The sequence below is a fragment of the Sapajus apella genome, unplaced genomic scaffold, assembly GCF_009761245.1.
Source record: "Sapajus apella isolate SASKATOON/1434 unplaced genomic scaffold, GSC_monkey_1.0 scaffold1, whole genome shotgun sequence".
Lineage (NCBI taxonomy): Eukaryota > Metazoa > Chordata > Mammalia > Primates > Cebidae > Sapajus > Sapajus apella.
In genome coordinates this window covers 43,860,119-43,921,066 of record NW_022436941.1, presented here as the reverse complement: position 1 = coordinate 43,921,066, position 60,948 = coordinate 43,860,119, and the positions used below count along the sequence as shown (strand labels likewise).

General features: G+C 39.2%; 1 protein-coding gene and 1 long non-coding RNA gene across 4 annotated transcripts; one reads left to right on the top strand and one right to left on the bottom strand.

Annotated features, from left to right (window-relative positions):
* Positions 1-1,394: 1,394 nt before the first annotated feature.
* Positions 1,395-44,532, bottom strand: PCSK1 (proprotein convertase subtilisin/kexin type 1). 3 transcript variants are annotated; one of them, XM_032275877.1, is made up of 14 exons: positions 44,109-44,532; positions 40,478-40,582; positions 36,752-36,862; positions 34,382-34,528; positions 32,983-33,059; positions 27,146-27,234; positions 23,767-23,939; positions 21,839-22,051; positions 19,308-19,408; positions 11,568-11,801; positions 10,496-10,653; positions 8,935-9,068; positions 6,422-6,583; positions 1,395-4,427 (listed from the first exon to the last, which is right to left on the bottom strand). In XM_032275877.1, exons 1-14 carry the CDS (start codon positions 44,286-44,288, stop codon positions 4,050-4,052), a joined length of 2,262 nt encoding a protein of 753 aa, XP_032131768.1. In that variant the 5' UTR covers positions 44,289-44,532; the 3' UTR covers positions 1,395-4,049. The 3 variants fall into 3 exon arrangements, with proteins under 3 accessions (XP_032131768.1, XP_032131778.1, XP_032131787.1); XM_032275887.1 differs by lacking the exon at positions 44,109-44,532 and adding an exon at positions 43,506-43,904; XM_032275896.1 differs by lacking the exon at positions 44,109-44,532 and adding an exon at positions 42,384-43,472.
* LOC116550133 lies at positions 11,698-14,608 on the top strand. Its single transcript, XR_004268243.1, has 2 exons — positions 11,698-11,789; positions 12,161-14,608. It is a non-coding gene; the product is annotated as an uncharacterized LOC116550133 (long non-coding RNA).
* Positions 44,533-60,948: the final 16,416 nt, after the last annotated feature.

The following is a 60,948-nucleotide window of genomic DNA, read 5'->3' as shown; positions in this document are numbered from 1 at the left end:
CACCAGACACAGAAAGAAAAATGCTGCATAATGTCACTTATATGTGGAACTTTTAAAAAGTCAAATAGATAGAAACATAGAGTAGAATGGTGGTTGCAGTGGGGTGGGAAAGATATGGGGGGGAATATATAGGGGGAGATATAGGGAATATATATGGAAAAATGGGGAGATACAGGTCAAAGAGTAATATGTTGTAGTTATGTAAGATAAAAGTCTAGAGATGTGATGTACAGTATGAGGACTATAGTTAATAAAAATTAATACATATTGGAAATTTGCTTAAAGAGTTTTCTTAGCATTTAGTTGCTTTTACCACAAAAGAAAAAAGGTAACTGAGAAAACGGATATGTTAATTTGCGTGACTGTAGTCATCTTTTCACTATATATTTATATATCACAACATCACATTGTACACCTTAAATATGTACTATCAATCAATCAATGAAACAAAAATAAAGATATATCTTCAACTAATCCTTATGGAAAGAAGTCCTTCTAGAATTTCTGGAAGATCATTCTAGTTTGACTGAATGATTACGACTTATGAGAAATGAATGGATTCTGGAGAAAAACCAATCCCCAAGGGGAGAAAGGTCAGATTCTGAGATGGTGGGTAGAAATTCCAGGAATGGAAGTTTGAAGCAGGAGAGAGAAGTCAGCCTGAAGTCCAAATATCAAAGTTAGGACTTGGGGTCCGGCACAGTAGCTCATGCCTGTAATCCCAGCACTTTGGGAGGCAGAGGCAGGTGGATCACCTGAGCCCAAAAGTTTGAGACCAGACTGGGCAACATGGCAAAACCTGTCCCTACAAAAACACAAATATTAGCTAGGCATGGTGGTCCCAGCTACTCAGGAGGCTGAGGTGGGAGGATCCTTTGAGCCTGGAAGGTGGAGGCTGTAGTGAGCCATGATCATACCACTACACTCCAGCTGGGGCAAAAGAGTGAAACTCTGTAGCAAAAAAAAAAAAAGTTGGATCTTTAGTAGGAGTTCTAATGAGAGAACCTCTGGGGAGGATTTCATACTTAGCTGCTTTACTATGGCCTGTCAACTAAGTTCTATTTGGTGAACTGTTGGAAATCATTTATGTTACATGTAATAAGTCCTTTTAGTTTAGTTTAGATAGTTTGTTGGTTTTTCAACATATCAGTTGAGGCTCAGTCATACAACTTTGCATGTTATCATGAAAGCGAAGGACTGGGCTAGAGAGGAAAATAAAACATACCTTATTCAGGTAGATTCTTAAATTAACTCCTAAAAAGCCCAATCTCCTAAAAAGGAATTAAATCCTTAATGTAAACTTTCAGCTTTTCTTTTGTACAGTTCATTTGGAAAACAATAAAAGAGGGAGATCTTGTTTTTGTTGGAAACATGAGCTTTTTTTCTTTTGACTCAGTGAGAAACAATTTATTTTTCTGATTGATAAGTATATTTTACATACTCTGGTCAATACATCAAATGTATAATGTGGAAGTTCCCTTAAGAATGCCAGGACTGCACATGTTAAAGTCAGCTACACATTGTATTAGGCTGTTAGACAAATGTCACTTCTAGTATCACAATACATACATGTATTTTTTTTTCATTGACAGAGGAACATGCCTTTCAAAAAATATTTTATTGGATGAAACTTTCTTATTTTCAGGAAAACTTTTGGTTCTTTAATATAATTTATTATGCTCTCTAAAAGTTTGTTTGATAAAAGCATTGGTACATTATAAATACCTGTAAAGAAAATATAGTTTAAAATTTCAAGGGAAATAGTATATAAGTTTCCTCTTTTACATTTTCACAAAAATCCACACAGGCACTAAGAAAGACTGACAAAACTGCTTTATATCTGAATAATATATTCCAGGTTGGAAACATTTAATATGATTTTATTTAAATATTAAAGCTCTCAAGTGAACCTTTGGCTACAACCCAATGAGTTAGCTGGGGTTTTATCCCAGAAAATATTTTGTTAGGAAGAACCAAAAAGAAAGATTTGTACATCTAGCACTAGATCAGGAATAGAAAAGTGATGAGTTTTAATTCTAACTCTTTAATTTATTACCATTTACTGGCCACTCTGGGCTAATCTGAGAATTCTCTGGTCCTTTTTAGTTTTAATACTTTTTGATATGCTCCAATATTGGCAATTCTAACACTTTATGTCAAACAATATGTGAAACTTCCAAGGACAGAGTGATTCTGCAAGTCTTTTAGGAGAACATTCTCTAAGCATCATGGATATTGCTCTGGAAATATCCTCGTTCTATACAAATTCAAATGGTAGAAGAGTAGGTGAAAGTTTCTATTACCTGCCATACTTCAAGCCAAAGCAAGTGACAGACTCTAGCGTCCTTTTCATGTACTTTTGAGGTGATGAGTGGCCTTATGAAGTTCAAACTTCGTGGAAGAATTGCAAACAACAAACTCAGTGGGAGAAAAACAGCATTGAAGGCGACTGGAGACTTTGTGAGCATATTGAGAGAGCATATTGAGAGAAGGAAGCTCGAAGGTTATTAATAAATGAATTAGTATTAGTGAGCATCCAGGTGAGGCGAGATTACAGAAGCAAATTGATAATTACTATTGTACAGATCCTGCCTAACAGAAGATGCCGGTTTTTTTTTTTTTTTCCTAATGCATTTACACTTTGTACACATTCATTTAGTGTAGGAGTAGAAAAAATTAAATGCCTATTGGATACTGCCCAGCAAAGAATCAAGTGCCTGCTCTAGGTAGCATGGAGCAGGGCGCCATGGGGACCCAGAGCTCATCTAATCAGGCAGCTCCTACTCAGCTCCAGCTAACTGTTGCCAGGGGCAAAGATGGGTCTGAGAATCAGGTTTTATGTGAAACACTGTATTTTCAATAACCACTCACATTTTTAAAACATTTTGCATGACAAACAAAATCTATCTGAGGGGCAGTTAAGGTCTCTGGACTGCCAGTTTCTGTCTTCTGATTTGAAGTTTAGGAGCAGTTTGGTGAGAATTTGGACATGATCAATTACAGGATTGGAGAAGATCCTTTCGTATCTAGGAATGAACATTCAGTTTCAAAGATCTAGGACACTCTGTTCTAATGAACACAGTTGGAAAAACAAAAACAAAAACAAAACTCATGGTTTCTCCCTATTATGAGTGTTTTTCTGTTATTTCATTAGGTCTCCATGTGATCAGTGGTTTCCTGTTATTGTAGAAAAAAATTGTGCCTGGGAATTTGCCAAGTCCCAAGTGAAAGCTTTTTTTTTTTCTGAGAAAGTGGTGTAAGTCAGTTCTCCCAACATTCATTTTGTAGCGAGAAAGGAGACAGGTGTAGAAAACCTTCAGAAGAAGAGGAAATAGAGAAAAGACCAGGCACGCAGCACAATTCACAGCCGCCCCTGGATCCACGGATGCCTCTGGCACCACAGACATGGTGCACCAGGCAAAAAGGAATGTTCCAAAATTGCTCAAACCAGAGCATTCAGATGTCAAGGTCTGTTTCTAGATCAAATAATCCAGCTTTTGCCCAACATGACCAGATTTCGACTCCAGGAATGAGTGGCACTTTGGAATAGAAAGACCTGGGGAATGAGTCTTATAGTGAACTCCTTCATTAGACTTTCTTGGCATCAAAATTTGAAGAACCACATGGCCAAGACAGGGAACAAGCTACAGGAACACTTTCTGTCTCCTTCTCAGTATTTGCAGATTATGTTTTCAAATGAATTGGTATCTCAGATTTTACCTTTTCTTTTGAGATTTGAAATGGGCTCTAACATAGTATTCTAATGTAGTGTAAGAGCTTTTTGTCACCAGTGACTCCAGAAAGAACAAAACACTTCATTTGTGTAGACAGGAAACGTGTTTTGAAATACCTATGATCAATTCTGGAAGTTGAACTTCCTGCTTGAGCTCATCCCCTTCACATATAAAGTTTAGGGAGAAAAAGAAAAGGTACCACAAAGGATATTATAAGCATAAGAATTCATAACAAAACAACCACTTCAGACACAGGCAAAATATCAGGGTAAAGAAGAAGCGTGAATATTTCCAACTTGAGACCACACACTTATTTTAATTTTCCTCATTCAGAATGTCCACCAGAGCTTGAAGCAGCCGGTCATCTCTGTGTTTATAAGGTTTAGTGTTATAAAAAACATCAACATAGTCATTATACAGACTGTCTTCAGAGTCTTTAAGCTGGGAAGGTTTGTTCAGCCTTTCCAGAGCTTCGTAGAAGTTTTCATAAGGAATGTTGGGCTTTGCACTTGGGGACTTCTTTGGTGATTGCTTTGGCGGCGAGTTTTTACTGAAAGCACTTTGTAGGAGTCTCAGCATAGCCTCGGAAGGGGCTCCTTCCTCCAGCTTATCCCTCTGGCCCCCCATGCTGCTGCTGCTGGGGCTTTTTGACACCACGGGGTTCTCCTTAGGGTTCTCTTGTGTGGGCTGTTCCTAAAACACAGAATGTCATCCATGAAGAGAAGAAGCTTCATTATTTATGGCCAGGCAAGCTGGGTGCAACCCTAGCACAGGCCCACTGCCTGCCCCTTGAGAGGCAATGAGGGGAGGGGAGAGAGTGTAAGACTGGGAGCCACATGGACTTGGGTTTCAATCCTCATTTGCCTCTGGGGTACCTTTGGCAACCATTTTAATCTTCCTCAACTTCACCTGTCAGGCGGAATAAGAGTACCTCCATTTGTGGTGGTTTTGAAAACTGGGTGAGACGGTGTAGGTAAGTGTTCAGCGTATGCTGGTTTTCTTCACTTGTCAGCCTGCTGTCATGGAATCCATTTGGGGAAGCAGAGGATATCAAAATATCTAACAACTCATACAGAAGGCGCCCACCGGTTGCGGGAGCATGGGAATACCTTCCTGGAGGAACTTGCTCTCAGAACTACCCTTTAGCCACTGAGTTTAAGAGTGGTCAGGGGAGAGACTGAGTTGCGTATCTAGGAATTTATGTTAGAATTAGGTATTTGCAAAAATACATATTGTTAAGTGAAACAAATGAGTTTGTTCCCCGTGAGTATAAAAGGTATACGTGCATGTGCATACACATGCATACATTTAAATATAAATAAATGTAAGACAGATAAATTGAAGTAAAAAGGTTGGGGGGTCCCTTTTTATTGCAGGCACTTTTCTTTTGAGAACTGGGGAGGCTGGGGAGGAGGAAGCTGGAGAGCTCAGAGAAGCCTCTCTTAGTCAACTGCTGTGGAAATGTTTCAATATTCTAACAACAGAAGGGTCTTGTTAATGCTCCTTAAGGAATCTCAGAGGGAGAAACACTCCCAAGGTTAACCTGCTTCCCAGACTGTGAAGGAAAGTATCTGAGACTTGGGTCCTGAAGGGAAGCTGCTTTGAAGAATATAAAGGGAGCTAGAACTGAAGCTGAGGCCTTCACAGTTCGTGTATAAGTTTCCTGAATATGTACTGTGCCTCTGTATCTTCCAAAACACCCAGCACAGAGCTGGACCTATTCAAGGCAGGGCATTCTGAAAATTCTGAAAACCTACCTATCACACCTGAGGCACTGTGCTAGCTGCTGGGATACAGAGATAAAGAAAATGTGGGCTCTTCCCCCCATCTGACAGTAGGAAGCCAGGACCACAGTAAGCTGAGACCAGGAATGTGAACGATTTACTTTAGCTATCCTCTGATTTTTCTTTTTCTTTTTTTTTTGAGAAAAAGTGTGATCTATCCCTCTCCTTAGTGTTGCCAAGCAGTGTCAGTTAATGAATTAATAAAAAGAAGCCTAAGTGATTTGGCCATTTGAGCCTTGTTTTCCTTTCTGCAAAATGGACACATGAATGTCTCTCCTTCCTAGGTTATGGGGATTACAGGTTAATGACACAATGTGGAAAATGCTTAAAAACAAAGTGCATCCCTGTAATCCCAGCAGTTTGGTAGGCCAAGGTGGGAGGATCACAAGGTCAGGAGTTCGAGATCAGCCTGGCCAATAAGGTGAAACCTCGTTTCTACTAAAAATACAAAAATTACCCAGACATGGTGGTGGGCACCTGTAGTCCCAGCTACTCGGGAGGCTGGGGCAGGAAAATCTCTTGAACTCAGGAGGCAGAGGTTGCAGTGAGCCAAGATCACACAACTGCACTCCAGCCTTGGCAACAGAGTGAGACTCTGTCTCAAAAAAACAACAAAAAAAAGACAACTTTTTTTTCCCATTTGATATCTGTCATAAATTGAGAAAATTCATGTTAGGAAATTTGATAATTTTGAATTCATTAATTGTGATTTCTAATTTCTGGATAAAATATCAAATGAAAATCAAGTTTTATCCTATGGAAAGTAAATAGTTTACCACTATCACTTCTTTTCCTCCCCATCGTGTTTGACTTATTTTCTGCTTGGAAGTTGGGTGCAGCTTCACTGACTACATTGTCTACAGTGTTCAAAGGAGAGCATGGCAAGAACAGAACCACACAGACCTCCTCCAGATCCACCATCTTCTCCACCCCTCTTCTGTCATTCTGAACGGTGTTGTAGGACGTGTACACGCGAGGCTGCTTCATATGCTCTGGCTGAGAAGAGGTCCCATGCAAAATCAGCTTCCAGTTCACAATTCTTCCTTCATTTTGAATTCTTCCAGACTAACAAATAAGCATACCTATATTTAGTATGTGTTTTGAATCGTATAAAACAAACTCATTCAAAATATCTAGAAAGGATTTAATCATTAAAATCTAAATTTTAAGATTCTGTGCATTTCATGTGAAAGAAATAATTGGATTCACTCTTGCTATAAAAATTGACAGTTTGTAGGTTCAACAATTGAAAAACCTGTTGCTTCATAATCAGGCATTTAATTTAAAAATCAGAACTCTCTATGCAAATCTTCTTTTCTGTATTGGATGTATTCTTGAAAAGCTGACTGTATCTTCTATAAATATAATTATATTTCCCAATTATCAACTCATAGAAACATTCCACTGGGGAAAAAGTCAGCCTCGATACAGTATTACAAACAGCCTCTAGCATTAGTAAGCCCTTAAAAATTGTGTCACACATATACACCATGGAATACTATGCAGCCATAAAAAATGAGTTCATGTTCTTTGCAGGGACATGGATGAAGCTAGAAACCATCATTCTCAGCAAACTAACACGGGAGCAGAAAACCAAACACCGCATGTATTCACTCACAGGCAGGAGTTGAACAATGAGAACACATGGACACAGGGAGGGAACATCATACACCGGGGCCTGTTGGAGAGTGGGGGCTAATGGGAGGGATAGCATTAGGAGAAATATCTAATGTAGATGAGGGTTGATGGGTGCAGCAAACCACCATGGCACATGTATACCTATGTAACAAACCTGCACGTTCTGCACATGTATCCCAGAACTTAAAGTATAATAAAAAATAAATAAATAAATAGGTCTACAAAGTTCAATTATAATAAATAAATAAATAAGGTCTATAAAGTTCAGTTACAAAAACATTGTATATTTATGGGAACTGTGATAATTTTCAGAGGTTCAACAATTATAAATATGTTAAAATCTAAAATATCTTTAAAAATCTAGAAGTGTAAGATCAGATTTTCCAGACTAAAAATCTAGAGGTGTAAGATCAGATTTTCCAGACTTGACATGAAATTATCCCATCTTGGTATATAGATTTTCTTAGTTTTCTGATGGTGAAATTGAGTTAGAGAATGGAGGCCAAGTTCAAGAACAGGCCCATTTATCAAGAAAATTTTTTTGCTCTATGAGAGCAGGACATTTTACAACTTCCATTTTTAAATCACGATTTTAGCAGTCTTTAGGAGAAAGCTATCCTCCAAGAAGAAAACATGACAAATGACTATAAAATTTGGATTAATTTAATTTACATTCCAGGAACTTTAAATAATTTCTTTTCAAAAAGTTATCTAGGCCAGATGGGGTGGCTCACACCTATAATCCCAGCACTTTGGGAGGTGGAGGCAGGCAGATCACCTGAGGTCAGGAGCTCGAGACCAGTCTGGCCAACATGGTGAAAACCCGTCTCTACTAAAAATACAAAAATTATCTGGGCGTGGTGATGGGTGCCTGTAATCCCAGCTACTCAGGAGGCTGAGGCAGGAGAATCGCTTGAACCCAGGAGGCAGAGGTTAGAGTAAGCCGAGATTGTGCCACTGCACTCCAGCCTTGGTAACAAGAGCAAAACTTCGTCTAAAAAAAAAAAAGGTGTCTAGGCATGTAATAGGCATGTAATTCTACACTGCTTATATTTGCTACACTTGTATCTCAGAAGGACACAGAACCAGAACATCATTCATTTATATTCTCACCTACAGAGAATGTTGGAGAAATGATGCAAAAATAAATAATTCAGCTATATTTGGCTTTTCTCTAACTTTTACTCTGTCCTTTCAATTTTGTGACTCTGTGTTAAACTTACAGAAAGATGTCAGAGAATGTTAGTCAATAGAATGAAAAAGAAATGAGAAATGCTTTTTGGTTTGTTTCATTTCTAAAATTGTTTTAAAAAGTCATATTAAATAAGATATATTGCCAAACATTAAGCCACTTCTAAATAGCCACTGCAAAATAATTGTAAGCATGCCTTTAAGATGTGACTGTGGCAGAATGTCATACCCAAGCTGGTCTGAGCATTTAAGTATCTTTGTGAATACGGTTGATTTTGGTGGCTAAATAGGTCAGACGGCTGGCTGCATGCAGACATGGGAACACCTGACTTTGTCCCACAGTCTGCCACATTGTTTATACAAGTACTTTTTTCCCCTCTTATAGTATGGCTGGTGCCTAGTCTTCCTTTTTGAATATGATCTACATAACCAAGCAGTCGGGGCTTGAAACACTAGACTTTTCACTTACGTCTACTAAGAAGTGGTACAAGTCTTTAGGGCCCTAATTAATGAAGAAATCAACGTAAAAGTGCTTCAAAGTGTTTAAAAGTAAGTTTCTGTTCTTTCGTCCTTTCATTCATACTTACCATGTCTGTAATTTGCAAAGTCCAAGTACCTATAGGGTTCTCTCCCCATGTGTGAACAGACATGAAGTCCCAGTTCTTAAAGCCATTAGGAGATGTATCCCGTTCTCTTTCAGCCAATAGCACAGTGCTAGTTCCTATGCAACAAATACAAGTTAATGAATGTCCTAATAGCTCTGACACGAGGATATACTCTAGCATCTGATAACCGAAAATAAAAGCTGAAAAAGACGAGATCTCCTAATTCTCTTTCAGTATAAGGATCAAGACATTCACAAGGAAACTATGATCAATAGTACTTAGTTTTTAGTTTTATCTATAGTACTTAGCGCATTGCCTGGCATAGCAATGAATATTATTTGCCTCAATAAATATTATGGAAAAAATAATGAATGAATGAATATGTTGACTAAGGTTTATTCAAATAAGGAGAACTCAGAGAACTACATTTACAAATTGAATTAAAGAAGAGAGTCAAAAATCTAAAATATATTTTAATGAAACTATCATTTCTGAAGTGTAAGAGGAAATCTTAAAAATTTAGTAGGTGCCTGACTCCATAATGATTTAGAGATAAAATTTATCATTTAATTAGTTTATTATATAGTCATTAATAATCATAATTATTTAATGTATTAATTTCTTAAAGATATGTTAATTTAACAATCTCTTATATTAAAAGACAAGACAAGATTACCACTAAATTTTCAACTCCAAGCCCTCTCTAGATCAATGAATAATAGTTCTATGTGGAAGCGTTAAATAATTGTTGGTCTATCAATTAAGAAAGCATTCTACCAATATTTCAGGTTAATTCTAATACCTCTAGAAAGCATAACTTCAAAATTAACAGAGCCTATTCCAAACCTCTAGGAGTTAATATTCAGGAGGAAGATCATAGAGATAGCTTATGTTCCGCACGTTATCACCCACAGAAACCAAATTTAGTCAGTTGAGTCCTACTAAGATATAAAGGAGTATTGGGGCTGCTCCTCCTGGTTAGATTATGGCTTCTGGTTCATGAGCCCATTCCCATCCACTATCTTATCTGAATTAGCGCCTTTCAGGAAAAGGCATGTTTATATATCATATAAAATGGCCTTATTCATGTTACGGTAAATTTGTTATGGTAAATTTGTTAATCTTCTCAATCTTCTCTAATGGATCTGAATTCCCAGTTTTCAGTGCACTCCTTGTATGTTTCAGTTATATCTGTGAGTTTGGTTATCAGGGTAACTATCACTAGTTTGTTATCTAAGAGAAAAGTGATAGATCAGTAAACTGGAAAAGTAAACACAGTATGAAAATGCATGACTTCAGAAAACTGTATTAATTGGCATTATTTCAATGGGCCTCATTCTCTGCTTATCAAAGGATCAGTGGGAATGGGCAGGGCAGAGGGAGCTCTAACTTCAAGAAAAAGGAAAAATAAATATGTTTTTTAAAGGCATAAAATATCTATTAGGAGACTTTGTTCTATGAATAAACAAAAGCAATTAGTTATTTGTCATTCAACTTACACTTAAAAATTTAAATGGTTTGGAAGATTTTGTTTTTAATTTACCAGCAGCAGAAGTAAGTGTGACATGAAGGTCTCCTCTTCGGGAGTATTCAATTGTTGCTTCAAATTGCACATGCTCCAGGGAATTGATAGCATTTTCTTGTCCTTCACAAGCTCTTGTTGGAATTTCAATGATAACTTCTCCATTAGCTTTCAGAGCTCTAAATACATTAAAGAATCAGCATTGAATAAAGTATATCCCAGCTTCCTTGCATTTTATGCGTATCTGCACACATCAGTCTTGACTAGATACTCAACTAAGCTTTTTGTCTCTCCTTGCGATGTGTAGATTTCAGGATTAGGTATATATAAATTTTAATGCATAAGAAAATGGTAAGGGGCACTAATACTTAAATACAATGCTATTTGCTGTGGAGTCAAATTCAGGTAGATTTATTGTGGACCCATCAAAAAGACCCCCTTAAGAAAAAAATGATTTTATCTAGAAGGCGTTCTGAAGGCATGCCCCAAGCTTCTCTTCCTGGGATATTTTGGGTGAGTGGGTCTTCAGTATTATTTTGGTTGCCTTGATAGAAACGAGAAAACTCTCACAGCAGAAATTACTTCTGTGGCAAGAAGTGATTTGCCAGAGAGAGTCTGTGTGAAAGTGTATGATAAGGAATCCTTCATGGAAGAAAAGCCATGAATCACACAGCACTGTGGCATGAAGCAAGGCTATTTTGGAAGTAGATTTTGAGTAAAAGTGGTTGGCAAGTACTACATTTCATCAACCCTAAGATGCATTTTATAAAATAGTTAAACACTGGATTTGGAATGAATCTTAAAACTGATGATTGGTTGATCACAGTTTAACTGACAGTAAAACAATGGTGCACCTTGGACTGGGTGCTATGTGGTAGGTGGACTACAAGAGGAACATGCAAATGTGTTAACATGATTTCTAGAACTCTAATCTCTCAGTGAATCCCCATGGAGACCCACAGAGAACACTGGAAAACTCCAACTCCATCTACTTCAGAAGGGTAGGTGCAAAAAAAATCGGGCAGAGTGGCAAACACAGTAATGAAATTGTGTCATGGGCACATATGTGTTTAAAATTCCAGGAGATACTTACCTGGGCTGAAAGTCATTGTCCTTTACAACACACTCTTTCTTCTCAGGCACACTCCTCCAGGTCCTGGGATCAGCTAAATCCACCAGAGCTTTGGCATTTAGCAAGCCAAATCCAAATCGACTATTCACCATCAAGCCTGCTCCATTCTTTTTCCATCCAGGGTTATTGGCCAGTGGGTCATACTCAGAGGTCCAGACAACCAGGTGCTGCATATCTCGCCAGGTGAGATTTGGGCTGGAGGGGAAGTGACCCAAAGTGTCTTTCAGAGAAGAAAATGAAGTCTTGCAAAAGTGAGTGCTAACAATAAGCATCTCCATTCAGGGATTATGAAGTACCTTTTGCTATTCTACTTATATTATTCTAGTGTCTATTACTGTTCACATATCCTTCATTTGGAATTCAGAACACAGTGCTGAAAACTTCTCCCTGCAGCATGTAAGTTATGACTTCTCCCCATAGCAAATAAGCTTTTGCTATGAGTAAAATTCAGTCCTCAGCATTATAGAAGTATAATACTTTGTCCTTAATTTCTAATTACTTACATTTAACTGAGCAAACATTTTAAATGGTAACACTTTCTTTATGCCCTCTAGTCTCATGGTGTCCATCAAAAGCCTCAGCACTTTCAGCATTTTGAACCCACAGATGAAGCCCTGAATTCCTTCTTAGGAAGAGTGAGATGTTAAAGACACAGACTGGTTACCTACTGGAAACATGTATTGCCTTTTTCTTTATCTATCAGAAGGGTCAAGAAACTCTTAGCTATTTGAGTTCACCCTTGCAAGGCACTATACTAATACTGTAAGGATATTCAAGGATATGGTTCTTGTCTTCAAGAAGTTTCCAATCCAGTAAATAGAATTAAGGCTTTTCATAATTTTATCTGCTGAATGCTATATTCATAGCTTAATGCATTGTGAAGTTTAGAGGAAAAAGAATTTCCATGGAACAGAAATATCTAGGAAAGCTTTGTGGGGAAGAAATATTGAAGCTGGACTTTGACAGGGGGTAGAATATTAAGAAGTGGAGATAGAGAAGGCATGAGGCCACTGGAGCAAAAGCACCAAGGTGGGACAGTGCAGATGTGGCCAGATGGCAGCCTGGTTTGCTGGCGCAGGGGAGAGGCAGTGAGAAACACTGAGCCAGAGCGATGTGCCAGAAAGGGAGCTTATACATTATTCTTTAGGCAGTGGGAATCAGTGAGGATTTTTGAGCAAGGAAATAGTAAAATCATAAGTCTCAGTAAGATTAATTTAGCAACACTATAAAGACAAATCAGAGATACAAGGGATTGTTGGTTCTATTATAATATGATGAGGCCTTCCTTGATCAACCTATTTAAAATTTCCACTCTCCCACATCATCCCGAGCTCTCTCATTCTGCTATATGTGCATGTTCTCCTTCCATAACACGTACAGGCTTCTAACATGCTGGGACACTTATTTGCATTGTGTATTATTAATGTCTGTCTCTTTGGTTCGAATTTAACTGTGAGAGGTGGTGACATCTTGATCTAACTTGTTCTCTGATGTGTAGCACCCAGAAGAATGCTGAGCACAGGGTATGAGATCAGCGGATATGGTTGGTTCAGAGACTAAACATGCCTAAGTGGTAACTAGCCCCAAATAGAACTTTAAAACGTATTGCTCCTAGTCATCAGTCAGATTCTCAAACTTCTCCTTGACTTTGAGACCTGTTTTGTTCTCTGAAGCCAATCAAGCATTATGTAATAAGTAGATGCCCCAGTTTTTACTCTTCAAAGTTCCCGTCTCAGCACTCGGTTGGAGAGCAATCATCAGACAAGTCTGGCTCACTTTGCTGCCTTCTCCCCAGAGCTGGTTCAGTAATCCCCTGGTGACAAGAAATGCAGTGGACACTCCTAAACATTGAAGAGTCCGGCTCCCGGTTAAAAATGGTGTGTGATTTTTCGGGCCTGACCATAGGCTACTTGAAAGGTTTTACCCGGCGCACCACACCGGGAAGCTGCCTTCCCACGCAGAGCGCACACCTGGTGCCTCGCAGCCGTTCCCATGAAAGCCGCAGGCCCCGGCCCCCTCATGTTCGATCCATATTGACATTCCTAGCTGGTGAGAGCTTTCCTCCCTAGGTCCCTCGGCCAGGCGCCTCTGCCTAGGCCTCCTGGTGGAGAGGAGGGGAAACATCCAGGCACTTTTTTCATTCCAACTCTGCCTGGTGCCTCTCCACTCCTGCGCTGTCTTGGTTCCTCTCCGCCTCACACCCGAGAGTCCATAAAATTGCCAAAGCCTTTTGTTCAGGTCTCCCTCAACAGTGCGATGACCCTCATGTCTGTGCTGAGCCACTCAACCAGTGTGCCAAGCCACGGGGAAAAGGAGCAGGGCGAGTCAGTGTTTTCTCCCGTTCAGACTCTTGCTGATATCATAGCAGTGATTAAAGGTTCAGTGCTTTCATTTTTGGCTTGTTGCATTAATGGGTTACTCCACACCTGACAGCTCAGCTCGCCTGAGCGGAGCTCCTGACAAACATACCACTTCACCCTGGAGAGGGATTGACAGAGGCCTTGGAAGGACACCGGTTTAGGGATCCTCAGTGAGTCCCAGAATGCTTGCCTCATAATCACCTGGTACACGTGTAAATAGAAAAGAGCATTTTATTGAAGTGCTTGCTTCCTTCCAGTCTTTTCAAAGGAGTATTAAGTAAAAGCCTCGTATCAAGGCAGTCAATGGGCAACACATCAGTTTTCCATTTGGATCATCAGTGTGCAGGTGCATGTATGGAGGCAGGAATGAGGAAGCGTACTGAGGAGGCTTAAGGCAAGATGCTGATAATCATGATTTTCACATATAGCACACGTGTCCTATATTTCTGTAGTAGAGCAGTTATTTTGTATGTTTGCAGGTTTTATTGTTTTAAAAGTTTCCTTTATCTAGTCTTTGCAAAATATTCAAGGAGATTCATTGTCATGCAATTAGAAAAGCCTATTTTTCTAACAGAGTTATTCTTCATTTGTGTGCTTGTGTTTTATAAATAAAAAGGAGCTGCTGACAACAGTGCAACTCATTCCTGACAGCCTTCCTTTGTTAATTTGTGCTCAACAACATCCACAGTAATTAAATTTTTAAAAACTGCCTTGAGTTGCTAATCAAAGATATGTTTACAGAAAATAAGGGTATGCAATTAAACACTGAATTAAGCACTGCTTCTAATTAGCAGAGATGTAGGTAATGTAATTTGGAGACAAATTCCAGCGTCAAAAGTCTTCAGAACTATCTGGTTCAGCCTCTAATCATACCTAAATTAGCCCAGATCTGAAAGATTTTCTAACTTGGACTTTCTAACATTTCACAACCCACAAAGTCAAGAACTTTTTTGTTGTGATTTTTTTCCAAAGGTTTCATGCAGCCCTGAAAGTCCATTTCTCTTTCTCCAGGCTTTAGCAAAACCAGAAGTTTGGCTCATCTGTTCGTTTAACATTTCTGGTGTAAAAGGATTCAATGGTTCACTTCAGTATTTTCCTCACCTATTAAAAAGCATTCTGATTCTTTTGATCTCTCCTCAGAAGGCTGAGGCTATTTTCTACCAGATTTCTTAGGTATATTCACTATATAATAATAATAATAGTGCCACAGACATTTATGCAAGGAATTCCTTTCTCTCTTATATTTATTTCCAAGATGTACCTACTAACTGTTCTAGTGGGTTTCTACACAAACACAGCCGATGAGGTTGTAGGAAAACACAGTGGTAAAAGTAACTCTCCATAGCATTTGCTTCTCAAAACTTGGTTAAGGTAGTACTAGCATTAAAAGGTGCCTGGGAGATTTGTTAAAAAAAAAAAAAAGAAGGAATTCCTAGATTGCGCATCAGAAACTTCTAGGCAGGTACAAGGTCTGAATTAGTTGTTGGCAAAAGGACCTGGGAACCGGCATGTTAAATAAATTCCCCAGGTGATGATTATGTATGCTGGTGCTTGAGAAACCTTCCTTTAGTGAAAGAAAGTATTTCTCTGCACATATTTCAACCAGAAACCATTCCTTCTCCTTCCCTTTACTCCTCCCATTCCCCAACACTCTGGCTATATAACATTTAACACAGCATATTGAGTAGTCTGCTTGTGACAGAAAACTTAAGAGAAACTCATAAATGCATGTTCATTTATCAGCCTCAATCTTCTTAACCCTCCTTTATTTAAGGGGATGATAGGCTGCCATTCAACACTGCCTCTCCCTCACAGGGCTGGGGGAGGCTGCAAGGTGTGGTTGCTGATAACACAGGCTTTGCACTCAGACAGACTTGAGTTTGAATCTCTTTGTGGTGTCTTGGTTACATATCTCAACCTCTCTAAATCTTAATTTTTTCCATTTATAAGTGAAATTAATAATTTCCATGTCGTAAGAATGTTGTAAAGATTATCATTAATATTGTATATAAAGAGGTCAGCTGTGTCTGGTCCATAGTAAGAACCTAATCAATATTGGATGTCATTATTTTTGAAAAGTTTAGGCAAGGGTTCTTCAGTCTCCATAGTTGTTCCTGTGGGATGGTACATGATTAAATAATTTTCTCATTCTTGAGTGCCTTGGCATAAAGCTTGGTCACATTTCTAGAAATTCTGGCATTCAGCTTTGGTATAGACAATTGAATAGAGTTCAGAATAATGTCCAATTGAGAGCAGACATCTTAATAATCTCTATGTATCTTGGCAGTAAGGATATAAATGTTAAGATAGATCAGTCATATCTATCTTACTGATGAATTGAATCAAAATGAGGGAAATTAAATTCTTATGATATGCACCTGGGAGATCACAGACTCTTAATATCTCTTAAATCATGAACACTGAGAATCTGGTGAAACCTATAAGCCATTCCCCAGAAATATGCCATACACACACTTATAAGCAATTCTGAATTTAGTTGCAAAGAGATTCATGGACCCCTTGAAACCCATTTGAGTGTTTCATAGAAATGAAACCTCTGCTTTAAAGATGGTCCATCAGAGACTGAGATGAATGAGGCTAGATCATTCCTATATCATTTTCTCCTATATGGAAAAAGGAAGGATAAAATTAACCAGACGTGGTGGCACATGCCTGTAATCCCAGCTACTTGGGAAGCTGAGGCACGAGAATTGCTTGAACCTGGGAGGTGGAGGTTGCAGTGAGCCAAGATCATGCCACTGCACTCCAACCTGGGTGACGGAGTGAGACTGTCTCCAAAAGAAAAAGGAAACGGAAGGATTATTTTCTTTATAGGATCATTTTCTACTATACAGAAAAAGAAGGCTTGAGGTTTTAGAAACCAAGGATTACACTTTTACAATTTCAGTTCTAACATGAAATTGACATTACATTTGTTCGGCAGATGGATATTTATACCATGTTGGCCACTATACAAGGATGGGCTAGGCATGGCCAGTTCTGTTTACATGCATCTGACAGGTGTTGGATAGAGAAGAAAGGTTCTAGACATAAAATTTTAAGATGGCTTTCTTTTAACAGTTCCCTGGGGTAGTAGTCTGTATTTTGAAATCTTAAATATAATGTCTATTGCACAGGCTCCTATAATCCATAGGACCTTATTTTCTTCCATTTGAGACTCTTCATCACTGACCCCAACAATTCACATTGGATTATCTATATATGCTGACATTTTCAATCTCAACTCTGAGAATCTTAGGAAGGGAAGAAGTTTGAAAAAAAGCTCTGGTTTGACCCCTTTATTTTATAGATGGAAAGACTGAGCCCCACATGTAAATTAACTTGCCTACGGCCACATGGATTGTGGTAGAGCTAGAACTTGAAGCCAGATTTTCCTTGCAATTTTCACTGCTTGGACAATTTTTCTTGAAGTTTATTTGGATCTGCTGATGCCAGTCTCAGCTTGTATTCATAGATTTTTGTCTTTTGACCATCTACTTCCTATTATACGTGAACTCAGATTCTGAACATAGTTTTTCTGGAGGGCCCAATATCTGTATCTAATTGAGCAACTGGATTTGCTTCTTCCCTTACCAACAACTCCAGGTCCTCCAAGTAGGTAAGAGCCTTGCTAGACCTGTCTTGCTTAGCCCCTGTGGCCATCTCGTAATCAAGATACCCAGGAATATACCCCATCTCCATAGGAAGCCCCAGGGATGCTAGAAATAAACTGGGCTTTCCTGGACAAAGGCTCAGCAACCTTAAGGCTTTTCCAGTTGTGGCAAAAGGCCAAAATGTTCTTCCCTTCTGTTATTATGAACTGAGTCTACTGAACATGACACGAGGACACTGGTTTGTTCTCTCTAGAGAATAAGTAATTTCTTCTAGGATAATCTCCTTATTAGGAAGGATAATAGTAACTTACAAGTTTAATCACTTCCTCTAATATGCAACCATAGCACCTGACTTGACATTTCAAGATTCGCTGTCACCACATATCAGAAAGCAGGAATGAGGGCACATAAAAAGCTGTGATGTGCAGTGTGAGACAGTTCCATTTTTCCTCTGTGTTAAGTATTGAACTATTGGGTAATTACAAGAAAAAAAATGTTAAATCTTTTTCTAAAATTATGCACTAAAATAAATTCCAGAGGGATTTAGAATTTAAACATGGTAAAGGAACCATAATAAAAGACATATAAATAAATGTTTATCTAATTTGGGGTTGTGAGGATTTTCCTGAGCATAAAAGCAAAAGAAGAAGCCTTAAAGAAACAGACTGAGAAACATAACTACAGACATATTAACTTCGTTTCATTAAAAATTACATAGAAACAAATTAAAAGGTAAATGTCAAACTTTAAAACATCTAGCTTTTGTGAACCGAGGCCATAAAACAAAACTAAGGCCATAAAGAAGCAACCACAGAAGACAAAGAGCTGAAGGGTATGAAATATTGAGCTTCATTAATAATTAAACACAAGCAGAGATACTGTTTTCACCTATCAAAATAGCAAAGATCTTAAAAGATAATAAAAGTAGTTTTGGCAAGGGTTTTGGAAACTGGCAGTTTCACACACACATTCCTGGAGGGAATAAAATGGTTTAGTCATTCAAGGCAGCAACTTGTCAATATGTATCAAAATCATTAAAACATATTTGCCTTTTGACCCAGAAATTCCAATTCTAAGGAAATTATCAGAGATGATAATTAATTTATCCTGAGGAAATTATCAGAGATGACAACTAATATTTACCAACAATGGTGTTTAAGCATGATTAGATGACTTTAACAAAATTTGCATTTATAAAATGGAACACCATGAAAAGATAAAAATTCTGTCTTTAAATCTCATGTCCCCTGATGTGATTGTATCAGCTCCAGGACTAGGCTTATATATTCAAAGAAAGGAGTTTTTTAAAGCTTGTTCCTAAAACTGCCCGCTGGAAGCTATTTAAACAAAATCCTGCTGGATGGAAATAAACAAAAAGCGTTGTAGCTGAGTGGGAAGAAGATTTGAGGGATAGCCTGAGTTTTAAAGGTCAAAGAACATTGACTTAGGAGAAAGTACATTTAATATATTGTAGAATGGACTTTAAAAACAGAATACAAAATAATGTCTATATTAAGATCCCAATGTTGTAAGATGTGTGTGTGTGAAATCTACACTGAGATGTCAGCTATGGTTAGTAACCTCAAAGCGGCAGGAAAGAAAGAGCTTTTATTTGCAGTAGTCCAAAATTTCTTCTGTAACTGCACATTCAGAAAAAAAAATAAATGTTATTAAAAAGAAGGAGAATCAGCCTTTGTAAAGGTGACTAGAAGCTTTCTGGGCCTTACTTTGCTTCCAGGGCCAGAGCGAAGATGCCAGCAGCCAGAGGTGCGGAGGCCGAGGTGCCTGTGTGCGTCTCCGTGCAGTCATTGTGCAGGTCAGCGCTCGTCTGGATGGCGTCAGGAAGGAGAGAAAGGCAGGGAGAACAAGTGAGGAGTGTGAGCCTGTCTCGGGGGTTAACGGTACCAAAGGCTGCATCTGCTATGACCAGGAAACTCAGCTGATTCGATTGCCTACTTTCTCCTCTAAACCACCGGCGGATGTTTGCCATCTGCTATTTTAGTTCACTCCCCTCTATATGCAACTTTTCTGTAATTCTGGCAGCAAGATGCCTTTTCTGGGGATGAAGTACTCCCACTATGAATATTTTCTTTTCTGAGATTCCCAAACGAAATGCTGTCTATAAAAAACAAAGTTTCAAAATCACTGTGAATCATGCTGGCCCATTAATCATCAGGTCCATTGTGTTTGGTCTGGCATATTTAGAAATTCTGTCTCATACAAAATTCTCTTTTATCTTCAGATTGACATTCGGCTGCCTCTTCAGCTCAAGGATATGAAGCCATCCTGGTCTTAGCCATTTGAACTACTTGCACAACAAATGCTTAGTATGTAGTTTGCACTCACTGTTGACTAGATTTGATGCTATGAGTTGGTGTCCACGTATGCACTTTGAGGAAAATGCTGGGTCCTTAAAGTGCCCTGGACTGGGTTCAGATTCTCTAACTGCTACCTAATGGATTTGTCCTCAGGCAAGTCGTGTGGCTCCCCATCTGTAAAATGTGATTTATATTCCCTGACTCACATGCTGAGACTTAACCAAAATGTCCTCTGTGAAAGTATTTTTACATGATTTTCTTGCAAGTAAGGAATTACCCTGGCTAACTTTAGGGTAATGAAGAGATTACTGAGAGGGAGGGAGGAAACTAAAAAGACTTCCTGTCTGCCTTAAGGACCACGGCACTGCTGGTTGGGCCACGGGATTACTAACAAGACACCCACCTAGGCTCCAGCACTGAAGTTCTAGCTCGAGATTTCGATGTGTGGGAGGGAGGTGTAAAAAAATAATTTGTTCTATTATCACCTCCATTGGCTTCCTGCTTGGAGTTGCTGAATTTCTCAAGTTATAATGGCTCTACTCCTCAGAGGGCTGCGGAAGCAAGGTTGCCCTTTTTACCTGTTGACGCAAGCAAGCCCCCAGAGATGACTATGCTGTGAAAAAGGTTTGCGTAAGAAAAAGGTTATGTTACTGAGACTGTCTCAAATAGAATGCACCAGCTGTCTCTCCTAAGGCTGGCTTTCTTAAGGAGGGAGTTTTACAAAGATAGAAAACCTTTCTTCTGCTTCAGTGCAGGGTAGCCTAGAAAAGGAACAGTCTCTGAAATGATGATTCTAAAATGCCTAACAGGCCATTTTCTAAAGGAAGCTCTGGACACCCAGGAAATGACAACAGCCAGGGGCTCTGAAGACAAGCGGGGCAAATGTCTGATATGCCCCTTTCAAAAGCTGTAAAATATGCCTGCCGTAAAAACCCCTGGGTAGAATGTCACTGTCTATTACTTGAGTAGCTGAAGACATGCTCATGAGAAGCAGACCCACATTTCTAAGTTGAGACCACAGCTTCGCTGACTAAACTAGGTTGCCGAAGACTGTTCCTGTATGGAGACGACATTCGTGCTGACAATTTTGTCGAGATGCCATGAATAAGAATCTTGCACACATTCCAAGGTCATTATTATAGGGTTCATCCAACCTCTAATTAGATCATGAGCTGCTATTTCCTTGAGATAGGATCTATATACTTTAGCTATTTGGTTCTCTCTGTGTCAGGAGTTAAACTGAGGGCTTTACATTTTTAAATTAAAAGTGCCTCATTTTGTTCTCAAAGCACCTAAATGCCCCCCCAGCATCATGCCCTTGAAGGGAAATCCAATAATTGCCCTTGGCCGTCTGACACATGGAAGCAAAGGCACAGGCAAGTGAGGGCTGGAGGAGCTCTCTGAGCATACAACATCCAGAGCTGCTTACCCAGATGCTGAGCAGTTCACCTCAGGGGACACTGAGACTATTTTCCTGCAGGTCGTCCATTCTGAGGACACAGCTGGTGTAGACTCTGTATTTTTGTCATCTGCTACAGGGCAAGTCAGACTATATCCCTGCTATTAAAGGATCAGCAAGTACAAGGGTGATAAAGCCCCAACAACCCTGAAATCCCCTTTAAGGCTGTTTCCAGGGAGGCATCAGACAAGCAGAAAAGACATTTGGAGTCTCGGCTGTGTGTAATGACAGGTTTGGTGGCTTCTCAAGGCTGGGTTTAAAAATGACAGAGGGGAAGATCATCTTGGCAAAAGTGTCATTATCCCTGGAGAGAAAACTTTCTGATGTATGCCAGCCTTTCATGTGAGTAAGCCTGAGTCTCCCCAGCTGAGACATCAAGCTTCAGCGAATCAATCCTACCAAAGGTCAGTTAGGGGGATCATTTTGCATGCATGCCATGCTCTCCTACCTAAGCAGAGGGAATTAGACAAAAGCAACATACGATTCGCTGGTCGGTGTAATCCCCGCTGCTGTAAGAGGTGGCCAGTGTGGAGGAGCACTTCTCAGCATACCAGGGGGACAGGCCTTGCTGGGAGGCACTGCTGATGGAGATGGTGTAGATGCTGTCTGTGTAGCCATCACAGTCACAATTATCTCCCTGACGCCCCCCGTTTCCCGAAGCCCAGACGAAGATGGACCCCTTCCCCTGTCTCCCCTAAAGGAAAAGCCAGAATGCATATCATCTGTTATCATCTATTGGGGTCACTGTTATATCCCAATAAAATCCCCAACAAATACATGTGTGAAATTCTCAGAGACAGCTATTTGGGATTTATCTTCAACTCCAGGTCTTTTGGCTTCAGTGGTGGAAATCTCACAAGGCTGTGTGTTATAAGCCACTGGACTGTGGCCCTGCCAGTGTCGGCCCTCCTGGGGTAGCACTGAATGCATGCTTCTCTTTCTCACGCAGATTCATAATCTAGCCTTTTGCACTTACTCATATTTTTCCACCCTTCTCTTGGTTTATGTCACTGCACTTGAATCTTTGAACTTCCTCTCTTTCTTTCTGCTTGAATCTTCTGGCTGACTGATAGAATGACAAAATTAGGGATTATTCAGAGCTGCCTCGCAGCTGCATTAAAAGGGACTCTTCAATTGAATGGAACTTGTCAAGGCCGCCCTTTCTATGATTTTTCAATTTGTGCTCTCCAGAGTTTCTACTTTTGTTTCATCCTGTGGAGCACAAGGTTTTAGAATCTATGCAGGAATACGGTAAATCCAAGTGACAGAGCAACCCAGCCAAGGCACGGGTATTCAACAGGCACGTGCAGAGTAGAAGGCAGCACATTTCTGTACCTGAAGAGCATTTCCAGAGCACTTGGAAGAAGTCTGGTTAGTATTTTACTAGTGTAAAATCCTGAAAGCAGCAGGAAAATGAGGAAAGAGAAAGAAATGTCCAGAAATACTTTTAAAATAAGTATGCTAAAAGTAATAAATTTCTATTCAACCTCAGACCCAAATAGGGAAAACTCATTTTATTTATTTATTTTTATTTTTATTTTTGAGACAGGATCTCATTCTGTCACCCAGGCTGGAGTGCAAATGGTGCAATCTCAGCTCACTGCAACCTCCGCCTTCTGGGTTCAAGCAATTCTCATGCCTCAGTCTCCTGAGTAGAGGACATTATAGGCGCCTAAGGAGTCTAAGTTGAGACCATAGTTTTACTGTTTAAACTAGGTTGCAAAAGAATACAACCTAGTTACAGCTGGCTCATTTTTGTGTTTTTAGTAGAGGTGGGATTTCTCCATGTTGGCCAGGCTGGTCTCAAACTCCTGGCTTCAGGTGATCTGCCTGCCTCTCAAAGTGATCTGTACTTTGGCCTCTCAAAGTGTTGGGATTATAGGTATGAGCCACCGCGCCTGGCCACAAATAGGGAAAGCTTTCTTAACCCTTAACTTTCATCCCTCTGAAGAGTGATTTGGCTCTCTACATGCATTTAAAATTGTAGACCGGGCACGGTGACTCACAGCTGTAATCCCAGCACCTTGGGAAACCAAGGCAGGTTGATCACGGGGTCAGGAGATTGACATCATCCTGGCCAACATAGTGAAACCCCATCTCTATTAAAATATAAAAAATCAGCCAGGCATGGTGGTGCATGCCTGTAGTCACAGCTAGTTGGGAGGCTGAGGCAGGGGAATTGCTTGAACCTGGGAGGTGGAGATTGCAACGAGCCGAGACTGTGCCACTGAACTCCAGCCTGATGACAGAGTGAGACTCTATCTCAAAAAAAAAAAAAAAAAAAATTGCAAAGGACTTTGTTAAGAAATATACAACAATGTTTTTCTATGTAACCTAAGTGTTCTTTCCTTCTCTTCATATCCAAACGGTCAAGTTTCACTTCTTGTGGGTCTACGTTAAGCATCTTACCTGTTTGACACCATATTCAAAAGCCTTCTGAGCTAGCCGGCCAGGTCCCTCCACAGTTTTCCCATCATCATTAGGGCCCCAGCTTGCACTATAAATATCTACGTGTCCAGGATTGAATCCAATTGAACTGGCCTCAATAGCATCCGTCACAATGCCATCCAGCATTCTTATGCCTGAGAAACAAAATAAACAAACATACACAAGGTCAGTGTCAGTATGTACATGGACAAAGGCCCAATACTCTTACTATTTGTATTTTTAAAGGACTTTAGGAGTCAAAAACCAGGTAACTGCTAGATGTCCCCAATTTCTGTAACCCAGCTACTGATACCACAGAAATAAGGAACGTGCCACTGCCCCCATAAGCTTTCTTGTTGCACTTTAGAGATAATACTATGTAGTAGTGTAGGCAGCTGTGATTTTTTATTTATTTATTTTTTTTTGGTCCCACTCGAGGCTCTGTTCCTAGCAGTCCCTCTGGGCATTGAGTTTGAAGTGAAGCAGCATCCTTAGATGAAAGGAAGTGGCTGTGGTTGTTGTCAATTACAAAATATTTGCCCTCTCTCCCACCCCAACTAAGTGACAGAACAGCATTCAGAAAGACCCTAAAGCAGCCCTCCCACAATGCACCTGCTCATGGCTGTCTCACAAATGACTGTGGCTCCAGTGCCACATGAAGGACTTTGGAGAGGAAAGCATGTCGCTTAAAAAGATCTAACCACAACAGAAAACTAATGAATAGGGAAAGCACTCTTGTTTCTAAGCCCTGATTTGAAATAGCCCAGAGGCCATCCTTTCATGTGTTTGCTAAGAAACATTTTCAAGAAACATGCTTCCTTTTCTTCTAAATAATCTCAAGGATGAAATCATTGCCATGGATTTCACTCCTGAGGGGGGATCATTTTTCATCAGGGCAATGTAGATGTGGTAGCTCTTTGTGCTTTCCAACAGGCTGTCACCTGTCATCAGACTTATGAATTCAAGAGCCAGGAAGGCAAAAGCAATCTGGACAGATTACAGGCAGCTACCTCAGTTATTTCTGGCTTCAGGCTCATAATGCAATGGAGTACACAGCCTTCGGTTTTCACAGTTGTTTACTATGGATCAAAAAGTAAAATGATATGTAATTGACATGACCAGTAAAAGTTGTATTTGTAAAAAAGAAATTGTTTAAAAATGCATTTAGGGTCAAGTGTGTTGGCTCACACCTATAATCCCAGCACTTAGGGAGGCCAAGGTGGGTGGGTCACTTGAGGCCGGGAGTTCAAGACCAGCCTGGCCAACATGGAGAAACCCTATCTGTACTAAAAATACAAAAATTAGTTGGGCATGGTGGCACACACCTATAATCCTGGCTACTTGGGAGGCTGAGGCAGGAGAATTGCTTGAACCTGGGAGGCAGAGGTTGCAGTAAGCCAAGATTACACCACTGCACTCCAGCCTGGGCAGCAAAGTGAGACTCAGTCTCAAAAAAATGTTTTTAGAAAAAAAATTCCAGCTCTGCTACTTACTAGCTGTGGAATCTTGGGCAAGCCACTTACCCCTCTGTGCCTCAGTTTCAACTGTAAAATGGGGATGATAATAGCTCATGTGAATTCAGGATAGTCTATATGCAGCCACCATTTCATAGGCTTTACATGTATGAACTCATCTAAACCTTACAACCAGCATTTGAGGTGGGTGCTGTAATTCTCCTCACTTTATAAATGGAGAGATTGCGGCCAGGGAGGGACAATGACTTGCTCAAGGCCACAGAGCTTGAAATAGGAGAGCCAGAATTTCAGTGCTACAAATCTAGCCCCCAAATCTGTTAACCACCAGGATACACTACCTGTAATATGTTGTAGAGTAAGTAACTGACACACAGTAGGTGCCTAGTAAATGAAGATTATTGGTAAAAAATAAAAATAAAGGCATTTGGGGCTAGACCATCAAAGAATGGAGTAATGAAAAAAATCAGTAGGCTTGGAATTGTGTTTCAGTTCTACACTGCCACAAACTAGCTGTTGTTACCTTGAGCGGCTTGCTTCTAATTCTTCCTCTACAAAATGAAGTGATCAGACGATTCTTTCACAAACTATAGCTGTTTAATTCATTATGACTTAAAGAGTGAATTATTTTACTAGTTGATTACATAATTTGTGCTTCTGCCTTTATTTATTTATTTTTTTAATTAACAGACCACTTTGAAGATGTTAGTATCAAAGGAATCAGGAATGACACTTAAAATGCAAAAAGTGCCCTGTGTTCATGACAGATGTATTACATGTCAGGATGTATATTTATTTTGTTTCTAAAAAGGAATACATAACCAAATCAAGGTGTACTTATGTAGAGTTTAATGGGATTTTATTGTAATTGACATGCTCTACAATTGATTTTTTTGCAATCATAGTTTTTGAAAACTGAACTAAACTTGAAGCTCATAGCATAATGTGAATGCCTGCGGCAGGGATAGAATAAAGAAGAGAGACCATTTTTATCTTTTCTGTTGTTCCCTGCAGATCCACTTTCTACTCTTCTCCATTAGAACATGGACTGCAGTCATGGGCTCTCTCTTCCCATTGGGTTCAGCCAGCTGAAGACCCCCACAAGAAGGTGGGTATCAAGAGGAGATTGAGGTGCCCCTGGACCCCCTTTGCCTAGAAGTAGCTCTGCTGTTGTACTCAAGGCCGATCCAGCGGCTTTCTCCTGTGACCAGTTTTCCCTCTCTACTTGCTGGCGACTTTTCCTTCCTTCCTTTTGCTTCTTAAGGCTAAAGGTGGGAACATCTGTCAACCACTTGTTAGCCCCTTGTTGGTTTTCTCTAACTCTTGTAAACAGTTTCTTTATGAAAATGTCCTCAGTTGCCCTAATGCAGCTTACCATCTGTTTCCCTATAAGGACACTGATGAAACTAATTAGAGATTGTACTTCCTTGCTATCAAAGATAAAATTTGGCTATTTAATGCAGTAAGTATGTATTTTTTAAAATTTTGAAGTTGATCTTTGCTAAAAAGTGAAGGACTTCTACAGAAGTGAGAAGCAGGAAAAGTCTTTGCCTAAATTTACCTCCTCCTTCTGTTTCCTAAGCAAGCACTCAATAACAAACCATTCTAAATCAGAACACAGAGAAAATTAGATTTGGTTCATATGCCAGTCAACATTTCTACATTTTATTTTCCTGCGGAGATGTATAGGCTATATTCAGCTATCCATTTTCTAGGAATTCATATCTATTGATTTGTTTGCAAATCATATTCAAGTTCCGTAGCAACTTTTGCATGGAACTCTTTTCTTCCTCCAGTTGTTAAAAGGAAAATTTACCCTCCCCCATTTACAATATGAGATGTAAGCCTCACATTAAAGTGCCAACTACAGGGACAATTCTCTGTTTTACCTCCAACTTTGGAATTGTATGCAACTCCAACCCCGCATTTGTGATTATTTGCTTGCATGGCAATTTCTCCTGCACATCTGGTCCCATGTCTGAGGATTAAAAAATAAGAATTATAAAACATACAGAAGAACAAACATTTGTTTCACACATGAATGAATTCATGGGGCATAGATATATTAACTTTTTGTCAGCCTTATTACTGTCTTTTCAAAAAAAATTAGTACAAAATAAAGCTTATGTTCAGATGACGGGCACACGTACTAGAGCCAAAGTATGTGACTTCAAATTCTGGCTTTTGCCATTCACTAATGGTGTGACCTTGGGTAAGTTGCTTGTCCTCAAAGGCTTGGTCACATGACATATTATATGTAAAGCATTTAGAACAGTGGCTGGCAGATAGTAAGAAGCCAGTTAGTGTTAGCCATTGATACTATTATAAGAACTCTGACATTCAGAAACAATTTCAAAGAAATGGCTCTGCTTTATACTTTTCGGTATCTAGCTCCTCATTTTTCTCCCTGGTGACTGCCTTGGGTTTGATTATCCTTGATCAACCTTAGTAGGATATGATAGAACAACATCCCCTATTAAGCCCTCCTCCCTTCCTCTAAATATATGGCACACTAAAATGTCTGAAGATTATCTGTTCCAAGAGGAGCTTGAGATATTTGCAAGACATTACCAGCTAACTGGAAAGCCAAGATGCTTCTGAAACCCCAACTGGGGCCAGAAGCCTGAACATGATTGGTTTTGCAGTCAAGCAAAGAGGGCAATTTATGATTTCAGAGTATTTAGAAGAAAAATGCATCTTCAAAACACCAAATTCCACAACTAGAGCATCAAATCTAAAATTCTGAGGATAATTGTCTTTTCCCACCACCCTCTTGACTCAAGACAGCCAACAAGCCAAAAGGCCATTAATGTGAATTCATTTATTTTATGATTTTATTCTGTTGTGGAAACAACACAGAACAGTGCAAAAGCTACTGGTGGCTTGGAGGAGCCTACCAGATATAACAACATAGAGAAAAAGAGAGGAAGGGTTAGCTCTGAGCAATAATGTTGGCCAGTTACATTCAAGTCTACTGTACTAGCCATCTATTAATTCAGCATAGCATGGAATACAAAATTTCTAAATTGACTGGGCCATCCAGAAGAATTGTTTGACTTCTCTTTTTCCTAAACTTGCAAAGATGATTTTCTGGTCTCCTTCCACAAAATAAGATTCCTGCTCCTTCATGTTAATCCTGGCTAAGAATTCTAAGTCAGGACAATATAATTATCTTTAATTCAAGATATTCCCTGATGCAGCAAACACCTGCTTCTTTTATGTATGCTAGCTCTTTCCTGTTTGGGGAAGTGGTCCTCCTGACTTTCTGTGATTTTTTTTTTCAATCATGAAGCTCCTCCACTCAGCTTTCAAGGACTGATGCAGATTATAGGGAAGAAACCCTACTCTTTCTTAGGAATCATGAGCTTAAGTTCGATGTGAGTCATATGGGTCATGCTCTGCCAGGCAGAATTCTATTGAGAGTGAAGCCAAGCGGAGGCGAGCAGCACCAGAGTTGGAAACAGAGTGCTTGGTGTCCTGAGAATAAACTGTTTGAGTTCTTGGATCTTGCAACATCAGAAACTAGAACATCCCTTGGGTGAATATTTTTAAATCCCTATCATACTTAATCTTTGAGTTAGAATTCATTCATTTGCAACTGAAGCTGTCCTGACCATACCCATTCCCTAAGAAAAGTGTGCACACCTGAACACACAGAAGGCACCTATGCTTTCTGGATGGCTTAATGCTCTTTGCCTTAATAGGAGGAGTAATTCAGTTGTCATCTCTGAGAAATGTACTTCCAGAAGTCACCACTGCCTTCTTATATATTTTCATGTGTACAGGATGGGAGACAGGGTTCAGGATAGCAAAAGAATCCAGTGCAAGTCTTCAGCCTGAGCCAACAGAATCAACCTGCTGACAGACATCCCCAGGGTTGTTCTTTGTCCTAAAAAATAATACAGTGTGACAGCACCTATTATTTATTTCTCCTTGTATATGGAGGGCTATTTTCTAGTGAAAGCGGCAGGAGGATCATGGTACAAATATGTGTTGACATGTTTTCCTCCTCTTATCCTCAGGTTCCACCTGCAAACATTGAGAGAAAGAGACTTTATGAAGGTGTTCCTATGTCATTCTTTATAGACCTGTAGCTCTTTCTCTTTTCTAAGTGAGGTGCTGCAGTAAAAGAACTCTCTATTGTCTTAGAACAATGGTCGTAACTGGCATTTAAGCAAAATGATTTGTTTAAAAATTATTCCACCAGATAGTTTAAATACTACCCTATTCCGGTTAAAATATCCTTGTCACACTTGTTATTTAACTAGAAAAACAATCTGTAATTGGTGTTGAAATATTGAATACAGGTTTATGCCAGCTTAATAGTAAGTGTTACCTGCACTGTTAAGATTTTATTATTTAGTGATTCCTCTTTAGACTTTCAGAGTAGCATTCAGTTGTGGCTTCTATTAATCTCATTTACATGGTAATAAAGAACAACAGCAATACAGATAGTTTGAAGAGATAATACCCTTGGAACTGGGGTATAATACCTTTCCAATTGCTGTAAAGGCCAAGACAAAATGGGGCCATTCATTTTCCAAACCTAAGGGATTTATGTCTGACAATGTGCTGGAAGACAACTCTATTTTTATTATACCTTCTGATAAATGATAAGGGTGCCACCTTTTTGGTTGATAGTCAAGAGGATCCTGAGAGAGAGTTGCTCATTATGTCATTTCTAAATAGCAGGTTCTGAACTGGCTCAGAAAATTGACTTGTCTCTGCTGCTCCCAGCGGATGATATTATTCTTGTCATGTTGATTTCTCACCGAAAGAAGGTCTAACTCAGTTACCAAATGAGAAGCTGTGATCATCATCATCATCATCACAGCAAATGCTTATTCAGTTTTTTATGTACCTGTGTCCAAGCCATATATCTGTATATGTCCAAGCCAAATATCCTTGTCTCACATGTTATTTAACTCATATATATATACACATATATATATATACACACACACATATATATATATACAAACACATATGGCTTAAATAACATGTGTGACAAGCTTATTTTAACCAAAATAAGAGTAGTATTTAAACTATTTTGTGGAATAATTTTTTAAAAATTCAATTTGTTTAAATGCCAGATATATAGATAGAGATATAATCTACTTCATTGAGTTAGAGGTATTAAGTGAGTTTATATATGTAAGTGTATATATATATACATATATATATATATACATATATATATATAAAACTCAATAAAGTATTATACATAATATATAATACAACATATATAAACTCAATACCTCACTTTATATATATATATATATATATATATAAACTCATAGAACTCATATAAACTCATAGAACTCATATAAACATATATAAATACAAACTCACTTAATATCTCTAACTCAAGGAAGTAGGTATTCATTTTCAAAAGATGATAAAACCTAAGCACAAAGAAGTTAAATAATTTGCTCAAGATCACCCAACCGTTAAGTGGCAGATCTAATATTTGATCTAAATTTGGCTCCCAAGTCTGCTCTTAACTGTTGGGCTACGCCATGCTCTCTCACTGTTATGTGGAAGGTTCACAGCAGACTATGCTCTGGAAGAGCTTTCAGGCACAGAGCAAATAGCATCATATGGGCTGCTTCCCTGGGGCCCTTGGAGCTCTCTGAGTTCAGGGAAATTATATTTTATATAACTGTATATATAAAACAATGATTATAAATGCTGTGCTGTGAGATCCCCTTTGTTTTGAGGAAGGTTTGAGTGTTCTATCTCCTGACTGGAAAAACTCCAGAGAATATAATTTCATCAAGAATTTGGCCACTATGCAGCCATCACACAAGTTATCACCCACACTGGATCCTGGGACCAGACCCAGGATCTGCCTGGAAGGACCACATACTGCCTAGGAAAGAGCCAGGGCCTCCAGCTAAGTCTCTTCAACTGCACCCAAGTGTTTGGGAACAGATTTCCCTTAGTCTTAACCAAGGTGGTAGAATGAAAGTTGTTTCTACTCCATTCTAAGAAGGCTACCACTTTTTTCCAAGTACTTATTACCATTTCCTCAGGAAGTTCATTTAAGAAACACAGGAAGAAGGTACATTGTCACCCATTTTAGGGGAAGAAAATGAAGTAGAGGCAGAGCGAGGTAAGTGATTTCCCCAAGAGCACCCTCCACACTGGGAACTGGCAAAGCCATAACTTCATTACAAGGCTGTGCCCCCAGAGAGTAGACATCCCTACTGGTCCTATACTATCCTGCTTCAGAAACATAGCAAAAAGTTTGTCTGAGGGTCTGCTGCAAGCTTTGAGACACTCCCACTTTCTTCCAAGGGTACCCCGGCCAGTGGTTTCTGTTGTACTTTTACTGGAATGTTTTCACATCTAAGGGGTATCTGCGGTTAACCCCTTCGCTCAACCTCAAAGAAATAAATGGTACTTAATGAAGTCATACCTTTGAACTATCCGAAAGCCTCCCACTTTCCCCAAAGAAGAAATAAACACCCAGATGTTGAGGCTAAGTCCAGGTGCCCAGCCCCCCATCCTGGGGTTTGTTGGCTTTCTGGAGAAGGGAAAATTCAAAGAAAGAAATAACTTTAGGCCAATATTACTACACCAGCCACTTGGGAGTTCTGAGAGAGAATAAGGGAGGGAGAGAGAGAGAAAGAAAGAGAAAGAGAGAGAGAGAGAGAGATACTTGTCTGACCCAAGTCAGGTAACAGTACAAGAGACAGAGACATCCAGAGAGAAAAGAGAAGCACTTCATGTGACATATACCAAGAGCTATTAGATGCTTAGCTTTTTCCATCCTTACTTGTAAGACCTAATTTTGTAGCCAAAAACCCTAATATTGACCTTGGCTTTGAGCATTTTGGTGCAAGTCTCTTCTGTGTAAAGAAAATGAAGAGGACAGTTTGAATGTCTTCTTGATGTCTGTGACAATGCTGGTAAGAACAAAGATGTTTTCTCCCATGGGCATGGACACTTTGAGGGTCCACATGCCCTCAAAGTTTCTTGGAGCTAGGAGAGAGGTTGAAAGTCTCTTGCCTCTGGGTCTTTCTTTGGCCTCTCCCTTTACAAGTTCTTGCTCTTGGCCTCTGTGGCTCTTGGCCTCTTTCACCATAATGTGGCTTCAAGGGAAAGAGAAATAATCTGGGAGTTGGGTGCTGTCTCCTCTCTCTTCCCTATGGCCTTACAGCAGAGGAACTCTGGAGAAGACTGCCAGCTGACTCAATGCCCTGGAGACTGTGCTGGATTCAGGGGCCAGACCTTACAAGTATTTCTCTTGTCTGGAATCTGGCCATTCTCTTTGGAGAGAACTGGTGAGGGTGATTGTAGCCACCGTCGGAAGTTGTGGGCATTGTTCATATCTATTTCTTTACATATATTTCTTCGCATGACTAACATCAAGCATGTTGCTAAAAGTAAAAATCCCTAGAGGAATCCAGGGCAGGGGTGGGCTCAAAGTGTGTACTCTTTATGTCTCTAGCATTCTTTCTAAAGCTTCAACAATTCAGCAACACTTGAGAGGAGAATTTCATAATGTAACAAGTTTAATGTAAATACGGTTCTATAAACCAAACGGAATATAAAAATAGAAACTTTGGTTTCTGTTTTAAAAGCAACAAAATATTGTGTTATGATGTGCATTAACGTTTTCCGAGGGCTGAAATGTGGATGAAATGTATGGTATGATTTTCTCAAACAAGATAAAAGCATTGTAAAGTATTTCATTTCACCCAAATGCACCTTTACTCACTTGTTCTCATTTGTGGGATCATATCGGGGAAATGGATCATGGTCATTATCATTAAAATCATAGCTAGCCTCTGGATCCTAAAGAGACAACAAAAATAACACCATGGCATTATAAAAACAAAAACAAAAAAAGCATCACTTCCAAGGCCTCTTACCCTATGCCTGCTTATCTTGGCTGATAGCTCAAAAGCCTGCATTTCAGCGTTTCTGGCCAAGTCATTGAATATTTCTTACACCCGCAAACCAGGCAGAGATGATGAACATAGCCAGGTGAGCCAGCATTCAATTCTCAGTGAATGTTACCAAGCCTATGGTTCATAGGCAACTCGTAGGATATTGGAGCTGGAAGGAATTAGAGTTTACTTAGTTCAGTCACCCTGTTTTCAGATGAGAAAATTGAGGCCTTGAGAAGTTAAATGACTTCCCTAAGGCCATAAAGCTACTTAGTGACACTTTGACACTCATCTCTCTTATGATTATAGGTGCAAAGAGGTGGCTGAGAGTGGGACTCAGGTCCACGGTGATCTCCTTCAGCCTCCCAGGCACACTAAATAAACATGTAATTTAATTCAAGAGGGTGCTTGAAATTCAAAAGAAGCTTCCAGTTTCCACTCCCTTTTCCAACCCACCTCCCACATACCATTACTGCTACTTTTCAATACTTTCCATATCTTTTAATCATTCCTTATTTCTACTCTGTGCCAGTATTTTTCCTTTTCTTTTCCTTTGCCCTTTAACTTGGAGTTATATCTGGGGAATGTTGAATAGGTGGAAAGGATGAGAGAAAAACAAGGGATAATCTTAAAGATGAAACACCAGCCCCCAATCTAAAGACCAAAGATATATAATGGTGTCCATATTGTATCATAGACTTCAGAAACAATGAAGCAAAGTGTTTTTATTTATTTATTTTCCCATTTCTGGAAAACTTTTCCTTTCTCAGCTTGGCATATCTGCCTTGGGTGGTATTCACTTTGAATTTTCATGGAAGGAACCACATTCATATAATTTTAGAATGTCAGGGATACAGGCCCATATAAGGAGGGAAACTGTGAAAATGATCTCAGGCAACAGGCTTGATTTGATTACTTTAATGCCCTAAACACTGAGCAACTCTAAGTCATTGGATTTTAGTAACTTAATTGGTGTTGGTACTGCCCCTCCTTCTCCCAGTACATGTACTTTTGTACAATTTTTGACCCCACCTAATTATTTCAATGCCCACTGGTATAGAATAAGTTCATTTAAGCTAGTGGGAAGTTGGGGAAGGGACAAAACCTTGGCCCATAATCCCAGGGACTGACACCAGAGCAGCATCCCCTTGAAAAGAAGGGAAGCCCCAACTGTGCGCCTGCACAGACAGCTCCCCAAGTCACAGTCATGAGAAGGCATACACTTACATAGTTGGCATAAATGTCCGTGTGATTCCACTCCAAGCCATCATCCAGTACAGTGATAACAACTCCTTTGCCCGTAATGCCTTTTTGCCAAACAGGTATCACGTGAAGGTCCAGCTTGGGCAGGGCTGCTGTCATCCTGGTATCTTGCTAGTAAAGAAAGTCAAGAACCATTGGTAAAATCATAATTTGCTTGCTACAAAATGGGCACTTAAGTTCCAACCTGGAGACCCATCTTTCTTTTTCTTTGGGTCACTCTACTCTTTAGAAGAAGCCATTTCGGTGAAATGAGAAGCAAAGTTGAGAGTAGGGCCAAGTGAACCCCCAGCATGCTGCTCTTCTCCCCATTGTCCCAATGGACATCACTTGAAAGGATGAATCACCTGCGCTCCTTCTCTTTGAACTACCTGGCTTTGAAGAATTTTATCCCTAAATTTCTTTCATTTATAATAACATGCTCAACCCTTTCATCTATGGAAGCTTTATTTGATAGTCTATGTTTTCATCTCCCCCAAAATCCGGATCCTCCATTGCCACATTGGGCTCTCATTATATTGCCTGGTGCATAGTCATTCATGAATGTTTTAGAATTTTTCTTCTAAAAGAAAAAGCAGAACCTGGAATGCTCAGGAGATTGTGATTGCCTCAGGAATTGCAATGTAATTGCCTATTTTTAAGTATGGGTGATTTAGGGGGTAAGTATCTGTGAGAGGAGATTCAGTTTTCCTTTCAAATACATTTTCTGATGGTATGTGGGACTATACAGGAAAATAGTTGGGTAGCAAGGGAACACAGACATACGCACATTTCTAAGCATGTGGGAGAGAGATAGTAAAGGAATCCCAGGAACCTGGTGAAAGGGTCAATAAGAAATCTATAAATAACAACAATAAAAGGTGTAAGGAAAAGAACTGCCCTCTTGCTGTTGTGCCCTCCTCCCCATAAAGAGGTTGGGGGGTGGAGTGACAAGTATTTACCAGGCTGGTATGAGGCCGAATCATAGGAGGCTGGAACTACACACAGATTGTTGGCTAAAGTCAGAGAAGAAGGCCTCTATGTCGGTTGCGGGAGCAATGATAAAGTGTAGTTGTTAAGAGTGTGGACTCTGGAGTCATGAATTATGGTCCCATCACTAGCAGCCATGGATTTCAGCAAATTATTCTACTTTCCAATATCTCTGTTTTTCCATCTATTAAATTGGCATAATTACTATTTCTACAACACAGATGATCATGAGAACAAAATGAATTAATTCATATCAAACACTTAGAATAGTGTTCACCACACAGGAAAAGGACAAGTGTTAACTGATAAGTCTTTTCTGCTGCAATGAGCAAATACTTAAGATAGTGGCAAGAGGCCGGGCATGGTGGCTCATGCCTGTAATCCCAGCACTTTGGGAGGCTGAGGTGGGTGGATCGCCTGAGGTCAGGAGTTCAAGACCAGCCTGACCAACATGGTGAAACCCCATCTCTACTAACAATACAAAAATTAGCCAGATGTGGTGATGGGCTTCTGCAATCCCAGCTACTCCAGAGACTGAGGCAGGAGAATTGCTTGAACCCAGGAGGCGAAGGTTGCAGTGAGCTGAGATAGGACCACTGCACTCCAGCCCAAAGAAAGAAAAGAACATATAGTGTCAAGAGAAACTGATCCCCTTTTCCATTTATTATGCAACAAGAGTATCTAAGCCTTAGCTTATGTTTGTCAAGAAAAATAATCTTTTATAAAATTCTCAACAATAAATCCTTCTATTAGCATATGGTGCTATCATACAGACGTAACATTAAACAGAAGAAAGGACACCCTGCAGGTAGACAAAAACACTTAACAATTTCTCCACTTAAGGATTTGGTAACTATCTTAAAGGTAGAATGGTTTTGCATGTCTAGACATTTGCAATAGACTTTTCTTGTGTTCCCTCTTTTAGCCTCATTTAGAGATTCTCATCTGTGTCATGTAAGAATTGTCATTCAGGGTTGTATGTGCCACATTGTGTTCACTATACTCTGTCAGTGCTTTAAACGGTTCTCAAGAATAACTTTAACCAAATAAGATTTTTGCCGTGAGTACTGTTTTTTGGAACCCTTAACCTGCAAGACATGATTTTTCTGCATTTACCCCAAATACACTTAAGAAGACAAAAAAGACAACAACCTCTCTCTTCACAGAAGCTAAAGATCTCTGTTTCAGACATCTTTACTCAGCAAAACAGAAGAGGCAGCTCAAGAAGGTCCCATCAGCCCTAATCTCCAGATAATATAGCTCCCTATGAAATTTTCCATCATAAAAAAAAATTCATGTTGCAAATGTAACAATATAAAGAAGCCAGGTCCCAGGGCCCACCCACACAGTCCCTCTGTAGGTACTTACCAAGTACCATTGCTGATTCCACATGGGATCATTGAAGAGATTTAAGGCTGAGTCTCTTAGAGCTGAACGTTTACTTCTTTCTTTTTCATATTGTTGCTCAGCCCATATCACCTACAAGGATTTTTATAGCAGGAAAATCAAAAGTCAGGTATCCACCTCTGTATCTTTCCTCTAACTATCCTCAGTATCCTTTCCATCAGAGTTCAGGCAGCTCTGCAGTATTTTCATTTGACTACAGATCAAAACTGGCACCTCAGTGAGAAGAAGGGATTGCCCACTGGGGTGATGAACATTTCCTCTATTACAGTAAAGTGCACCTTTAGGGGGAGGAGAAGCAGTCAGTGAAATGATAATTCCCTCAAATTAGTTACATTGTGGTTACAGTGGAAGCAAAAGTTCAGTCTGCTTTCATCAGCAAATGGACCGTAATACTCATTTTTATATTGAGGTTTCAGGGCTCCGTGGATGAAAATTTGTCTGCTTTTGTGGAGTGAGTCAACAAGCCAAAAGACTGCTGTTATAATGCTCTTAGAAATTAATTTCTCTTTCTTTACATACAAAAGGTAGAAATTGCAAATATTTTATAAAATAAGAATGTTGCTATATCTTTGCAAAATTGGAACTCTGCCTCCCCTGTGCTTCAACCTCTGCTTAAAAGTACTTAATATGAGAAACAGATCCTGGGTGATGAATGAGTACTACTGACCATGCTTACTTACTTTAATTCAGTCCCATGTATTATGCAAAGAGACCTGACAATATGAAAATTACCTGCCCCATATTTACAGCATAATCCTATTATACGTGAAGCCTTGAGAGAGTGAGGGGCTCCCTTGTAGTTATTTTCATTATGAGATAATTCTATGCTCTTATTTTTCTTGGTAGCATGACTGTTTCCTACCCAAAGCACATCTTTTCTGCTGTATACATGATGACAATTCAGTGTGTGGTAGAATATCGTTAATGTGAGAGTACTCATGAATCAGTTCCAAAAATAAAAACTGGAAAATAATTTGCCACTGAAGGATAAAACTGTCCACTAAGCCTGCCCTGGATTTTCAATTAAAAAATATACTGCAAACCATTAAAAATAATGGGAAGAATGTGAAAGCTAGAAATTAGTCACTATGATTTATTTTTAAAGTGCTTGTATTTTCAAGCTTCATTGTTTTGGCTTAAAATACCTCGATGCTTGGAATGCTGCCCAGTGTCTGAGTTGATCTCTGGAAGCTGACTGCTAGGGAACAAATACTAATCTTTGAGGTAGAGAGTCACTTACACTTGGAGATTTTATTAACAGACTTGTAAAAATATACTATAGCTGCATTTCACAGGGCTAATTTAAAGGAATATTATCCTCCATCAACAAAAAGAGTAATAAAATGAAAACCAAGAGCAATTTTTTAGAAATGGGATATAAGAGGAGACACTCGGCCATCTGATCAGACAAACATCCACTTGTAAAAGACAGTGTTATGATTAATGTCATTAACTCAGAATCACATATTAATTTCTAGAAAAGCAGGCTGAATGGCATAGAGGAAAATTGATAATGCCTTTCTATTATGCATAATAGATAGCATGTAATTAATTGTAAATAATACTTTTGATCTGGAAAGTGCAGTAAAGATCATCTACTTCAACCTTCCAATACAAGTTTCTATAGTTCCAGAATGGTTCCTAATATAAAATTATTCTTGGGCTAATTTTTTACAGTTATACCTGTGCTGGAGACTGAATTCTTAGCCTTTTTTCATAATGTCTTGAGACTCCTCCCCAAAATCAGCTATCAAGGGGATAGCTGATTCTACTCTAAAGAGCAGAATGGGTGATCTGTTCATTTTCATATGATATTTTGAGTAAGAATAATAGTTAGGTATGCTCTACCCTGTCAGTTTTCTCCTACGAAAATGAGAAGAGAGATCAGTTTAACTTCCATGTGCATTAATGGGCATGCAGTTTGGGCATGCATTTAGGCAAAGAATGAAATCTCTCTCCTGCTTAGCCCAGGGAATAACCCTAGCCAGAGTGCTGGAAGTTGTTCTGCTTTTCAGAGCCCACACATGATGAGCTCTCTGCCTTGAAGTGAGTCGGGGAAGACCTAAGTGGACAAGAAGCTTCTGTAATAAGGTCAAGGGCCTCTCATTTGGTCTCCCACAACAAGCAATAACTTGACAAAAAGAGCCAGCCATAGGTGTAGATGAGCTATAGGGTCACTGTCCGTGGTCCTAATACAGGATTGTTAGGATTTGCTTGTTTCTTTTACATTTGAACACTGAACCAGGCTATTCCCCACTTTTATAATTTGTCTTTTTCTTCTTCTTTTTAAAATTCTATTAGTTTCAGAATGAATAAAACAGTAAATTATTTTACAAGTTTCATTAATTCCATCTACTTTCAACAGTTCTATCACCTTTCTGACACTATATATATATTTTATATATATATATTTTTTTCCTGAGAAGTTGAAAGGATGCTTTTAATCCTCTCACCAAGAAGATCTCTTGCCGTAATTCTCCAGGGTGTCCTAGGCAACAAAAAATCTTGTACACAGATATCAGGCCAATCAGGATAAATTTCTTCCAGTATGGCATATGCTTGAGAAAAGGCAACACTGTGTATGAAAATTACAATAATCCGGCTGGGCGCGGTAGCTCAAGCCTGTAATCCCAGCACTTTGGGAGGCCCAGGCGGGTGGATCACGAGGTCAAGAGATCGAGACCATCCTGGTCAACACGGTGAAACCCCGTCTCTACTAAAAATACAAAAAATTAGCTGGGCATGGTGGCGCGTGCCTGTAATCCCAGCTACTCAGGAGGCTGAGGCAGGAGAATTGCCTGAACCCAGGAGGCGGAGATTGCGGTGAGCCAAGATCGCGCCATTGCACTCCAGCCTGGGTAACAAGAGTGAAACTCCGTCCCAAAGAAAAAAAAAAAAAAAAAGAAAGAAAATTACAATAATCCAGACATAGTCAACATTTTCTGATGTGTTTGCTGACCTTGAAAATAGACTTCAAAATCAATAGGTACATTAGCTATGTATTCAAATTGCCTCTACCTTATTTACTTCTATTTATTATGTACATTTTCTTCTGTTACCTAATCATTGAACGGGGATACAAACAAGGATAAAAAAGAGACCAAATGGTTTGGATCCAACCGTAGAATGGAAGACTTGGATTTATAGTTCTCTCATAAACAACTAGCTGCTTGTATAGCAAAACCAAATAGAAACAATAGACTGTTTTCCAGTTACACTGAAATGTTATTGAAAGTAAGGCTTATGTATTTCTTTGGTGTCCCCACACTGGTGTTAAAGTGTTTGATACATAATAGTTACCTAATAAAAAGTTGTTGATTGTATTGTCAAACATTTTTATTAGTGCTGCCCCTTCATTTTAAATATTCATTTTTATGCTCTTAGACTGAATTTGTGAGTGTACATATAAAATTAACTTTAGATGCATATATATAACTGTATATAAGATGTAATTAAAGTACATATTTTTGTGTATAAATTAACCTTAGCTCAACCAATCCAACCCAATTTTGTTATTATTATATGCAATTATAATTTTATAGAAAGAAATTAGAAACATTACAGATAAACAATCTTGGTCACAATAAAAAGAATCACATTTCCAAAATGTTTCTGTTCTTATTAGAAATTAATAAAGAAAGAAGATGAATTAGAATATTGGTTTGAAGACAAATATACAACACTTACACGATCATCATCAGATAATCTCTTAGTGATATGAAGGGCACTCCTTCGAGACCTTCTGGGATGGTTTTTATGTTTGAATAAGTAGTGATTTTCAAGTGAACCAATCTACAAAAGGAAATAATTAAAATAAATATCCACTTTCCCAAACAATTATATATGGATTAGCTTAAAACTCAGCTAACTTAAAGTTAGGCAACTTTTATTAAGCCCATTCCTTGTAGTTGAAGTTAACTTTTTTAAAACTTTTAAGTTCAGGGCTACAAGTACAGGTTTGTCACACAGGTAAACTTTTGTCATGGGTTTTTTTGTACAGATTATTTCATCACCCAGGTATTAAGCCTAGTACCCATTAGCTATTTTTTCTGATCCCTTCCCTTCTCCCACCCTCCACCCTTCAAAAGGCTCCAGTATGTGTTATTCTCTTCTGTGTATTTATGTGTTCTCATCATTTAGCTCACTTATGAGTAAGAACATGCAATACTGGCTTTCTGTTCTGTGTTAGTTTGCCAAGAATAATGGCCTCCAGCTTCATCCACATTCTTCATGAAGAAGGCCCTGATAGAGGTCTTGAGATGACCCTTAGAATATTATGGCTTGGACTCACAGTATATTCACTAGCTCACAGTGGGAGGCTAGTGATGCTTCTATTTTACACACGTTGAAGGATATACATGTTTTTTTTGTATGTGACAATATCATATTTAAAATGCTCATTTAATCAAATATATCTGGTCAAAGAACAATTGTAGTAAGCAGGCAAACACCTGGGATACTATTTATGGTCAGAGCCACGTTCCACTAAAATAAATTATTGTTGTTGTAAAATGTAGTCATTTAATCCATGGTGACAATTGTTATTAGCTACTATTAGTGATCATTTGATTTTCTACTAATTCAAGGCTTCAGAGAAGAACATGCTACATTTAGGCAGGTGTTCTACTTTAGAGTGTGTATAGTTCTCTGGGTAGCTATTGAAATATTTGATTCATTTAGAACTATATTCATTATTCTTTTGAGCTAGTCTCCCTTTACTCAGTACTAAATTTGAAGCTACCAAATCCTCTAGATAACCCTGTATTTTTAATATACAACAGTATATTACAGAAGAACCATGTTCTTTACATTGGTGGTTCTTATCACCAAGAGAATTTTAAAATAGAGATGCTTAGGCCCTGCTCCAAGCCTGAACCCCAGTGAATCTTCCTACATGCTGTCAATGGAATTGGGGTGAGAAATCAGTAGCCATAGAAAAAGATCACCAGCGCTTAGCCCTGTTTTGTTTCGTTTTTTCCATCAACTGGTTTTTCTTCTTGTCACTACCTTAATCCAAGCTTTATCCTGAGGCAGTAAGGTGCCCAATATACTAATGCTAAATTAGTGTTAGTAATACTAAACAAAAAGAGAAATAAGCAGAACCAGGAAAGCGCCATCAGTCTTCTACAAAGAATTACTATCCTAATAAAATAATTTTTGTTAAATTTAGTTTAAAATCTTTGTTAGTAATGCCTTTTTAACTAGAAATGGCTAGAGGAAAGATAGTATTATAAATCGTATGTAAATATAGATGGTTTTTCCCCACTATTTTTTAATGCTTTTGTGACTATGCTATCCCATACCCAAAGATCCTCCCAAGAATGTTGATGTATTGTTTTTTACTATTAAGATTTATGTTTATTTATTTTGAAAAGCAATTCTCATATTGAGTGGCCCAGGTTTAGATACATGTCTAGAGCTAACAGGTGGGAAAGAGAAGAGGGATTTAGTTTTTGCTTCCTTCCCCAGTCTCCTCCTACACAGTTACTATTGCTATTTAACCTTTCAGTAGCTGCTCAAGGAATAAACAATTAACCCTCAGTTTCTATCCCCATAGGACATACATGATTTTCATGATGCCCACAGTACTCACCAGCACAATTTCATCTGCTACTCACCCTCTCTTTGAATCTCAAAAATTCCCAACAATTGTGAGCAACTATCAGACTTACTACTAAGCTGTATTATGTCTCACTGTTTTCCCACAAGCTGTTTTCTATGCCTGGACTGTCTTCTCCAATCTCATTATGTTCTCCTGACAACCTCTGGCTCCTCTTTCCCGGGCAAATATTTTCTCCTTTGGGCAGTTTTCGCTCACCCCTCCCAAATTGCCTTCCACTTTCATTCCTTCAACCAATGAATATCCAGACTCCAAGTACAACTTCTATTATTACACAAATTACAATCAATTGCAATCATTTATCTCTAAGCTAGTTTCCTCTAGTCTTGATTACTTGAGAGCGTTTCTTTCCCTCCTCTTATTCCTCAGCCCCTAACATGGTGCTTGGCACAAGGGCAAGGGCTGGCCGAAAGCTAAAGACTCATCTGCTCCTGGGACACCAGGAAGCCAATCTGCATTGATTTTCCTGCCGAGCATTTCAAAGACAATTTGGTTTATAAAGTTGAGAATAAAGCCTCGAGCAAGAGAAGGCGAATTCCCCAGCGGGTTAGATCCACAGAATCACCAACGCCCCCGCCGATTACTCATCCGTGACTTCAGCGGCGTCAGAACCACCACCTCCAGAAAAAAGAAAAAAAAAAAAAAAACGCGCCAAAATGTTTTACAACTCCCTCCTCCCCCGCTTCAGTGCAGACCAACTTCCCAAGCAGAGGGCAAGGGCTTGATTCACAGCCAAAAAAAGGAAAGCTGTAGCTTAGAAGTCACACTCCCTAGAGTCCCCTCGGAATTGCTCGGCTGTAAGCAGTTTCCCACTTAATGTCTTCACGTCCACCCACCTCCAACCAGCTATCTATTGACCAAGCCTCCATTTGGACAGGCAACAATAAGCTGAAATTCCCGAGAAAACGATTACGTACTTGGCTGAAGAACAAGAAAAAAAAAATAGATCCCATCCCCACAGTCAGTTTGGCATCTCAACCCTGCAGTGGGACTGGCCGGGCAAAGTTATAAAGCTTGGACTTTACAAGTTCCCAGTGAAAATCCGGAGCTCCCCAGAGAGGCGTGGAGATAGATGGTCCCGTATCTTTCACCCACCATTTCTCCCCGCAGCGTCCCAGGCTATTCCGCGGCCTCCCAACCTCCTTGTCGCGAATCCCAGCAGCTGGCACTCTTCCAATGCCCTGGGCGCGCCCTTAAAGGCTGCCAGGGCGGACAGCCCCAAGCCTGCCTAGCCCCTTGCCTCAGGACTTGGATCTGATGCTGCCATATTGAAAAGGAGGCAACAGCCGGCTCCCGACGCAGACCGCCGGAGTCCCGGGGGATGGAGGGCACTGCTTCTCCCGGGGGCGCTCGGTTGGTGAGAGCTTGAGTGCATCTCAAGTCCCATAACAAGCTTGGAGGGATTTTTCTTCCAAACAGCGCGGGAATGGATTTCAATTCTAGAGCGGCCAACAGTAAGCATAAGCCCTACCCAGCTGCAGCGGCTTCCTTCTGCTTGGCTGCGCCCAGCCCAAACAGTAAATAATGCAAGCTTTCTCTCTCTCCTAGCGCGTCAGGGGCGAGAGCCGGAGCAGCTGCTTGCTCTTTGCTACACTGGGCTCCGGAAAGTGCAACCTGGGGCTCCCATTTGGAAGACCGGCTCCAGTGCCACTCATCCCCTGCGGCCCCAGAAAGTTTCTTGAAAGTGAAAACTCTTACCTGACCCAAAAGGTCATAGCCCAGCTCCTCGGCGATGGCCGAGGCTGCTTCCGGGCCCCCGGGGATCTCCGCCGCCCATTCATTGACAAATTGCCTTTTCGCTTTTGCACTGTTCAATGCACACCAAGCGCAAAAGAGGGCGAAAGCAGTGCACTGCAGAGTCCAGGCTCTTCGCTCCATGGCTCACTCGCTTGAAGACGAGTGGGAAGGAAAGAGGTAAAAGAAGCAAGATAGGAGAAAAGCCAGACAGACTCCCCCTTCCCACCCTTGGGCTCTGTACTGCTCCTGGCTCCTGGTTGCTCTGCGAAGAGCTAGGAGGCGCGCGAGGAGAGGCTGGGCGGCGGCGAGCGCTCAGTGAAGCGCTTCGGTCTCCAGGCTGAGTGGAGCCCCAGCCCTTCCCAGCCAGGATGGAAATGAGTGTTTACACGTCAAATCGACGAAAGCCATCTCTTGACGTCAGATCTACCTGGACTAAGATCTGAATGGTATTCCCAGCGGGGTGGAGAAGCGGCTAAAATAAGCAGCCAGGGATTAGGAAAAGGAAGGAACTATTTGCTGGGATCACTTGAGTCTGCTCCCTATCTGCCCATAAATTCTGTACCGTGAGAAACATCTTCACTTTTCAAAGAGAAGTGCCCCCATTTGAATATAACTACTAAGAATCACAGGCTGGGAGTGCTTTTTCCCTGCATTTGCTTTATTATCTTATGGGGGTGGAGTAATGGGGAGGTGATAGGATTCTTAGAATCATCCTTTGAGTATCAGCACCTGCTATGGAGAACAAGGCTCTTAGGTCTTTCAAATCAGAGACAGGCTAGGAGGGTAAGCAGAAGAGAAGCTACTACTGCCCAAATTCTGTTCTAAATTGTCTAAGAAAATGAGCATGTCTCCAAGACAATGTTAAAGCAATACTTTTAAAAATGAATTTTAACCATTCAAACCACCTTAGTTTACAAGTTTGTTTCGTCCTCCCTTTTGTTTCTCAACCTTAATAAAACAATATCAATAATTTACTCCAGACATCGCAAAGCCAGCGTCACCACCACCCTTTACGGTGTTCATCAGTAAAATGATTAATCATGTGATTTTTAAAAAACATATTTTTAAGAATTTGTCAACAAGGGGACCTAGGGTCCCAAAGCTGTTGTGTTGATTCAGGGAAGGAAAGAACAGTTTTTATTTACCCCTACTTTCCATTTTTCCCTCAGTAGAGCTCTTCACTTTGGTGCTGAACTGGAACTGTGCCATTACTTTCCCATAAAATGCACAGTGCTTTTTTGTAGAAAAATGGTTTCCTGTGGACGGAGAACAAACATCTAAACGAACCCTCCACCCCTCACCCGAGGGAAATGAATTCAGTCTCCCACTGTGGTGCCTGTTCGAATCCTGGTTTTAAACCCTGCGGGAGACACCAGCGCCTGGTATTCAGCACCGAGGTATGGACAGCGACACACGCAAGACTGCTGCAGGAGCCGGTCTCTCCTCTAAGCACCTAACACCTCCATCCTTCTGTGGCTGACCAGCACCAAGCTGTATTCCTTTTGATATGTGCCTTTCCCTCTTTTGAACAGCAATAGGAAATTGGCCACGGGGGCAGTGTGGTTAGGTTCATGATCATGACAACTTGTGTCCAGCTCTTGGGAACGTGTTGGACTCAGGCCAAAAGTAAAATCGCCGGGAGGTGAAAGTGAGAGTGTGCGGCATCTGGGAAGATTTTTTTTAAGCTCAACCGCCTGAGGGCGCGATCTATTCTGGAGAAATAGAAGAGGAGAAGGTTGAAAAGAAAGCATATGAACAGGTGGAGAAAGGAAGCAAGAGATGTTCCTTAAAAGAAGCAAATGAGACAAGACTTAGTGGAGGATGGGGCTCCGTAGTGCTAATTTTTCATTTGCCTCCACGTTTGCAGAAATGTGCACTAGAGAATTTCTTTAAACATAAAGCATCTTTACAGAAACAAATGCCAATGTTAATAAGCCATGTGATATGGTTAAGTGTTTTACAATAATATAATTCACATGAGATGAAATGGAATGGGCTCTGATTGATAGCTTTGTTGCCTGTTTTGTAAATCTACATGTATGAATGTTGATGGCTAGGTAAGCTGTCTTTTCCTCAGCCTGAGTTATGGCCTCAAGCTCTCAAGGGTGTTTCATTCTCACAGCAGACAGATGCTAACTGTGCACTAGCAAGGCAAGAGAAGCCCAGGGCAAATGTTTTATAATGGTACATCTGTCAGAAGAGAAACGTGTTTGTCCTTTTCTTATTATTGTCCAAGTAAATCAGTTTGGCAGAGTGTTGGCAATAGGATCAGTGTCTCTCTCATTAATGAGGCATTTGTCTTAAATTGAGCACCACATAAACCTGGAATAAACATTTGGTTTATATACCTAATCGGGCAAACTAAACTCTCACAAAAATAAGGCAATCTCCTCATCCACACAATACATATATCAGTAACTTAATCCACTATTGTCTGACTTTTATCCTATGAACCTGTTTGCCAGAACTTCTGGCATGTAGAAGAAATAAATTTCTGCCGAGATTAGAGGTGCAAGTAGAATTAGAATCTATTTTAACTATTTGTACCAAGGGCTACTCATATCCTGATTTGTAGATCATGGTAGTAACCTCCAGGCCCATCAGTGTTATATTTCATATTATGAATTGGAAGAGCCAATTATCACCCTTAAGTTGGTTTTAATAGCATTTGATTGATGTGATTAATTTATATAGGAAACCAGATACTCCAGAAACTAAAGAGGACATGTTTCCATTATAAGTTATCAAATGAGTGCCATGCCTCTTTCATGAATGCTCACAACTGCCCAGTGATACAGCTAAGCATTCATTAAGGCTTTTTGGAGAAAAAAACGAAGCTAGTATGAGCAGAAAGAATATGCTCAAAAAAGATCTGTAGATCACCATATCTCTTTAGTCTAAGGAAACAAATGTTGTAAACATTTTGTTACTACAAAATAAAACATATGCCCTTGGGCATACTAAATAATGTGCTCAATATTTATCACAAAGTGGACACAGTGTAGCCATTTGGGCCAAGATAAACAACATTTCTAGACTCACAGAATAACAGAAAAATATTCCTAGATTTTCAAGAGATGTTAAGGAATGGGTAAGAAAATAAGATAAGTTTAACATTTTCCAGTTATTATGTAGACTTTCCTGTTTGCTATGGGTAACAGTAACTGCACATTAACTCAAAGGTGTAACAAATTAGTCTGTAATAAAACTAGAAAACTTTTGGTAGCAGAACACATTATAGAAGCAAAGCTACCTATAGCAGTGTTTCCCAACATAGAAAATAACAACATTTTTGTGGCACACCAGGGTAAATCGGAGGAAATTTGAAGATACCTGTATGGAGCTCGGTGAAGAAATTCATAATATTTTCTTTACATGATACAATTATAACAAAATAAAATATAACATTTTGGGCAATACATTAAATTGCATATTAATAAGTTTAAATTGAGAAATCTGAATATGCTTTCACCAATATAAGTTTTTATCTGAAGGCTATATATCATTTCTAATTAAAATGTTTTAATGACAAATGATCTTTTTATATTCTTAATAGCTGCTGCCAATGAAATTTTTTTGCAAGACTCTATTTTAAATAATATAACATTCTTACTTTTTATTTTCTTAACAAATTTACCATTGGAATTTTATATGAGGAAGCATATAGATTCAGAATCCACCTAAATTTTATGGGTAAAGTATGACAAAATAATATCGAAATTGTAAACTGGAAAATGTACACAACTTTTAGAGAAGTTACCGTCCTCCAACTTTACCACAAATTGAGAAAAGTATCTAATATACACAAAGATGGATATTGGGGTGACCACCTAAAGATACACCTGCCAGAAGTCCCTGAATTACTCTCTCATGATATCTCCTCCCATGACCAAATTTTGGTGCACATGCTATGCTAATTAAGCATTTAGAATATGAACTCCTCTGGCAGATCCACACTTTTCACATGATGAAATAGACATGCTTGCAGCAGGTTGCTGAAGTAAATATAGCATCAAGGTGGTAGACATGGTTTGGTTGAGTTCCAAGAGCTCAGCAACAAGCTACTCACCTGGCCTTTCCAAGCAATGAGAAGACCAAATATCTTGAGGGACATCTTTAACTCTGCTGGTTGGGATGCTCTGACCTATCTAAATGAAAGGGAAAGAGTAAAAAATCAAAGTCTATACAGTGCAAAGGCTTTAAGGTGGATGAATAATTATGAAGGATTTTTGCTGAGTGAACTAGATCAACACAAAAATCTTGAATTTAATATAGAATTGAATTATTAAAATCAAAGCAGTGAGTGCCATAAATTCCACTTGCTAGAAATAATGGATCTTTTCTAATGAAAATAGATAATTAAATGTGGCCATATCCAAGTATTTAGGATCTTTCTTTAATGGGTTTTTTTTTTTTTAAATATGCATTTACTTAGTGAGTTTCAGAGCATCCCTGCTTCTGCTTCCAGGCAATACTCTTGCTTCCTCTATGCTCTTGAACATTGCCATTTTTGTGTTAAAATCTCAGTGTTTAACTGCTGTCTCTGCTCCTGAAGCATGCATTTCTATGAGAATTATAGACTTCAGTGTTGAAAAGTGACCTTGAATATTATATGGCTCCTTGCTTCTCAAAGTCTTGTCCACACACCAGCATTATAGGCATCAGTTGGAAACTGGTTAGAAATGCAGACCCTCAGCCCCCACCCCCAAACTACTGAATCAGAATCTGCATTGTTAATGAGTCCATAGTGATTCATATGCAATTAAAGTTTGAGAAGCACCAATCTAGTTAACACGTATACATGACACTCCTCTGTGATATTTTTATCAAGTTGTTAGGCAATTCCTGGTCTCCCAAAGCAACCCATTCTTTGGTTTGGATTGGCAAAAATGGTTACAAAGTCCTTCCTTATAATGATATTATACATTTACGCATTACTACCTCGTCAAGCAAGCTCAATTTACCCTCTGGTACCACACTGACAAGTTTCAATCTCCTTTATACATGATAGTGCTTCATACATTGAAGGCAGATTTTTATATCTTGCCTAAATTTTTTCTGCTATAGGTTAAACATCTCCAACCTTTGTATCACTTTGGCATTCTGCTTGCTCTTGTCCAGATAGAATATTTTAACAGAATTTTTTAAATGTGGCACCCAGAATGGAATAGTATAGTTGACTGAATAAAGAGATAATTTATTTTCACAATTTTTTACTTTGAAATAACTTGATAGTTATAGAAAATTCAAGAGATGATTTATTTTTACAACTTTTTATTTTGAAATAACTTGATAGTTATAGAAAATTCAAAAGAAAAAAATAACAGTACACAAAGCTCGTATATTCTGTTCATGCATGTTTCCCAGTGGTTTACATCCTGTGTAACCATAGTACAATTACCTAAACCAAAACATTAACAATGATGCAATATTCTTAACTCATCTATAGACCTTTATACTTTTCCAGCTGTTCTATTAGTACATCTTTTTTTATGGTCCAGTATTCAATTAAGGCTCCCTATTGCATTTGGTGATTATGTCTCCTCCAGTCTGGGATATTTTATTTTTGTCTCTCATGACCTTAAAACTTTTAAAGAGTACTATTCAGTTTTTTCATATTATGGTCCTTAATTTTGGTTTGTCTGGTGTTTTCTAACGATAAGGCTGGGATCAAACACTTGTAGGAATAAGTGATATTATGTCATTTTCATTGGCTTGTATCAGGAGGTACATGATGTCTGCATGTCTAATTACTAGTGATGTTATTTCTGATCACTTGGTTAAGATCATATCACATCAACCAGACTCCTTCACTGTAAAGATACTATTTGAAAAATAATATTTCAGTGCAAAAATTATTGTCAAACTCATAATGTGGAGAACCGTAATGTAATAATAGTCTCCAAATTTATATTTTTGGAGAAAATAAAAATAACTTCACTTTTATGGACATTTATGTTTGTGATGCTCATAAATTCTTATTCCACATGTCAGGAGATTTTTCTGTGAGATTAAGTGAAATAATCCATTTAAGGTAGTTAGCAGAAGGGCAAAGAGAGGGACTTCCACTTAATATATAGACATATTTCCATGTCAATAACTGTTCACTGGCATAATTTATAAAGGTTGCATAGTATTCCATTAAATGGGTTAAATATACTTTAACTTATCAAATATTGGGGGACACTTAGAGTGTATCTATTTGCTTGGCTACCGTACTTTCAGATAAAGTTGGTTGATTAAATATATGTGTCTACTTTCACTCCCTACTAAAACCACTCAAAAACTACAGAGAATGGATTCTTTTAAGCACCTAAATTCTTGAAATGGGAAGAACAGGAGTGCAAGCAATCACAAAAAATTATGAAAGCAGAAAAGCAAATAATTTAGCAGATCCAAGAAAATAAAATGTTAATCAACAGCAGGGAAAGCCAAGAACTAACCCTTTCTATGCCTCCGACTCAGGAACTGGCAGGCACCAAACAGCTTCACAATGGGATGAAAATAGATGGGAAAATAAAAAAGGTTGCTTAAAGTCTATCTCAGAAGCAATCTTCCCAAGCTTCCATCATCACTCTTTATTGCTGAAAACTATCCCTTTGTCACCCAGCAAAGAGATTGAGAGTGTTTTCCCCAGAGAAATCAGGAACAGTTATGGCGGAGGCTTCACCCCCTCGAAGCAGCTGCAAGATTTTGGTCACCATGGGCTTGCTTCCTAGCAAGTGCCACTGAGGGATAAATAATAATGGACTGACCCTAAATTCCCCTTGGTTTCTCACCTCCTTCCAGTGAACACAGGGATTAATCTGCTTGTTGTTTAAATTAATATAATCCTAGAAGCAGTTGTAAACAAGTGGAGGAGAGCAGACCTTTACCAATTTTCTCTAATTATGGTTAGAAGAGGGACCAATCTTGATCCCAGATATGACAGACAAGAAATATATACAATCAGTAAAACTGAGAGAAAACAAAGGTAGTAAAGCAGAAGTGGCACATTACTTTAAAAGTTCTAAGTAAGCTTCTGATATGGAAACTCAGGAAATATCCAAAAAAAATCTGGTTTTCTGGTTTCCCTTTAAAAACTAGAAAATGTTGGTCTACAGACAGTGATCCCCACAAATTTCAGACACTGAGACAAAGTATCAATTTCTTCAATTATGTTTATCCCACCTTTTTTTCTTATACTAGAGTTCAGAAATCCTTCACTCTATCAAATATAGAGGGAAAATAGCAGACAGAATTGAGGGTTTGGAGCTTTTCTCTTATGCTTGCCCTATTCCATTCAATTAGGGTATCATGTCTCCTGTGAGCATGTGTGTTTCCAGCCCTTTCCTTAGACCCTGCTGTCCCTCTACTGTTCAGACCTGGCCACACTGCAGCTGTAGCTGTTTACTTACCACAAGAGAGAGAAGCTAAGACCAGCAAGCCCAATGGGTGCTCCATCTCAAGCAAACATGTATTGGCCAGGTCTGAGTTGTTAGCAGGTAGCAAAAGTTAATTCTAAGCCCATGAACTTGGGAAAGAGATGGACTTGTGGGTAAGGGAGGTGGGGAGGAGAAATGGCAGCAGGGAGAGGGAGTCAGTTTAAGGCTACTCAAGTTCTCCTAGCTCTCCAGTCAGAATTATTCAATAATTCAGGGTAAGGCCCTATATACACGTGGGGGAAATGTCAGGGTTTGGCAGTGAGAAAGCTAGGAAAGAAAAAGGTATGGGAAAGTGTTCATGGGTTAATGGTTGATGATACAGCTTCTGCTTTCCTACTACTCTACAGCTGGAAAAAGCAGAGGAAATGGCTTTAATTTTATTTGCAAGGCTAGTTAGGAGTCAATGGAAGAACTGATAGTATTTGATAAACTGCCCAAATGCTAGGTGAACATAATTTCTAAAAGCATTAAACACAGATACAAGAGCAGACTCAAAATGAAACATCTGGATTTGAATCTCTGCCACTTGCTAGCTGGGAACATCCAGACACATTTTCAATATGTCTTTGCTCTGCTTTCCTCAATACAAAATGAGGGTATAATAGTAATTTATCTATTGAAGTTATTATCCATAACATACTCACAACGTTGTCTCATACAAGTAAATGAGAGTTATTTTTATTGAGAAAATAACATCCTAGTTACACAATAGTTCGTTACACACGTTTCTCAAATTCTGCAGTGGGGAGGCATCTTGGACAGAGAGATGATTTCAAAGTGTGAAACGGCCTCAATCGAAAATTAAGTCTCAATTCTGGCACTCATTTCTCACCTCCTTTTCTCCTTTTTTCCATACTCACTAATTTTTAGTGTGTTCCTCTCCCTTTTTTTTTCTTTCTCTCATAATCATACACATTCCCAATTGACTTTTCCCATAAGCCTGTTGAGAGAGCCAGAGCAGGTTTTATTAACTCCAGTTCACTGAAATGCATGAATGAAGTCGTTTACCCACTGCTCAAAGAGTGAACTTCATGTATCTGACCTGAGGACCAGATTCTTCCTCTGGGAGCACTTTACATCTGATTTTTTGGTGGAGAATCAGTAGCGATGGGGTTAAGGGTCCTGGGAAGACTAGAAGATTTCCCTATCTAAACACATTTATTGAAAGTGGCACCTTAGAAGAAAAGGGACCATATAAACTCATTATTATTAATTATACTGCAAATGTATAAAGTAAGAAAGCAGGTGTTAATATGTTTGACATTCAACATCAGCAGAGGTCACATCATGGACACAGAGAAAATAGTCAAAGGGGCACTTTTTAATAATGTGCTTACTCCTTCACCTTGCCTGCCTCCTGATATTAGAAACAGCCTGTCTGTGATTCTGCTCATGGGTGATTGAGTGGTAACACAATTACTTCATTTCCATTTCCCAACTTCCTGTGGGAAGGTTTGGATCCAGCCTACAAGAGCCATGATTGTAGGGGTATAATGAGAATTGGTGTTTATATAGCAATTTACAATATTCACAAAGATTTCCATCTATTGGCTTCTCACTACAACATTATTACAATTCCCACTTCACAGAAAAGTAAACTAAGTCACAGGCAGGCAAGGCTACCAAAGTTTGCATAGATAATCTCGCAGACCTAACACTACAACTCAGGTCTGCAGTGCTTCTACCTTCCATTTATATGGAATAGTTTGATGTTTAATATTTTAAGCGGATAAGTATTTGAGTCCTCTCTGCCCCGTACTGGCATTGTTACCTGGAATAGCTCCTGAATCTTCAGATTCCTTATGAGACAGAGGAAATAATACGGTTTACTATTTAAGAGAATTGAATGAACTAAATCATGTAAAGCCCTGAGAACACAACATAGCCCATAGTAGTTACTCAACAAAATCTAGCTGTCATTATGATTGGTCTGTCTTCTGCCATTTTCTTTGCTTTGCATTGAAGAGAACTGTCCATGAATTTAGATAACACTCAGAAGGCTTATGTTCCTAGGTTTCTGTTATCATAAAATATTATCACTATCTTTAGCTTTGGTAAGACCAAGAACCTGGAAACTAAATACATTAAATGGATAGTATCCCTGGCATTAGTGCCCAGCATGTTGTGGAACAATCATTTTCTAATGGTTTACTATACGTAATACTTACCAGGAGTGCTCATTTAAAATGCAGCTTCCTAAGCATCTCTCCTCCCATTCTGATTCTGGAATGGCCTGAGGCCCAGGAACCTACAGACTTCAACAGATACCCTTGGAGGTCATAAGGAGCCCTGTGAAAAGCCCTGAACTGGTGTTGGCCCCTACCCTACTGTTGCTGCTGCTGCTGCTTCACTTTCTTCTCCTCCTCTTCTTCCTCCTGATCTACCTCCTGCTTTTCCTCTTCTTCCTTCTTTATTGTCATCACCATCATTCTCTTCATTCTCTTTGTCTTCCCCTCCAATTTCTTCTCATTATTTCTTCTCCTTCTTCTTTTTGTAATCATTTCAAATAGACTACCTGAGGTTATTTTCCACTATTAGGGTAGCTCTTTTATTATTTCTTTAGAAAAAATGCCGCTGAACCTGGGGAATAAAAACAGTCATGACCCAAAGAAAATATGTCTATATATAACTTTCCAGGAGCCAATTAGGAAGATAGTCATTAGGTTGAGGTGATCCTTTGCTCACACATCACTGTAAGGCTCTGGCCCTCTCACTGAGAGTAAAAGAACCCATTCTTGTTTCCAGAGCTTATTAATGCTGGATTAAAATATAATACCCTGAGAGCACATTTTAAAGTCTTTCCTATGAAGATGCATAACTATATGTGGATAGAATCATTGTTCCTACAATCCAAGAATATTTATGTATATCGATCTTTTGCTTCAAAGCCAGCCAGGAGCTCCAAGAACAATGTTAACAGTTTCTACATTCTGCCACAACATCCAACTTATTGCATCTAAATTCTGGGAGCCTCATCAAGAAAGCCAAGTGTCAATTATGAAACTACTTAAGCTAACCAATTGTGATCACCAATTTGGATACTATTTCTGTATAGCTTCAAAGAAAGTAGATATTTTGCAATTACGAACTTTAAAAAGTATAAATAGTCATTGAAGTGACTTTCTCAGTCGTTATCAGTTCTTGCGGCACTTAGTGTCTTGAAAACAATACTGATGCCCTGGCCGTAAGTCCACAGATTGTGATTTAATTGATGTGGCATGGGTCACACCAGGCGATTCTGTTGGGCATCATGGGATGTTTGTTGATACACATGAATCAAATTTATTTAACAATTTCCTGCTCTCTATGTCCTTCTGCAAGTCATGGGCAGAGATTAAGCCTAGAAGTAAAATGAAGCAGAGAATCTTAAGAACACTTTAGTCTCAACTACATGTATATTTTAGAGAAAGTGAAATATTAGTCTAGCATTTCTTCTTAACTATCTCAATTCTCTATTTCATGTGGCTAGGGTATACTTGATCTTGTCAAAATATTTCCAGCATCTAATAACATGTAAAACTTCAAGCGCATTCCAAATGAATCATAGCAGTATAAGAAATGAAGGTAAAGCAAATTAAGTTTGGTCAACAATTTCTTTTGATTGAATCAGAGTTGTCATAGAAGCACCCACAGAGATTGAGAGTCCTCCCCACCTTGCCCCTTCTGGAGCTTGTAAAGACTACCTGGACCAACTCACAGAAAGGGGGCATTGTTTGCACTAGTCTGTGAGTCTAGGTTATGGCTTCACTTCTCATCAAAAATAGATGCACTGAGATCATGACTTGCTAGTAAGCCTCCTATAACAGATTTTTCAGTGTATTGGTGATGGAAGTAAGACTCATTTAATTTAGTGTTTGAGTACTTGCTATCTGCCTTGATGCTCTGGCACTTCAAGTAAAGTTTTATTGTTTTCTATGTTTTGATGTTTAAAGAACTTTGCAAATTGAATTCTTCTTTCATTTTATCTCAAGCTGTACAATCTGCTGGTTTCTATAATTTGAAATATCTTCTTTCCTTCAAATATTACCACCAAATCATTGTCTATAACAAAAAAATCCTTTCTTATTTACATTTTTTCTTTATGCCAAAATTTCTGAAAATTTTTTCTTAACTGATATTATAGCTCTTCTATTGACTTTTTCATTTTCTCCATCATATTGTTAATTTCTAAAAGATCATTTTTATTCTATAAATGTTTATTTTAACTTTTTCCTATTCTTCGCTCATGGTTACAATATATTCTCACATATTTGAGAATATTAATGCTAGGCGGGTTTATTTGTTTGCTTGTTTTGTTTTTATTTTTATTTATATTTTTGTTTTTTGGTTTCTTTTGCAAAAATAAGGTGACCACTATGGTGTTTTTTCCTGTATGGTTCAGTCCCTTTTCTCACGGCAAAGCCATTCCTCAAATTTCCGATTATCCATGTTGCTAGATCACATTTGAGAGTGAGAAAAGAAAAGCTGTAATCACTTAAATGGGAACTGGCAACTGTGAGTTTTGCTGCATGATGGCCTGGCCAGGTAGAATAGTTGAGAAGACCTCAATGCCAGAGTCGTTAAGACTTTCCTCCTGGGTTAGCTGGATTCCAAAGAGAATTCCTGACCTGCCATCTTCAGCAAAAAGGGCCAGCTGTCAGAGGAAAAGGACAAGAACCCTGAGGACCACATTCACTGTGCCTCACTTAGTTCCATGTTTAGTGTGAAGTCTCCACCCTTAACTGTGCCTGCTGTCTCTGGGAAACCGCCCTCAGTCTCTTTGCTGGGTGACAAAGGGATAGTTTTTGGCAATAAAGAGTGATGAGGGAAATTGGGGAAGACTGCTTCTGAAATAGACTTTTAAGCAATCTTTCTTATTTTCCCATCTATTTTCATCCCAATTTCAAGCTATTTGGTGCCTGCCAATTCCTAAATCATGGGAATTCTGAGGCATAGAAAGGGTTAGTTCTTGACTTTCCCTGCTGCTGGATTAACATGTTATTTTCCTGGGTCTGCTAAATTATTTGCTTTTCTGCTTTCATAATTTTGTGCTATTGCTTCTTGCCTGTACTCCTGTTCTCCCTATTTCATAAGTTTATGTCCTTAAAAAATCCCATCTCCATAGTTTTTGAGAGGTTTTACTGCGGAGTAAAAGTAGACACATATATTTAATCAACTAACTTTACCTGGAAGTATAGTAGCCAAACAAATAGATACACTCTAAGTGTCCCCCAATATTTGATAAGTTAAAGTATATTTAACCCATTTAATGGAAAACTATGAAACCATTACAAATTATGCCAGTAAATAGTTAATGACATGGAACTATATCAATCTATTAAGTAGAAAGTAATAGGTTGATAGCATTATTAATAGCAGCAAACTAAGCAATGTCTCTGTCCTCACCCTTCTGCTAAGTGCTTTAAATGGATTATTTCACTTAATCTCACAGAATAATTCCATAAAGAAGCAACTGTTATTGTCCGTTTTATAGATAGGGAAACGGGTTTAGAGAGATTCAGCAATTTGTCCAAGGTAACAGTGTTTTTGGCCCATATTTGAGAAGACTATCAGTGGACTCTAAATAAAAGAAATAGAACTTACAGGCATCAATGAATTCTTTGTTCATAAGCGGTATCAAGCATCAAAAGTATATGAGAACATTGACAAGGATGTATTTAAGCAAGCATGGCCTCTTGTGTTCTCCTTCTTCCCAAGAATGAGATGGTGGTCAGCAGCCTGTGCAAGTGAGATATCTGATAGGTCTTTAGAAACCCACAAGAGTGGTCAGGCTTGCTTTCTTTCCTGTTTTTTGAGCTGTTTCATTGTCCAAAGATAACTTATTCTACCACGAAAGGTAATACTTCTCCTAGTTAATAATCCTGACATCCAGGCCTATGTCTGGGTTCTGGGTTAGGAGATTCTTATAGTGACAGACTGAAGTGATTTAACTTTATTGTGAGCCTGAATTTCAAGAATTTTCCATTTATATACATTTAGTAGCTCTCTGTAGACAGGCCTGCCACAGCCTGTTTTATACAGTTAATAAGTGAAGTTTGAAGGATATTATTCAAGTCATGTAAAATAAAGAGAAACATTTTTTTAACCCATATAAAATCCTCTTTTGAAATTTCAAGGAATGTGTCTCCAGCTGTCCTTAGGATGTGTGTTAGAGTAGTGGCTACTATTGTCAGTTTCACTGTTCTTACAGCCTCTCCTTGACAGGCTAATGTCCATGATTAAAACGTTTACCAATGCCCATGGAGAAAGGAAACTCTTCCTTTTCTTTTCAAAGAAACACCTTGCCCATTGGACCCCAGACTGAGCATATATACAGACTTATGATGGTAAATTCAAAGCATGCAGAGTGAGGTTGGTTGAGGATTGAAAAATAAAGGCAATGTGGTGAAATTCCATCTCTGCACAAAATATAAAAATTAGCTGGGCATGGTCGTGTGCACCTGTGGTCCCAGCTACTACGCAGGCTAAGATGGGAGGATGGCATTAAGGCCAGGAGTTCAAGACAGTAATGAGCTATGACAGAAAGAAAAAGAAAGGCTTTGTGTAGCGACCTTATCTTCTGGCCCTGAAGCAAAGACCTGGACTCCCTGCCCAGAAACATAATGCGTCCCTTTTGAATGTTCAGTAGGCCTCCATGGGCTGTCATCTGAAATGGTTTCTGTTTGACTAACTTTACGTCTCTTTTCCTCTTCATATCGTTTCCTCATAGATTTTTAAAAATCCTCTCTCTTCTCTCAAAGTTCTACTCTTCTATTTTGGGAACATGCCATGGCTTACTCTAGAATCCTTAAGTTCCCAGTCAGGCCTTGTTTTGTAAATTTCTTTAGTCTTGTGCATTTTTTGCAGATCCATGGCATTCTCTTTTTTGCCTTTTTTTGATGCTGGATTCTGAACAAAAATAAACCCAATATCCATCTTACGGTTTGTGTGAATCTGAGTAAGGCCAGGGGTAATGGGGGTGAAGTGTTCTACTTGGAATTGCAAACTAATCTTTTTCTTTTGAGGCAGGGTCTTATGCTGGCACCCAGGCTGGAGTGAAGTGGCACAATCTGGGCTCACTGCAGCCTCAACCTCCAGGGTGCCAGCAATCCTCGCACTTCAGTCTGCTGAGTAGCTGGAGCCACAGGCATGTGCCACCACTCCTAGCTGATTTTGTTTATTTTTCGTAGAGACAAGGTCTCATTATGTTGCCCAGGCTGGTCTATAACTACTCAGTTCAAGCTCAGACTTCCAAATGACATAGTGACTTTCTTTAAAGTGCTGGAATTACAGGCATGAGCCACCCTGTGCAGCTTCACAATAATTCTCAGTGTAAAAAAAAAAAAATCAGAGAACTCCATAGATTACCTTTCTGAGAAAACCCTCAATTTGATCTACATAAGAATCCTATACTCTGATTGTTAATATAACCTGACTTAATTGTGGTACAAGAATTATTTGTTCATAACCCCGTATTGCATTGCAAACTGCTCTACCATTAACATAACATTAACATTACTTTAAAAGATATCATGGCCCATTGTATCTCTGTAATTTGGGGGCTTTCTTCTGTGTTTGCAGAGTATGTTTGTGGCAGGATGAAATTTTGAGATATTAACCAGGGTTCCCCAAGCTCCTTTCCTATTCAGTCGGCAGCAGGAATTGCTTCAGAGAGGATGCAGGGTTTTAAGCCAAGAACACAAAAAGAAAATAAGCAGTCAGTGCTCAGCCTTTGAATTGCTAAAAATAAAATTTAAACCTCACTGCGGAGATGGAAATCTATAAAGTCAAGGTCATTGATATTCAAGATCCAGTTTTTCTTGAGCAGCAAGAGGCCAAGGCCCAAAGGAAGTCAGGCGTAATGTTTGTGCCATAAACAATGGAATGGAAAGAGAATAGATGAAGAGTCAGGCTGCTGTATCCTAGAGACTAGATAAAGGTTGCTTGGGCTAGAGAAAAAGAGTTGCTTTGAAGAAAAAGCATCTGTGGAATATGAGCGTGCCACTTCAGCTTCTGTCCTCATCAGACCAACATCTAAAGAAAGAGGGTGACTGAGCTTCCTGTCATTTGGGTGATTTGGAAGGAAAGGTAGGATACTAAGTGTTCAACAAACAGAAAATCACAAGCATTGGCCAGTTAGAAGAGATGCCCAATTCATCCAAATGATCATTCCGGTGTATGTTGGTTCAGTGACAGACCTGGAGAGGGCACAAACGGCTGGTTCCCATCTGAGAATTCAGTGTGGTGGGAGTCCTGCATAGCTGCTGCACAGCATGGTGGGAAAGGAGGAATTAAAATGAGCCCAGGAATGAGAAACCATGAGATACAGCTTTGAGTTTCTCTCAGACTTCCAAGTGATATAGTGACAGTGGAAAGTGTGCAGGCCCTAGGGGCCTTGGATGTGGCCGAGAGAGCACCAGGGGGCTTGAGGAAGATTGAACCCATGTTCGGACCTCAGGCAGTAGCAGAAGTCATGGGCATAAGGTCCAATTTCCAGAGGCTAGGAAGTTAAATATCAGCTGATGCCAGCAAAAGGCACAGAATATCCACTGACTACATACACCCAGCACACACACGTGTGCACACACACTCATCCACATGCTCACACACCACACACTCACACACATCCACACACTCACAGACCTCATACTCACAGACACCAACACACACGCCTGCATGAACCCTCTGTGGAATTTAAATGTTACTCAAAGGCAGAAAATAGACAAGGGCAGAACCTTAAAAATGCCTGAGTTTAAAATGAAAATGACTAAGGAATAATTTGACTGGGTTTACTTGGAAACACTTGGTCAAAGGTTCTGATTTTAAAAGGAAACATGAGTTACAATAAAAAACGACATTTATTTGTAGAAAAATAAAGATACATGTTACCCATTAGATGCCTACTCAAGCATGTGTGAGTTGTGTGCATGTGTATGTGTGTGTGTAAAATTTATCACTTACATTTTTAATATATGTGATATCAGCTGAGGTGCCCTGTCAGTGACATTCTAATTAAATTGTCTGTAATGCTGTCCACTGTGTGTTGAAACCCCAGGTCCACTCTGATCTCTCTGGAAAACATACAACAAGAAGTAAAAATCTGCTCTGCTACAACAGCTTTCTGTCCTACATCAGTGATTTTCAAACATTTTAAATGCTGGAGACATCATTCTGGATGGAACTCTCATATATTAAAAAAAAAAAAAGATAAAGCCAGGGCCATTCTGGACAAGCAGAGATGAGGGACAAGAACCAGCTTAGGGAATCTGTCTTCTGGAATATTTTTATGCAGCTGAAGTGCCCTTACAAAGAAAGGCATTTTGAAAGCTACTGTCTTACTCATTGCTATCCTAGGTGAATTCCAGAAAGTGTATTAACATGTGTGGGGTTATAAATCT

Excerpts from the sequence above, each read along its gene's own strand:
- PCSK1 (XM_032275877.1), bottom strand. The coding sequence starts at position 44,288 with ATGGAGCGAAGAGCCTGGACTCTGCAGTGCACTGCTTTCGCCCTCTTT. Across the intron at positions 36,863-40,477 it reads GATTATCTGATGATGATCGT|GTGATATGGGCTGAGCAACA; the intron begins GTAAGTGTTGTA and ends AAATCCTTGTAG. Across the intron at positions 22,052-23,766 it reads TTGAATATGGTGTCAAACAG|GGGAGACAGGGGAAGGGGTC; the intron begins GTAAGATGCTTA and ends CTTTTCCTTTAG.